At 36.3% G+C, this 72,089-nt stretch overlaps 4 protein-coding genes across 7 annotated transcripts in view; 3 read left to right on the forward strand and 1 right to left on the reverse strand.

The window, feature by feature from the left end:
* Positions 1–17,112: 17,112 nt before the first annotated feature.
* LOC105042027 (3-oxoacyl-[acyl-carrier-protein] synthase I, chloroplastic) lies at positions 17,113–22,561 on the forward strand. The gene is given in 9 exon segments (XM_010919132.3): positions 17,113–17,596; positions 17,599–17,630; positions 18,930–19,361; positions 19,803–19,976; positions 20,633–20,673; positions 20,675–20,732; positions 20,831–20,932; positions 21,658–21,724; positions 21,797–22,561. Coding segments are annotated over 9 exon segments (1,398 nt in total). The 5' UTR covers positions 17,113–17,172; the 3' UTR covers positions 21,865–22,561.
* Positions 22,562–22,750: 189 nt separating this feature from the next.
* On the forward strand, positions 22,751–24,759 carry LOC105042026 (trihelix transcription factor ASIL2). The gene is given in 2 exon segments (XM_010919131.4): positions 22,751–23,847; positions 23,850–24,759. Coding segments are annotated over 2 exon segments (1,128 nt in total). The 5' UTR covers positions 22,751–23,228; the 3' UTR covers positions 24,359–24,759.
* Positions 24,760–25,256: 497 nt separating this feature from the next.
* Positions 25,257–35,868, reverse strand: LOC105042025 (uncharacterized). Of its 4 annotated transcripts, none has more exons than XM_010919130.4 (8): positions 35,472–35,868; positions 27,612–27,759; positions 27,376–27,526; positions 26,777–26,902; positions 26,611–26,691; positions 26,308–26,500; positions 25,958–26,225; positions 25,257–25,862 (listed from the first exon to the last, which is right to left on the reverse strand). In XM_010919130.4, exons 1-8 carry the CDS (start codon positions 35,694–35,696, stop codon positions 25,621–25,623), a joined length of 1,434 nt encoding a protein of 477 aa, XP_010917432.1. In that variant the 5' UTR covers positions 35,697–35,868; the 3' UTR covers positions 25,257–25,620. The 4 variants fall into 4 exon arrangements, with proteins under 4 accessions (XP_010917432.1, XP_010917430.1, XP_010917431.1 ...); XM_010919128.4 differs by having other exon boundaries at positions 25,402–25,871; XM_010919129.4 differs by having other exon boundaries at positions 25,402–25,862; positions 26,305–26,500.
* Positions 35,869–70,044: 34,176 nt separating this feature from the next.
* Positions 70,045–72,089, forward strand: part of LOC105042024 (uncharacterized) — a 4,341-nt gene continuing 2,296 nt past the window's right edge. The window contains 3 exon segments of the mRNA XM_073253976.1: positions 70,045–70,195; positions 70,197–70,761; positions 71,702–72,089. The exon segment at positions 71,702–72,089 is cut by the window's right edge and continues 966 nt beyond it. Coding sequence (XP_073110077.1) covers positions 70,143–70,195; positions 70,197–70,761; positions 71,702–72,089 — 1,006 coding nt within the window. The 5' untranslated portion in view covers positions 70,045–70,142.

The raw sequence follows: 72,089 nt of genomic DNA on the forward strand, positions 1-72,089 counted from the left end.
ATAACTCATATTAGTACTGAGAAATACTATGAATTGCAATATCTTCTAGATGAGCAAGTTGATATATCCTTTATATTTGCTATGTTGAGGGGGAGTAGAGAAATAAGCAATCAAAGAAGAGGGCTAAAGAAGTAAAATATGGTATCAAAAGGGGGAGTAAAGAAAATATATCCTTTTTGTCATCTTTCTTTTCTTTTCTCTATCTTTAAATCTCTTAAGATCTTAATTGATGCTATCAAAAAGGGAAGTAAAGAAAATTTATCCTTTCAAGATCCTTAAAAGGAGTAGAGAGTCTTCATTGATACTGTCAAAAAGAAGAGTAGAGAATCAAAATCAAATTTGAACAATAAGCAATAAAGAAATAAACAATAAGTAATAAAGAAATTAGTAATAAGCAAAATTGTTAAGCAAATATGTCAAAGAATCAAAATCGTCAGCTCTTTTTTTATCTAATTTTCAAAGTAAATAAACTTATAAGCAAATTTCAAATTGATCTTCAAACTTCTTATGATGCATTTCGTTCAAATACTTGGCTATGATATTGAAGTGATGCATCTTCATAAATTTGAAATTCATGTTCAATGCTTTATATATGCTTTTGCTCTAGTATTTTGTCATCATCAAAAAGGAGAAGATTGTTGCTTCTTAAATTGATTTTGATGATTACAAAATATTTGAAGGGGGTTACTAATTATTTTAGCTTGGAAAAAAATTTATTATATTTTAGAGGCAAAATCGTAATTTTATCAAGTTCTGATTTGAAAGCATCAAGAGCAAGAACACAAGATTTGTAATCTATTGGAGGCAATTTTAATATTTTTGAATATATATTTAAAAAAAAAATTATATTTATATATTTGAGTCGACCCCATGAGTTGACTCATGGCAAAAGGAGCTGAACGGCACGCTGAATACTTTGGCTGGCACACTCTATGAGTCGACCCTATGAGTCGACTTCTGCTGCTGTGTAGGCAAAATTATAAAACAGTCATTTTTTTTCTGTACCATAAAGTCGACCCCATGAGTCGACTCATGAGCATGAGTCGATCCTATGAGTCGACCCCTGTGATGAAAAAATTCTGTAAGGACTAATTTTCAGCTCATTTTGACGATTTAATGCCCATTTAATGTACTCCAACGGCTCTATTTCAGCCCAGATTACTCTCCACCATTATTTGAAGTTATAAAAGGCACTTAAAGGAGGAAATCAAAAGATTTTGAAAAGGTTCTTCAAGTAGTCATTTCAACCCTAAGTAAGAGCCCTCTTAAAAGTTCAAGAAGCTGTTATTTGAAGTTCACCAACCTCTCAAGAGCTCATTCAAGTCTTCAACCACTTGAAAAAATCAGAAGAGCTTCGTTCTTATTGTGTAAAGTGTATTTAAAGCTTTATTTGCTCATTAAAGGAGCTACATCTGTATTTCTGTGTGATTAACTGCTATACTCTATTTTGAGTTGATATTTTATTTTAGAAGGGTTCAAAATGTGAAAGATTGATCAAACTTTGAATCAGATTGTATTAGATTGGCTTGTATCCAAAAAATAAGTTTCTAGCTTGGAATAGCTAGAGTCGGAGGTTCCGACGTTGTATTTGGGTTGAATACGGTTTAGTAAATTTGAATTCTCAAGTAGAAGCTTGGGAGTGACGTAGATGCAAGATTATCACGAACCACTATAAATCTTCTTGTTTGTGTTGTACTTACTTGTTCTCCTTTTAAATTTTTTATCTTCTTATTCTTGCATCCAGCTTCTACACCTTGCATAAATTTTATTTTCATATTTATCCTGCTTATTGTTATAAAATTCTCATAGTTGTAAATTAACTTTAAATTTTTAGAAACCCAATTCACCCCCCCCTCTTGGGTTGCATAGCTGGGCAATATGCATCAGGTCTAACTTTGGGACCTCCTCAGCAGGTGCACCTTGTGATCGTTGAAGCCGTATATGAAACGATCAAGAATACCTCCATAATTTTTTTCTAAAAATTGATCAAAGTCTTGTACTCCTCGATGCAGGAGATTTTGATGTCATCGAAAATATGGACTGGCGTCTTGCTAGGAGAAAACTGAGCCCGGCCAGAAAAAAGGGGAGCCTAGGCAATGGCTCAAACAGCTGTGAAAAGGGGATAGGAACAGGAGGCTAAGGAGTCCTTTGCCTTTTAGAGGATGACTCGCTACTCTCGAAGCAAATTCTCTTCTTCACTGCCTCCTTGATTGCACAAAGGGAGGGCTTCACTGATGGCTCCAATCCTCCACATGGGTAAGATTAATTTTTTTCATCATCTATTACAAAAACTCTGGATGGATGAATAGTCTATTCATAGAGAACACAGATGACATAGATCCGATCAATGAATCACCAGATTTTGCCATATATAAAATAATTTATTGGGAGCCGTGCCCCTTGCTTGCGACCCTTCGTCGACCCTTTTGTAGATTTAATTATGTCTAGAGAATCCGCGAGGGATGATTCATTGCTTTAAAATTCATCCACAATTGACTCTTCGAATCTCTCATTGGAAAGTCATAATTTCGTGATCCCTCGAGCTCCATTCCTTCATAATTTTTTTATATTTTATGTGACATCATATATAATCTAATGACTTCTGATTTAATTTTTATGACATCCTGCATGTTCATATGATTTTTATTTACTTTTTTATGACATCTTGGAATCTTATATGATGGCCTGATGAAAAAGTCATGAAACATTTGTGGAATCACAAAATAGTATCGGATGTCAAAAAATAGCGGAGGAAGTCATAAAACAGCATAGTCATAAATATTAAAGAAAGTTATAAAATAGTGTAGGATATTCTAAAGCACTGTCGAAAGTCAGAAAATAGATGAGAAAGTCATAAAATAATTTCAAAAGTCATAAAAAAGTGCATGGAGATATGAAACACTGGTGGAAATCATGAAATAGTATCGAAAGTTACAAAACAGTGTCAGAAATTATGAAAAAGTGTCTAAAGTTATTAAACATCATCGAAAGTCATAAAACAGTATCAGATGTCAAAAAAAATTATAGAAAGTCATGAAATAGTACAAAAAGTCATAAAATAAAATAGAAAGTCATGAAACAGTGCAGAAAATTATAAAAGATGATGGTGCATCTAAGTTTCGATTTTCTTCATGGTGAAAGAAAGAAAAGAGACTTTTCATCAGGCGAAAAGTAGAGTTGGCCTCTATTGTTTTTTTTTTCTCTTCATTTGTTTGTTTATATGATGGCCACTGTTATTTCTCTTTTTCTTTTTATTTGTATAATCATCAATCGCTATGATCCATTTTTTATAATTATTATAAATAAAATCTTTATTTTGGAATTGAATTTTCTTATTTTGTGTATAGAAATGTTTATGTCATGAAACAATGCCAAAATTCATGAAATAATACAAGAAGTCATGACATAGTGTAGAAAGTTATAAAACAGAATAAAAAATCATGCAACAATGTCGAAATCATAAGATATTGCAGAAAGTCATAAAATATTGTCGAAAGTTATGAAATAGCATCGAAGTCAAGAAATAGTAAATGAAGTCATAAAATAATGCTTGATGTCATGAAACAATAGAAAGAGTAGAAGAAGTTATAAAATAGTACAGGATGTCATGAAATAGTATAAAAAATTATAAATAGTATAGTCATAAAATAGTGAAGAAAGTTATAAAATAGTGTAGGTACCCTAAAATATTATCGGAAGTCATAAAATAATGTAGGAAGATATCAAAATTGTTGGAAGTCATAAAATGGTAAAGGAAGTTGTAAAATAATACAGGGGGTGATAAAAAGGTATAGAAAGTCATAAAATAGTATCGAAATTCATAAAACAAGATCATGAAATAGTATCCAATATCTCCTAAAAATTATTTTCGATAGGGTTTACTCACCTAAAATGGATGCCATAATTTCGACCTACGGTCAATATTGATAGTACGTCGCCTCGAAGATTGAGAGAGAGGAGGCAAAACGCACAATCGCCCCACTCACACCTGAATTAAGTGCGTGTTGGCTTTGACGGTGCCCGCGACCAACCCCTATTTCACATATGTCGTTGATTAATAGTGATAGTTATGGAGCACTAATCTAGCTCCTCTTTTATAGGATGAGACCCCCCCACACCTTCATCTCAGAGTGGAGGAAAAAATCTTCTTGCGCGCTACGGTGCGATGGGACGGCTCCTTTTGCCGTAGGCTCTTCACGAGCAGAGGAGCCCATCTTTTTTGTTGGGGCTATCGTTTATCGTCCGAAGAAATGGAGTCATCTTGTAGATTCCAGCTTGGCTTGGAAAGTATTGAAAATGATCATCTCACTTGTGGAAAGTACATGATACCGCATCTTTCTCCTACTCAATGTTCTCTTCAGATATGGGGAATGTGGAGTCCGGGAGTTTGAGACCTCTATCACGAGTGGAGAGGAGGTCGCCAGTGTAGGCACTTTCGCTGCGAAGAAGGTGATAGTGCACCAAAGTTTCAATTTTTTTCTTGACAAAAGAAAGACAAGGGGATTTTCATCAGGCAGGACGTAGAGTCAGCCTCTGTTGTTTTCTTCTCTTTGTTTGTTTTTTCATATTTTCAAAATATATAGGACTTGACACCAGACACTGACCTTCTGACAAACATGAAGGTTAGATATTTACTCCGTGCCAACCTAATGTTGCATGCCAAATCAAATCCGTGCCGAATCGGGTGGAAAGTAGGATTGGCCTCTGTTGTTTCTCTTTCTCTTTGTTTGTTTGTATGATGGCCAATATTGTTTCTCTTTCTCTTTTTGTTTGTATTATTGGCAATCAATCCATTCTCTGTAAATATGATAAATAAAATATTTATTTTAGAATTGAATTTTCTTACTTGTGAATGAAAATTTTTATGTCATGAAATGATGCCGAAATTTATGAAACAATGCAGGAAGTCATCAAATAGTGCAGAAAGTCATAAAATAGAATAGAAGATTATGAAACAATGTAAGATGTCATAATGCAGTGTTGGATGTTCTAAGCATTGTTGGAAGTCATAAAATAGTAGAGGATGTCGTAAAACGATTTTGAAAGTTATGAAAAAGATGCATGAATTCATGAAATAATGCTGGAGGTCATAAAATAGTTCCAAAAGTCGTGAAATAGTGTCGGATGTCATAAAATCATATAAAATGATAAAATAAAATAAAAAATCATAAATAATGGTGAAAGTCATAAAATAATATCATGCAGCATAAAGAGCTACTTGATGCCATTTTATGGCTTTCAGATACATTTTATGGCTTCATGATGCGCTATATGACTTTCTGAATAATATAATATAAGCTATATATTTTATGACTTTGTTAAATAATAGAGAAATTATAAAATAATGTCGAAAGTAATAAAATATCGTTGGAAGTCATAAAACAGCTCGAAAGTCATGAACCATTCTAGGTAGTCATGAAATATTACTGGAATTCATAAAATAGTTTTGAAAGTCAAAAAATAGTGTCAGAAGTCAAAAAACATGCTTTCTACTATTTTTTATGACATCCGTCAGTTTTTTATCTCTTCCAGTACTGTTTTGTGACCTCCGATGTTTGATGACTTTCATAAATATTTTATAACTTCTCGTGCAGTTTAATATCTTCCAAAAATATTTCATGACATCATTCACTATTTTATGACTTCTTACTATTTTTTTATGACTTTCTCTAATTTTTTATATCTTTCAGCTCTGTTTTATGACTTTCGATACTGTTTCATAACTTCCTCCATTACTTTTGACATTGTTTGATGACTTTGAAAAATATTTGATGACTTTCGATGCTTTTTAATATCTCTCAAAAATATTTTATGACTTCTTCATTGCTTCCGATGCTGTTTAATGACTTCCGACAATGTTCGATAACTTTCGACAAACTTGTATGACTTTTGAAAAATATGTATGACTTCTAAAACTATTTTATGACTTCTGCACTATTTTATAACTTCCGTCAATGTTTTACAACTTACTATTATTTTTTATATCTTACGTCAATTTTTTTCACCAATGTGTCAAGATGCTTCGTACCAATTAACTCAACTACCTCGGGCATCGATCAGACCCGCCAATAACCATCTTTTTAGTAGGGTTAAGATGATTATTTTATCCTGAGGCAGTAAAAAAAGAAGTGGAAGAAATTGAAAACCCCATTTCATCTCCCGCCAAACACTTCACTCCATCGCTTGCTCTCCCTTCATTCCCTTCTCTCTCTTTCTAGCAATTCCTCTCCTGTGCCATTGTTTCTCCTTTTCTATTCGATGGCGACTAAAAAGTACATGATCAGAAGACATCTAAAACAAAAAGGCCAAGTTAAGCAGCAGATGGAGGAAGAAACAATGCAATGGTTCCTTATGGAAGTCAGGATGCCCCTTCTTCTTCTGACGAAATAGGAGGGTTAAGTCTGAGCCAAAAAGATAACGGATCTGCTCACTTTTACCCCTTCCATTAATCGTGTATGATTTCATACTTCATTATTTTTGTTGCAGTGAAATTTTTAGGGGTCCCCACTGTTTTGAGAGGCAGGACCCCTCAAATCTTTAAAAACACATGCAAACCCTCAGTATACATGCACAATATTCAAAAAATAAGATTTTTTGCTACTCATGTGGAGCTTATCTGGCAGACCCATTTAGAACCTTCATCGATGTGGAGCCATTTATAGTTGATGGGGCACTCCTTACTGATATCATAAAATGTTATAAGGGCGGCGATAAATTTTATTTTTCAAAAAAGATAATTAATTTCAATGTGAAAGAAGTGGCACTTGTTATCGACCTTTCCTCTCATGGAAAGAAGGTTGCAGCCTCCAAAGTTCTGAAGGGGAGACTTTTAGATAGATTCGGGACCAACATAGATCTCCAGCATAAAGAGATTGAGAGATATATTGGTCTTTTGAAGAATTTCAAAAATAAGAGGATATCGAGGATACTGTGAGGTTTTGGATAGCCTATATATTTGCGATGTTCTTGTTTTCAAGGCCAAATGGCACATGTCTAAGATTCCTTATCTTCTACCTGGATGACCTTTTGCAGTTGGAAGCTTTGACCTGGTCTAATGCCATCAAGACCTTCATCCTCCAGAGCTCCAAAAGATTGTTGAATGTTTAAAGTCAGAGGAGCCATGTCAGGCAAAAAGGATCAACAAGAGTCGAAGATAGCCTTACCTCTTTGGCTGTTCAGTTGTCCTAATGGTAATGATAATCCAAAAAAGAATCATCATGTTCTACATTTGTTATTTGTCGTTCATTACATATTTGATTATTTTTTTTGTCTACAGGTATGGTTCCTCAAACATACCAACCTTCGAGTCCCAGTAGATGCTTCAACATTATCAAGGCTATGCCGTTCGCATTCATGTAGAAAGAGGATCCATGATAGTCTTTTTGACACGATCCAGCACGAGGAGGTAAGGGGGAGCAATAGTGATTACAGAAAGTCATATCGCTTTCACAAGATGTTATAATGTGCTTTCAAAATTTTATAAAATAGTTATATAATTCATTGTTTCTTATGTGCTACTTGTAATTAGATTTTAGATTGTATTACACCGACGCCATAGGAACACTGGCTCCTTCATCCGACTAAAGAGACATCTATGGAAGGTTCATCTATGCTATTTTACTGTATAAGATTTGTATAGTTAAGAAAAAAGATCAAAGAGCTTAGAAAAAAGGCTCCTCATTCAGGAGAAATTTTTTGGAGCTTTACTTGAAAAGAAAATCAAGCACAATGTATATGTTAGAGGAAAGAGGAGATACATGGAGGAGGAAGAATCAGAAGAGGAGAAAGTGCATGTGGAAGCACTTGTTGAATTTATAGAGGAGGATAGGAAGAAGAGGGAAGCGAAGAAGAGGAAGATTTTGGCAGAGGAGATGAGGAGGAAGGAAGAGGATGGTAGAAGGAAGAGAAAGGAAGCATATGAAAAAAAGAAGCTTCAACAGAAGAATAAGGAGGAGGAGAATAGGAAAAGGATGAAAGAAGAGGAGACTAAGAAGAAGGTAGAGGAGGCGGAGAGGAAGAAGGATAAGGAGGAGAAGAAAGATCAGGAGCAGGAGGAGGAAGAGATGAAGATGATAGAAGATGAGAACGAGAAGAATGATCAGGAGGAGGAGGAAAAAAGAGGAAGAGGAGAATGAGAAGGAAGAGAAGGAGAGGAAGAAGAATGAGGAGAAGAATAAGAAGGAAAGGAGGAGAAGAAGGAGAAGGAAGAGGAGGAGAGCAAGGAGAAGGAGGTGGAGGAGAAGTAGAAGGAAGCAGAGGAGAGGAAGAAAAAGGAGTAGGAGAAGAAGAAGGAAGAGGAGGGGAAGAAGAAGAATGAAGAGGAGGAGAGGAAGAAGAACAAGGAGAAGAAGAAGAAGGGGAGGAGAGGAAGAAAAAGGAGCAGGAGAGGAAGAAGGAAGAGGAGGAGAAGAAGAAGATAAAAGTCGAGAGAGAGGAGGAGGATAAGAAGGAGGATAGGAAGGAGAAAAAGAAGAAAAAGGAGAAGAACAAGAAGGAGGTGGAGGAGAAGAAAAAGAAGACAGAGCAAAAGGATGGGGGCAAGTAGAAGAGAGTCTCATTTTCATTTGAAAAGATTGTTAAAAAGGAACATAGAACTCGTAAGGCCTCATACCTGATAGAAAATCTATCATTTTTGACTGGCCAAGCTACAAAGAAGAAGCCCAGGACTGTCCCTACTCGAAAAGAAAAGATAGTAGTAGTAATCAAGGAAGAATTTGTGCCTATCAACCCAGTGACACAGCAATTCATCATTGTGGATCGCAAATATCATGGTAAAAGACTTTTATCGGAAGAAGATGATTCCTTCATCAATGATTTCATGGATGAAAGGGTGACTTCGTAAGTGTTTTATGATATCATTGACTATTTCATGACATCCGACATTGGTTTATGACTTTGTGTTCCATTTCATGACTTCCTCCATAATTTTTTCTACTGATTTATGACATCCAGCAAAGTTTCTTAACCTTTTTCATGACATCCTAGACTATTTTATGATTTCCTTCAATGTTTCATGATATTCTTCAATGTTTTATGACTTCCAGCATTACTTTTTGTGTGCTGTCATATTTTATATCATGACATCCTGCCATATTTTATGACTTTCAAAAATTTTTCATGACTTCCATCGCTGTGCTATGACCTCCAGTAATTGTTTATGACTTCTAGTACTATTGTATGACTATCTCACTATTTTATGAATCTGAAATTGCAGCGATATTGTTTACATCAATGGTTGTGGAGGGAGCATTACAAGATCTCACCTCTATGATTTGTTGTTCGAAAAAATGATCATTGATGATGTAAGTAATTCAAATTTTCATGTTGTTCGTAACCCCTTCAACAATTTTTCTATCTTTTTTATTGACCAAAAAATTTTTCTTAGATCATTGATGCTGGATAGGATTTCATAGTAAAGAAATGGAAGGAACGATTAGAGCTGTATCACAAATGCATTGTTGCGCGGGTTATGACAGCCGGTATGTGCATAACATCCAAATCACCTATTCATGAGCTTGCTGGCTCGATGAGTAAAATGATTTTCGATATAGTTAGTGATAAAAAGATTGATTTTAGATTCTTTTTCAGCATCATCAACAGTGAAAATATGCACCGGCACTTGCTAGTTCTTGACATGTAGCAGAAGGAGTTCATCCATCTAGATTCTCTAAAGTGAAATCTCAAGCACAAAGCCAGTGCCAAAAAGTGGCAACAGATTCTTGATGCCATAATGCACATTTACTGTGACAATGTGGAAGTTACAAATTAAAAAATTTAGATGATGATGCCTGCCCATCCCATCCTATCAAATTTCTGGATTGTGGTCCGTATTGTCTCAAGAATATGGATTATCTCACTCGAAAGGACAGGCTAGAGCAATGGGATTTCATGCAAGAAGATATTTTTTGGTATCATGGGGAGCAAGGAGCCACGATATTAAGGGATGGGCTCATCCAAAAACTTCAAAATTAGTTCATGATATTCTAAAATTATAATTATTTTTTATTTGATGATATATACATTGATATTTCAAAATTATAATTCCTCAAAACTCCTATGATATAGCTGATCAAATGTTCATAATTTATTAGTGTTAACGAGCTACAATAGTATATTATTGTATGTGTTTTTATAATTGAGCTCAGTGCGCAACATTTAATTATCTACTGTCAATTGGTATTTAGTGCAGGATATTATAAAATAATATAGAAAGTCATAAAACAGGCATGATATTATAACACGATGTTGGAAGTCATTAGTGCAGGAAGTCATTAAACATTGTCGAAAATCATCAAATAACCTTTGGATGTCATGAAAATTTTAGATAGTCATAAAATAGCACCGAAAGTCACGACCAGATATAAAACAGTATAAGAAATCATGAAGCAATGCTGCAAGTCATAAAACAGTATCGAAGTTATGGCAGTCATAAAGCAGTGTAAGATATCCTGAGCAATGAAGGAAGTCATGAACAAGCACCGAAAGTCATGAAATAATGCAGGATATCATGAGATATTGTAAGAAGTTATAAAAAAGTATAGGAAGTCATGAAGCACTGTAGAAAGTCATGAAATATTGAAGAAAATCATGAAATATTGTCGGAAGTCATTAAAAAATGCTAGAAGTCATGAAGCAATACTAGAAGTCATATAACAGAGGAGGAAGTTATCAAACAATGCAAGATGTCATAAAAAATTGAAAAAAATTATAAAATAATATAAAAAGTCATAAAATAGTATCAAAAGTATTAAAAAGTATAGGAAGTTATGAAATATTCTAGATAGTCATAAAATATTATAGAAATTTATAAAATAGTGTTGGAAGTCATAAAATAGCGTCGAAATTCATGAAATATTTTGGATAGTCATGAAATATTGTGGAAGTCATAAAAAAGTGTAAAATATCATGAAACTATAGAAAAAATTATAAAATAATGCAGTAAGTCATAAAATAGTGATTGGCAGTTATAAAACATTACAGAAAGTTATATTATTCTTTGTGTTTTATATTTTTGTTATGCGGATGTCATAAAAAAAATTATCATTTTGAAGTTGTCATCTGAAATGATCCTGAATTTAGAATGCTTCACTAGTTGGTTCTGCTTCGTTAGATTCACTATTTTATTTTATTCAGAGTTTGGAAAGATTGTTGTTATTATGGTGTTTGAAAAGTTTACATTGATCAAATAGTCATGTTTGGTGCTCATCCTACCAATCAGGAAGTCATGAAGTAGTGTCCGAAGTCATAAAACAGTCCATGATATCATAAAACAGTACAAGATGTCATGAAAAATTATCGAAAGTCATAAAATCGTGTAGAAAGTCATGAAGTGCTGCAGGAAGTGAAGAAAATTATGAAACATTGTCAGAAGTTATAAAACAGCGCGAGAAGTCATGTGATAATGTTGAAAGTCATAAAATAGTAAGAAAGTCATAAAGCAATGCAAGATGTCATAAAACAGTGCAGGATACATGCAAAAATGGAGAAATTGATAAAATAGAGCCAAAAGTCATAAAACTATGTCGGAAAGTCATAAAATAGTGCATAATTTTATGAAATATCATCAAAATCATTAAATAGTGCTGGAAGTCATAAAATAGTATAGGATATCATGAAATACTGGAGGTTGTCATGAAATAGTGTAGGAAGTCATGAAACGATGAAAAAAATTGAATAAGAAGATCTACATCCAAAAATAATTTAATTATACTCATTCTCCTGTGTTAGTTGGCTTCATATATAAGCATCGAACGCATCCAAGTATGGATCAGAAGACGATGGGTGGGAAGCACCAAATTGCTGGACTACATCCGTTACTGTAGGGGAGTATTTTTTGTACTTCAGCAGGCCTTTATCTTGTCCTTCAGCAGATGGATCAGTGATTTCTCCTTCATGCCTCTCTTTATTTTCTTTAACTTCTTCTCGACTCCGCTCTTTAGTCTCTTCTTTCTTGGCAGCCTCTTTGTGGCGATATTCTCAGGATCTTAATATGATGATCTATAGTTCCCCGCGCCGAACAATTAGCGTCTATTATCCTTTTGAATAATGAAGTTAGATCAGCCATCATCAAGTTAAATGTATCTTTGGACATCGACGTAATCTCCACAAACTTCATCAATCGATGACTTATGACAGTATATCTGTAAGAATACAATCAATTTGATACGGATAGTACATCGTAATTGAGAGATATGAGACTTACCTAAACTTTCTAGTGCTCTTATCACAAAATTGAGTATCACAATCGAAATCATCGAATCGGTATTTTATGTCTTTGCACCATCTTCTTAAGAAGTATTTATCCAAAATGCGGAATACTTTTCTTTGATGTAGGACCAATAAGATGTGTTTGCACAAGTATCCCCTAAACTAAAATGATCGACACTCGCAGTTGACTTGATCCAACTTGCTGTTGCATGAAACAATATAGTTTTGACAATCTGCTTCTCATTTCCATTAACTTCATTTCTCTCAAATGACTTAACGAGTATACAGTGCGGTTTCATCTTCTTCAATTAATTTAGCATTCGACGCAGCCATCTCAAGGACATCATTCTGAAACTTTTTAAAAATATGCCTATGTGTAAGACTGTAGCTTGTCTCTTAAAGGGGGAGGATGTCTTCAGGAAAGCATTAGTTTGTAGAGACTTATTATCCTACTCGTTTTTCACTTCGTATCTTCTCTCTAATGCATCCTCATACTTATCGATGAATTTTTTTAAGATAGTTTTTGAGTTACATACCCATTGAAGAAGTGATTAATGCTCTCACTCTCTGAGAGGATGACATTCCTGTAAATGATATCAGAATGAACGAATAGAGTATATGATAGTTAGATGCAATTGTAGAGACTAAAATGGAGGATATTAATTTTTTAGGGATTAAAATCTATAATTTGGAATATGACACATCTGTAAAAAATGTATCCTTATGGTATACTAGAACCCACTTATCCGATATTTGTAAAGATCATGCAACCAACTACAGCCTTATATTCTTCATAATTATCCATGAGTTGTGCCAATTTTTCTTCGAAAGCATGTATCGTCACAATGTCATATACGGTCTCATCGAACTCAACCATAAATTTGGGATGAGCTGGCATATGTGATATATTTTCTCAAGGATCTTCTTCAAAATGTCCAAAGACAAAATTGATGACATGCATTCGAAAAAACAACCCTAATCGCGGCTTTGATTGCCTTATCTTGATCTGTGATAATGGCATTAGGTCCTCGACCTCCATTTGCATCCAGTCATGACTTAAACATCCATTTAAAAGTCTCGATCATCTCATTTGATAGCAACGCACATCCAAGCAAGGTGGACTATCTATGGTGGTTAACTCCAACAAATGGATGAAATAGCATTTGCTATGTGTTTGTGAGATACGTGGAGTCAAATGTCAGTACATCCTCGAAGTAATTGCAGGCCATTCTTGACCTTGGATGGACCTAGAACATAGTCTTAAGTTATCCACTGGCATTCAATTCTATCGTGTAGAAAAAATTTATATTTTTAGCTTGCATTTCTGTGAAATACACTATCACTGACTATGCGTCTCCCTCCTTCAGTTGACTTTGACGTTCTCGATAAATTAAATTATGTGCATCCTTCTGTGTGAATTTCATTATCTTCTACCACCTTTCTTTCTTGCAATGGCAGAGTATATCTGAGTTGTAAGTATTTTCACGGCATGCATATTGCAAATCTCAGTCTTTTCAGATATACTGATCTTCCTGTGAGATCTTGATAAGCGATGGTAGATATAGAGAGCACATGATTATGCTCTAGAACAACAGCATAAAATTTTCACTTACCAGTCATAGAATTAAGTTTGGTCTTTATTGAGGCCTTGTAGTCAATTTTGCCAATATCCCTAAGATTCATGGAATTAAAACTTTTGCTAATTTTTCTTCCTTCCAGCATGCTAGATGCTTGAAACATAATTTTTTTTTCTCGTTTGACCTACTACACACGTTGTGATTCTAAAATCGAGTCTTCTTGTATCACCATTATAAAAATTATATACTTCGACTGCTGAATCGAACTCCATTCCAATATGGGGGTCAACATCATCTAAATTTTGTATGCAGTATAATAGAAGAAGGTGGATTATCAAGACAACCACCTTCAGCAGTATCAGCGACTTTATCATTTGCATCAGGCTCTACAGAAGATATACACAAAGGGAGTTGTCAGACTATGCAAATGAAATACATGTCAAAAAAATAGTGGAGGAAGTCATAAAATACTGTAGGAAGACATCAAACATTGCTGAATGTTATAAAACAGTGCAAAAAATCATAAAACAATACAGAAGTGATAAAATAATACAAAAATTCATAAGTATCAGATGAAGTTATAAAATAGTATAGAATGTCATAAAACAATGAAATCACAAAATAGAATAAAAAGCCTTAAAACAATATCGAAAGTTATAAAATAATGCAGAGAGACATTATCAAATATCATAAAAGAGCAAAGGAAGTCATAAAACAAAACAAAAAGTCATAAAAGAATGCCATAAGTTATGATACAGCATCAGAAGTCGTAAAATATTGACAGAGTTCATGAAATGATGAATCAACTGAGAAACAGTGTTGGAAGTTATAAATTAGTGGAGGAAGTCATAAAATAGTGGTGTCGGATGTCATAAAACAATACTGAAATTGATAAAATAATAAAAAAATTGATAAAATAGTGTCGAAAGTTATGAAATAGTGCCGAAAGTCATGAAATATTGACGAAAATAAAAAGTGATAGATGTCAAAAAATAGAGGAGAAAGTCATAAAATTAATGTAAGAAGACATCAAACGTTGTTAGAAGTCATAAAAAGTGTGGAAAGTCGTAACACAGAATGAAAAGTAATAAAATAGTGCAGAAAGTCATAAATATGAGAAGAAGTCATAAAAAGTAGAGAAAGTTATAAAACAATACACGATGTCAGAAAATAGTAAAGAAATTGATAAATCGATGTTGAAAGTCATAAAATAGTATAGAGTCTCATGAAACAATATCGAATATTGTGAAACAGTGAAAAAACTCATAAAGTAAAACTGAAAGTCATGAAACAATGTCGGATGTCATAAAACAATGCAGAGAGTCACAAAACAGTGCTGGATGTCATAAAATGGAAAAAAAAGTGATAAAACAAAGTAAGAAGTCATGAAACAATATCGAAAATTAATGAATACAAAAAATCATTAAACAGTGCAGGATATTATGAAACAGTGGCGAATTCATAAAGGAGCGTCGGAAATCAAAAAATAGTTGAGGAAGTCCTAAAACAGCACCAAAAATCATGAAACAACACCGACAGCCATGAAATATTGACAGAATATCTTGCAACTGTAGTAAGTCATAATCCGCACCCAAGATGTCATGAAGTAAAGAAAGTACGGGATGTCATTCTCCTACCAAAAAAAAGAGACTTGTATGGATTCTAAGATGTCAAAGAACGATCATGGAAAGTCATAATCGGCTTAGAGGATGCCACAATCAACTGTATGACTATTTTTAGCTCTAGGATGTCATATTCGATTTGTGGGATATCATAATCGGGGGGCGTGATTGCATATTTATCTGAAAAGATGCCTTCAAGAACTATTTCGACACTAGGATCGAAGGTCAAAATCGAAGACAAAACTCGACGTGGAACCTAGCCAAGGCAATGACTTCATCTAACTATCCATGGAGACGCTGTGATAAATAAATTACTGAAAAAAAGGGAGGCTACAGTGATTGGAGTTTAAAATCAAAGATAAAAGTCAACGTGGAACCTAACCAAGGCATTAACTTCATCTAACTAGCCATGAAGATGCTGTGATAAATAAATAATTTTTAAAAAAAATGATCGGCAATGATGTTTTTACTTTCTGATTGATCCGACATGTTGCTATCGAGCAATTTTAAGAAAAAGATACTGTCCAAAATCTTCTATCACGTGAAACAATCGGAGCAAGATCGACCTGGGATGCCTTGGAGCTCAGGAAGGAAGGAGAGCGACTCCGAGGGTGGAGAGAGAGCGGCAGTGTTTGAAATGGCAAAGCGAGAGGCATGAAAAGCCAAAAAAATTGCTCTCGATGGAGGAAAAGGATATTTCATTTAAAAAAATTTGAAAAAACGGATTGTGATGGGTATTTAATGAACATCACGATCAGTGGGATGGGCGCCTCCATTTTTTTGGTATGAAATGAGATACTATCCCATCTTCTACGTAGATACCATATGGTCCAATCATAGCATCCGATGCACTCTACATCCAATTTATTATATTGGAGGTGGTGTACAAAGAATTACTCATCCTGCAATAGAAGTGGAGGGATGGAACGTAGGCTTGGAACTGGCCCTTCAAGATTAAGCTAGATCTGGGCAAAGCTTGGTGTTGGTGTTTGGGCAGGCCCGGGTCCAGGCGTAGGCATCAGGCTAAACTTTTAGTGCAGAGCCCGGTCTGCCCGGTGCCTGTTCAGCTCTAATTCCAAATCCATGTGATGTCAGGACTTCAAGCCAAATCTACCGTACAGTCCCCATTCATTAACAGCCGTCTCTGCGTTTAAGTGGGTGCTCCATCCATTCAAAAAAAAAAAAAAAAGGAAAAAAGGAAAAGGAAAAGTTGGCGCCTCCATCGAGTTCATACTCTCCGATCAGCTATCACTGGCAAACCGGCAAAAACCCGAACAACATCCTACTGCACACGCTTGCTCCAGCATACTCAGCCACGCGTCACAGTTCTAACCGCAGTCCACCTCCACCAACCCTTGCCATCCCGATACCAAACACCAGATCCTAGATTCCCACCATCTCAGTGGTTGCCCGCTGGATGCAGTATATGTGTCGGTGGTCCATTTGTGCTCACTCTGCTGTTTCGTGTTCTTGCTAACTCAACCCATCACATAAAAGCTAATTTTCTATCAGCTATGTGCCACATAACAGCAAACCAATACCCAGAGTACAAGTCTTGGACTTGTATTCACGTGGGACCCTCTCTGTCCGACGCGTCAGAGCTAAGACGGCAAGATTTTTTTTTTAATTTTTTTTAATTTTTTTTCTGTTCACGAGGTAAACATGGGATCCGTTCCTTCGTGGCGCAAAACCCCTCCTCCCTCCCCTACTTATTTTCCCGTCCCTCCTTCGCCCTCCCTTGTCTTCTCCCCGCCCCCTCGACAGCCATGCAGACCATTCGCGTCCCGTCCACGGACGGCCTCCGCCTCTCCCCCTCGTTTCCGCCTTCCTCTGCCGCCGCCGATCTTCCCCGGCGCGGCCTCCTCCTCCGCCGATCCGTCCTGCGGCCCGCCGTCCGCGCCTCCGTCGAGGCGGCGGCGCCCCGGAGGGAGATAGATCCAAGGAAGCGGGTGGTGATAACGGGGATGGGGCTGGTGTCGGTGTTCGGGAACGACGTCGATGTTTACTACCAGAAGCTGCTGGAAGGGGAGAGTGGGATCGGGCCAATCGACCGGTTCGACGCCTCCAAGTTGCCGACGAGGTTCGCCGGCCAGATCAGGGGGTTCTCGTCGGAGGGGTACATCGACGGGAAGAATGGCCGCCGGCTCGATGACTGCCTGCGGTACTGTCTCGTCAGTGGCAAGAGAGCGCTGGGCTAGGCGTTGGGAGCAAGGCCCTCGGCAAGGTATCACATCCGTCATGTCTGATTGCAGTCCGTTGGAATCATCCAGTCATACACACAGGAATTAGGGGTGCAACCGAGCCAAGTAGCTAGGGCTCAAGCTCGACTTGATTCCAAATATTGGATCCAAAATTTAACCTGTGATCAATCTTATCTTAATATTTTAAATTCAAACTCAACTTGATAGGAAAAAAAAAATCGAAACCAACTCAACTTGACTCACTAATATGTTAGTGATTTTTTTCCCCACCTTACTCTCAATTAGTACTTAATGTTGCTCAATATATTTAGACGAATGCTTTATCAGTCAGCAATCTCAAAATTTATGCAGTACAAAGTTGAAGATGACACATTAAGTGAAGGCTTGCACTTGTGCGAGAAATGCATGAGTAGCCAGCCTTTTATCCAAAACAAGGAAGATGAATTCTTATATTAAATGCCTCTCAAATACATATGCAAAAAGTGGATAGATGTTTATTATGAATGACCAGAAAGTAAACAAGAAAAATAAGCAAAACAAAACTAAGTAGCAATTGTAATCAGCCATAAGACTGCAAAAGTAATGACAAATTGCCTCACCAAAGTGTATAAAGAGCACAGAACAAGGCCCACTGCTGATCATGAAGTTCCATGCCAATTAGGTAGAAACACAAAAACAAGAGACTATGCCAAATTTACAGTATCCTCTTAAGAAGTATGACTTTTTAGAAACTACTAAAATATCCTATTTAAACCATCAATCTTAGCAAGATTTGCTATATCATACTGAACCGAACAATACGGAGTGTATCTTATCATGCTGATTCAATACTAATACATAGTTCTAGGGCACACCGACATTCGATATGCTAAATTAGCCTTGTACCGATACAATAATAATATGGCATCAATCCAGGATATCCGATATCAAGACAGCATACCTTGAATCCCGAGCATAAGTTATCAAATCATTTCATATACAGTGAAGTCAATATGTCATCTTAGTTGTTACCAAAGAACGTAGCAAAACAACATTCAACAATTAAGCAAAGTTAAAAGAATTCTCCCTCTGCCACATATTTCCAGTGGATAAATCATAGGAAGGTGCTTCCGTCATTTATATTGTGGTAAAAATATTAAATATTTGGCATCTGAAAAAGGTCTCATATATTTGTATCTCTTATACAGTGTTAATGCTGCTGTTTGTTTATCATTTTTTATGAATCTTTCATCTATACATCTCATGATATGGCGAGGATTTTAATATTTTTTTTGCCACTTAATATATTCATATATTTTCTGATTACAATAATCCGCTAGCAGGTTGACAAGGCACGAGCTGGTGTACTTGTGGGGACGGGCATGGGTGGCGTTACAGTGTTATGTGATGGTATCTGGTCTCTCACAGAGAGCAACTACAAGAAAGTAACTCCTTTTTCTATTCCTTATGCCATAACAAACATGGGCTCGGCCCTGCTGGCAATGGATATTGGCTTCATGGGTGCAAACTATTCAATTTCAACTGCCTGTGCTACTTCGAATTATTGTTTCTATGCTGCTGCCAACCATATTCGTCGTGGTGAGGCTGATGTAATGATTGCTGGTGGTACAGAAGCCCCAATTATTCCCATGGGTGTTGGGGGTTTTGTGGCATGTAGAGCATTGTCACAGAGAAATGACGACCCCACAACTGCATCAAGGCCATGGGACAAAGATAGAGATGGCTTTGTTATGGGAGAAGGTGCTGGAGTCTTGGTATGCATGACTGAGCCTTTAGCTTTTCATAACCGTCTGAGTTACATGGCAAAAATCCATAGTTATCTCTTAGTATAAAGAGTGTTGGTATGCGTGACTGAGCCTTTGGCTTTTCATAATCTTCTGAGTCACGTGCTAAAATCCATGGTTCTCTCTTAGTATATAGGCAATTAGTCTCCATAGTATATTTTTTTGTTAGCAAATTATTCAAAGAATGAGATTGGTATTCATAAGCATTGTGCCCAAATCCATGGTTTACACTAAGCATCCCAAGTGCCCATGCGACCCTTCATGGAAGTGAACACATCTAACTCCAAGGAATTGTTCAGTTACCTTTGTCAGACATGCTAACAAGATCTCCCTTTAAGACCAATTGCTTTGTATGATGTCGTACCTGTTGTTTTCCTGTGGTATCTTATGTTACATACTGTTCCCCAAAAGGTTATGGAGAGTCTGGAACATGCAATGAAACGTGATGCACCTATTATTGCTGAGTACCTGGGAGGTGCTGTTAACTGTGATGCTTATCATATGACGTGTCCTAGAGCTGATGGGCTCGGCGTGTCCTCTTGCATCCAAAAAAGTCTGGAACATGCTGGTGTTGCACCAGAAGAGGTTAGTTGATTTGCAATTCAGTTTATTTAGTTGTTAGAATACGCATTGAACCATCTTTGCCTTCCTACATAGATCTTATAGAATCTCACAGTCCATCTGTAATCTGTATTTATATTGATGTTGTTAATTATTGGAAATGAATTTATCTATGGTCTATGTCCATCTTGGGATCAACAGGCGGACATTTCTGTTGCAATGACAAAGTATTCCCTAGAGTATTTATTTGGTTTGTCATTTTTTCCCAATGAGTTTGTTCTGGAATCCCCTCAGTTGTTTTGATACACAATTCTTTTATATTCCTGCTTTTCATCTGGAAGGACTTGCGGTGTTGTCTGATTTTTGGTCTACTACTCCATAGCCGAATTTGAATATGCGAGTGTCTCCTACAAAAACTTGTTACCAGAAAGCTAATGTTGTTAGCAGTCCTTATAAGGATTCAGGACAGTGATTCATGAATTGTCCCTTATCCAGGGCCCCCCCAAAAAAAAAAACAAGTTCATTAGTAGTACGTACAATGATACTTGGGTTAATTTTCAATTACAATGTGAAGAGTGAGTTGTGTGCTGCCTATTAAGAACTATTCAGGCAGTTATAGTCAAACTACTGAGATAACTCTGACTTTCTATGCTTATGACTGGATGATGTCTTGCTTCCAGGTTAACCATATAAATGCCCATGCAACTTCTACACCTGCCGGTGAATGCTATTAAACAGGTGTTCAAGAACCCATCAGACGTCAAGATCAATGCAACCAAGGTTATCTGATTATTTAATCTTCCAAATTTTGCGTCTATTCCATCTTCTTTTTTTTTTTTTTTTTTCTCATGCTTCTCTGATGTATTTTATTTCTACAGTCCATGATAGGGCACTGCCTTGGTGCAGCCGGGGGTTTAGAAGCGATTGCAACAGTGAAAGCCATAGCTACTGGGTGGCTGCATCCAACAATCAACCAATTTGTAAGTTTAAACTCTACACCGGAACACTATAAAGTAATAATGTTACAGTGACATTACATATCACTTAATGCAATGTTTAGAATCACATTGCAAGTAAATGAAATCCTTTAATTTTCTAATCATTTACATATCAATTTCAAATCCTCGTTGGCAAAGCTTTCTTGATTTTCCCATATTATAAGATGAGCATTGATTGTTACAGTAACATGATTGTTTGCCAAGGTAGAGCTTTGTCTCTTGTATAATGCATAGTATTCAATAACTATAACCAACACAGTGAAATGTTCGTCGAGGTGGAGCTTTGAGCCTTGTAAAATGCACAGTATTCAGGAACTATAAGCAAGACAAACATGTAAAACAAATAGAAGGAAAAAAATTATAAAATGGTCATCATTGGCACATTGTACATTGTATAAATGCTTTTATATGCGCATGTGCTCAAAGATTAATTGATTCATGATGTTGGGAAGAGATGAAGACATGAATGGGTCTTGGAGGCAAAATAATTCACTTATTCGTAGATGGTCTGCCTTTGCGAATATGTTAACACCTAGCTTGGAAGTCAAAAAAAGAAACATAATGCAGCAGCTTCAGCAACTGAAGTAGGCAATAGTTTATGGCAGTTATGAACGCAAATAAAATCCATCCTTTTGTATCCAAAGCATAAATTAAGAGTATTTTATTAACATCTCTGATTAGCTCTTGCTTCTGTGCCTGGACTGAAGAATCCGGAGCCTGCAGTTGAATTTGATACAGTGGCAAATAAAAAGCAGCAACATGAAGTGAATGTTGGTGGGTTGCAGTAGCCCTGATCTCTATCTCTCTCCTCCCTCTCATATTTTAACTCCAAAATTTGCTATGCAGCCATTTCTAATTCATTTGGATTTGGAGGTCACAACTCGGTGGTGGTGTTTGCCCCGTTTAAGCCATGATCCATCATAGTTTGCCTTCTGCATTGAAAGAATGTAGTTGTAGCAAGTAGGGATTGTTCATTTTAGTGAAGCAAGTTTTGACAAAAAAGGCTTTTGTGGAAGGAGTAGCATGAGGTGGTTTAAAGCGGCGGCTTTGGTCATTTTAAGTCTAGGAAGAGGAGCACTCATACTTAGGGTGGCATGGGTGTATTTTAGGAGAGGTCCCGGAAAATCTCAACCAAATATATGTTAATCTTTCTTCCTATTCTCAAACATGACTAACAAATAATAGTCATTGCTAATGAATTCAACTCAACCGATATACCTATCCTCGCATTTCCTTGCATCCAAATCTAAATTTCAAGTCTTCTTCTTCCTCTATCAATAAATCCGAAATTACCTACTACTGTCTCATCCATGCAAATCCAGCATCAACATCGCAGAATTTTCTCACCTCATAATTTTGGATCACAATCGAAATCGAAATAAAAATTAAAATAGACTGAAATCGAAATAATCAAAACTTTCGAAGCATTTAATTCATAATCGAAAATAAAATCATAATTAAAATAAAAATTTGAATTCTCAAGATAGAATAAAAATTGAGTTTCAGATAGATCGGATCATTCTTATTTCGTTGTAGAATCAAAATTAAAATAAAATTTTTTAATCAAATAATTAGAATAAAAATTATTTATTTTTATTTCAATTATAAGTTCTAATTTTTTTTCAATCAAACATCATTTAAACTTCTTGCGCTCATGAAAATGTATAAATAGAAGCAAAAGCAACAACAATTGGGACTTTGCACGTAATTCCGTTTTTCAACACTCATTCCAAGTTCATAAAAGAAAGAACCAGCAACCGGCCGCCAACCCTCCACCCCACCAAAAAAAAAATGAAATACCGACACAGACCAACTTCAGCCAAACTCCGACTTGACACCCTCTTACAGAAGGCGCGGGATCTACCGTCCGTTCGCCACAGACGACGGTGGGTGCGGTTCAATTTCTAGTGTGCGTCGTCATTCATGTCATATCCCCACTCTCTGCTCCTCTTCCTTCTTACCAATCAGATCTCTCCACGTATCCATACTCGGCCCTGCTCCACGTGCCCATCGCCAGCCGCGGATCTATTGCGCCTGACGCCGTCAACCTCTTCCGTCAAACTCGAAGCACCCAACTGGAACGAAATTGGGTATTATTGATTCTAAAAACTCGAATAAAAGCAATATATATTATTTAAAAATATATCAGGCATCAAAACGCCCGTCAAGAGGGTATCGCCGGTCGGCAGAAACCAACCCTCTCGTCGTCCCCTCCCCCGAGAGAGAGAGAAAAAAAAAATTTCCCACTTTTTCCCCTTCCTACCGCCTCCCCTTTCCCATGGAGGACGACGATGACGCCCGCTCCGAGTCCCCGTCCAAATCGCCGTCGCAGTCCCAATCCCCACCGCCGTCACCGCCGACACAGCTCGTCTCTGTAGTGGCGTCCTCCTCTGCCGCCGCCACTGCCACCTCCCACCCGAACGGCCGCGCCGCCGTCGAGCCTGTCACCGTCGCCGCCCCGCTCCAGCACACCCTCACCCTGGCCCTCCCCATCCAGAGACCCTCCGGAGGTGGCGGCGGCGGCGGCGGCGGTGGCCGCGAGGATTGCTGGAGCGAGGGCGCCACCTCGACCCTGATCGACGCGTGGGGGGAGCGGTACCTGGAGCTCAGCCGGGGGAACTTGAAGCAGAAGCACTGGCAGGAGGTGGCCGACGCCGTGACCAGCCGCGACGGCTACACGAAAACCCCCAAAACGGACGTGCAGTGCAAGAATCGGATCGATACTCTAAAAAAGAAATATAAGATCGAGAAATCGAAGATCGCCTCCTCTGCCGCAGCCACCTCCCCCTGGCCCTTCTTCGGCCGCCTGGATGTCCTCCTCGGCCCCAACCACAAGCCCACCTCCACCCCCGCCCTGCCTGCCCCTGCCAATCCCAGCAACCCCCACCATCCCTCAAAATTCCGTCCGGAGTCCCGCTCCGACCCCCAATCCAACCCCAATTCCCCCAGCGGCACCGCACTCCGCACCGGAGCAACAAGAGGGGGAGATCGCCGCCCTCGGTGTCGTCCCGGTCGGCGGGGCTGTCGGCGGACTCGTCTGATGGGCTCCCGCCGGAGCCGGCAGTGAACGGGAAGCGGCGGAAGCGGGAGGCCGAGGTGGAGGATGAGGAGGAGGGGCTGCAGGAGCTGACGGAGGCGATACTGAGGTTCGCGAAGGTGTACGAGAGAGTGGAAAGCTCGAAGCTGCAGCAGGCCATGGAGATGGAGAAGCAGAGGATGGCGTTCGCGAGAGAGCTGGAGGTCCAGAGGATGCAATTCTTCATGAAGACCCAGATGGAGCTCACTCAGCTGAAAAGCCGCCATCTCGGGAGGAGGAGGAGAAGGGATGAAGCTGGTGCCAGTGGCAACCACCGCCGCCACCACCAGAACGACAGCAGTAACAGTAATACCAGTCACAACAGTGGGTAGATAGAGAGGAGCAGGGGAGGTTATTTGTCGTTTAGGTGGTGCGAAGGATTTGGAACCCAGTGTTAGATCTGAGTATAATAGGAGTTTGTAGACACTCGACCCCATCTCTGAATCTGAAAATGGTAGGGGGAAATTGTACTCTGTTCTCTCTTGGCCAAATTTGATTGATTAATGTTATGATGATGGTAATTATAAAAATGGTCCATTTCTTTAAATGGATGTGATGTTTTCTGAAAGTTTTGGCATCCATGTATTAGTAGGAGAGGTCTTGGACGTATTTGTCTTTTTGGGCAGCAGGAAGAATATGGAAACCAATTGTTAGGACCATATCCACAGTCGATTTGCCTTTGGGCAAATTTAATTTTTCTTGTGATGGTGATTATGATAATGATACTTTTTTCTCTGTTTTTTGGAGACATGGGTTCAGAGACCTATTTGTATTCTGAGTAGCAGGAGATTAGGAAACAGAATGTTAATGCCATACCATAAACACTTAAATTTCTTCTCAAAATCCAAAGAAGGCATCAGTTATTTCAATGAACGGGACAGTATTCTGTCCTCGTGTGCAAACTCATAATAATTTTGATGATGATATGATCTTTTATATGGATTTCGTTTCTTTTAATTGTCTTAGTGCGAGTACGTTTCTTGAAGAGAAACAACCAAAAGTGGGCCCCTCAAGTCGATTATTATAATATTGTTCGCCACATTCGATTTATTAACATTAGGATGGTGGTGGTAGCGATCTTTTCTATGATAATATGCCTAAGAATTTGATATTTAATGCAGAGTAGAACGTTTTTTTCGAAAATCCAATTAGATGCGAGCATCCAGACTTAGAACGAACATACAAAGAAACAAAAATATGGAGTTTGTGATCCTAGCAGAGGGTAACAGCTAGCGTTAAGATTTAAACAAATTGAAACTACAAATAGAGCGCATGAGTTGGGTATTGCTAGATGCCCCCTTCTCATAAACAAGATCTCAAGACTTGAGTAAGTACATATTATAAAATACAGGAATATAAAATTAACTATAAAAAATAAACAAAGAAACAGACTTTGTTTCCTAAAATCAAAATAAAAATGTTGTTTAGTTAATTGTCATACATATAACATTATTGAATCTACAGACAACATAGAAGTAGGCGGCTGGTGGGAATGAAAGAAGACCCCATGTTATAAACAAGATCTTCGAGTATGGCATGGTAGGGAGATGCAGTTGATGTATCGATGGATGTACAACTAGAGTTCATACAACTACTAATTGGACCAGACATGAATGAGACCTTGCTTGTTGCCGGTGTAGATCTCATTCCTGTCCTCATCGTAGAAGAGAGCAGTCACATCCTCCAAAGCTTCCCTGATGGTGCTCCTGATGGTGGATCGATTAGGGTCACCTCGCTTGCGAGGGGCAATCTGGAGTGCCGGGTCAAGCGGGCATATTTTGGCAATGCACTTTCCGCTAAGGATGTTGCTCATGTTGATAGACCCAACGGGAGGAGCTGCAGAGGCTTCAATAGGTCACAGGATTAGACATCATTGTGACACGAAAAGGAAACAGATAAAATTAAATTGTCTCAAAGCAAGGAAAATATACCTTCTCCCTCATCTTCACTTCCATCTTCAGCCTTGCAGTAGGAGATGATGAGGTCCTGGTCACTGGTGATATAAATGTTGTTGGTATTACAGTCTGGATGCCACAGCAGGTGGTCTTCAAAGGAAGTAACAAGCTCTCCACGGAAATTCCACACTGAAACTGTCCTGTTACGGAACGTTAAGAAGAGGTGGTTCTCATAGAGGAAGATGAATGCTGAGGGGGTCATGAACTCAGATCGGTTCACTTCAATCAGATCTGAATTCCGCACCTGCAATAACTATAGAATGTCACAATTCAAACAGAGAGTATGCAACAGAAAGATTAAGGATGAACAGGATTTAGCATACGACATCGAGAATCTGCAGGTTCTCGTTCTCTTGCTTGACCAAAAGCTTCTCATTGAACTGCTCGATGAAGTCGACCTTCTTGTTACGGTGTAACAGATGATTGAAAGTCTTCAACACTGTTCCATCTTCAATTGACAGGATTGTCAGGGGGACATAACCAGGAGTCCTCTGGTATATTAGCAGCATGATTCCTGGACTGAAATCAGGAGAGAAGGAGAGAGAACCAGACAACATAATATGGAAAGAATCAGATGGATCAAAGTATACGTGATGCATTTATGAGTCAGTTGAAAAAAGAATCAAAACCTTATTTTGATCTCCTGGATATTCTTATCACATATTGAGTACAGATAGGAGTAATTCTTCAGGTCAAACACCTTGTATGTGCTGCAAGTGTTTGTATGAATCTGATTAGACAACTAGCTAGCAATAACATAATATCAATACACAGAAGTGACAAAAGGTTGCTTACCCATCCTGAGCCGAATAAGTTAGTACTTTGCCATTTACATCATCAAATTCAACAAAACCAGGCCATTTTAGGGACTCAGTCTCAAAAAGAGGATAGCCAGCATCCAATTGATTCCTCCTAATATACCTGTCAGAGTTCCATAAAATGTCATGTGAAGGTTGAAAGGCTTATAAAATTTAGATATCAATATGAACTATTCACCAACGAATCGCTGATCCTAAATATTTAGGATTACTAACTAGTTGTACCATAATTAACCCTATAACTAATTATGAAAAAAAATCAAGACAAACTCTAAGAGAATGAGAGAGGTTTTACAACCTCTCTCGGGGAACCCTATCTTTTTTTTTTACTGTAGGTATGTTGTGATCATTGGTGAGCATCCCATCTTTTATGTAATAAACCACTTTGACAATTTCAACTTTTACTGTTCAAAAAAAAAAAAGGACATTTTCAACATTACTGTAACTGTATAGATACTGAGAATCAGAAAGATAAATAGTTTTTTTTTTTTTCACAAATACAAGAATAACTAGAGGAAAAATAATCAGAAAGCATACTTCAAAAGTTAAAATTCTCGCATAAATTAAATTTCTTACTCTATTGGAGTTGTCCTGCACTTCAAGGAACTGAAATGGTCCGATGCATAAACTGACACCGTGATGAGTGACTCATTATTCTTATTGTAAAACAAGCTTCTAATCACTTCATCAGGGCTTATGTTCAAGAAACATATGCGTTTGTTTGTCGCTGTAAACAAAAGAAGAAAGAAGTGCAAGTGACAATCAAAATAAACAAAAAGATCGATAGAAAACTGTAAAATCAACAGGCTTACTCCGACTAAAAGCAGCACAGAGACCCGATTGTGCAAGAGCAAATATGACATCTTTTGCTGCAACAATCTCAATGATTTTGGACCTCTTCTTTAGAAATTGCAGTCTTAGAAAAAAATGGATGTTGTGATCATATGTATCAAACTCCTCCTGCATTACCCAAAAAAGGAATCATTTCTTTTTTTAGGGCAAAAAAAGAAATCATTCCAAATATGCAGCCTTTATTTAGCATGAGGCAAGGTTAGAACTGAGGAAGATTAGACCTTGTCAATTCACAATGAGTGATGAATTTCATAGAAAACTACTTTTTTTGAGAAAATACTTTAGCACTATTGCTTAATCAATAAGACACACCCATATATCAGACACAGCCCTACCTTGGTTTATAAACCAAACATAAAATAGAATCAGGGTGTTCTGACTTCACTAGGTATATAAAGCCTTCTTTGCATAAAACCCTGAGAAGATTGGTCAGAAGCACAGATAGAAAAAGGTACAAAGATGAGGTAAGGAAATGACGAAAAAATGGGTTCCAATGCATGTATCTAAAGCAAGGCTGAAAATATAAGTTTAGTGGGAATTTCAGTTAAGAATCTAAAATTGGGGGAAAAAAAGAAGGGGTATAGGGAATCTAACAAGCCAGCACCTCACAAAGAGATACCTTATCACGTTGTGGCCATTTGTTGCTTCATGATATAGGGAATCTAACAAGCCAGCACGGTGGAACCTTTCCCTCAACCCTATAAAATCCGAGTCCTTAAGACCTAAAGAGTAAGCGGTCATGCTGAAAAGGTAAAAGATGCTAAATGAACTGAATAAATTATTCCTGCTTGTTGGTTACACTCTTGAATTCTAGCTGGTAAGTTGGCATGTCAAAACATAAGGAGACAAAACCTTGGCCTTGATGCAGGACTATTAAGAGATAATGTCATGGTACCCAAATGGATGTTTAAAAGTTTAGCAAGAAGGATCTTTAATGTTTGATGAAAAGCATAGAAACTAGATTTTTTGCAAAATTTCTGTTAAACCTAATATTTTTTTGTGAATTACAAGGTTAAAAACTTTCAGGCATTGTTATATGATGAAATTGTAACAAAATGAAGCGGATACAGCACTTGATTTGGGTTTTAAGAGTTTTCAATGAAGCAAAATTGAAATCTCATGTTTGCTGAAAATATTACAAGCAGATTACAGAAGTTTAAGAGAGTGAAAGAATTATATCATAGGATGTGATAGACGGTAGAACTTATGACTCATAGGTTTTAGCTTTAAAGGACTTTCAAGATGATCACAAGAGTTAATAAGTACAAGATAACAAAAAGACAAGGTAAATAGAAGACATAGATTGAAGGCAACCTGGATAAAGAAAGAGACTGACAGTACTTAAACTTTACACAACCAAAATAACTAAGAATTGCATGCTCTGTACTGGGGATACATATCGCTGGACATAGGTGTATTGCAAACCTGTATGTTTCATATCTATCACAATACAAGACATTATAATTTGAATGCTGAGAAGGCTTAAGTTTTACTGAATGGATAAGATCAGGAAATGAGGTTGAGCGGGTGAAAAGGCCAACAAGTATAGGATTTCAACTTCGAAGTGGAATGTGGATTCTTGGGACACTAGAAATAAGGCATTCTTATAGCAAACAACATAAGTGGTGAAAGGTTTTCTTTCTCTTAACATGGGGAATTGGTGAATCGTAGTAGCATGAAGCAGGTGCAGGTGTGGATACGATTTCATGGAAGCGGCAAAAAATTAGATGAAAGCACACTGAAAGCATCCATATAAAAACTATTTAATAAGCAATATTAATCTTTTGGAGGTGGAAGCATGACCATTGCTCTCTTATTTCAACAGTCACAATTCTCACAGAACAGAAGCTTTCTCATGCTGCACTCACACTGCAATAGCATGATTTAGAAAAGTGCCAACCATCTAATCTTATGCCATGTGTCACCATGTGGGTGGTTGCTACATTAAGATACCGAAATATTATAAATATCAAAGTGAACTAAATGTTAATGATGCCTTGATTATAGATGTGGGTTATGCTAAAGTACACATATTAACTTTATAGTTAGCTCTTTATTAGAAGGATTGCATAACATGAAACCTCATAGATTGGTGGTTGATGGGGATATTTGCAACTTTGAGCTTGCAGGTTTGAAATAAACCTGAAGCAATGATGAATAGCAGGTCTCCGTGAAAAGTGATAAAAGTGGCCTAATCCCATAACCTCAATGCTGCAAATCTTCATAATACCGTTCAAGGCCCTCCATATTTTATGAGTAGCACAGAGGCAGGTGTGCATAGAAATAAATTAAAAAAAGTGTGGTAAGAGCCTATGTGCAATGACAATGCAGCTCAGCTATGACAAACAAGGTCAGACACATGTCCATAGCTACTCCAAGTAGGTGTAAATAAGTCAAGAAAAGTTAAAAGGGGCATCTCATGATAAGATAATCATTCCATAATGGCTCAGTGAAAAGGAACAAAAGTAGTATATAGCATAATAATTATTCAAGGAGTTACGAACAACTTAGCAGAGATGATGATAATTCTATACCTTCATTCAATTCATCCTTTTCTTTCCTCATTTGCCTACAATCACGTAGCTTAGAAGAAAAACAATCATTTCAAGTGCATGTTTTACTTCCATTCTTTCCTTTTGGGTAGTTAAGACCAATTTTATATGGACACAAGCATGAGAATTAGATTCAAACACTTATCCAAGTGTCTAACTTGGCAAGTAGACCCAAAAAAAAAAACTTTCAATAAATTGTGTCGTAAATTTTAAATACTGTATAATAGAAATAATTAAAATGATTATTTGTTAAGGTATTCTAAGATCAAATTTATCTGGACCAAAGTTTGCCATGTCAGTGCATACCTCCCTATATTTGATGTACCATATAGTACCGATACTAAACTAAGACTCGGGATAGGGGGCATAATGAGTGTTGATGCTTGACAACCATGTTGGGTATCTTGACATTTTACCAGGGTTGTATAAGTACTGAGACGGTGAACCTTTACCTAGACACTTGAATCTGGCTCCAAAAAGCCATGTCAAATACATATCCAATGCAGATACATATAGGGTAGTTGGATACTTATGAAGTTCTTTGGTAGCCACTTTTAATGATTAGAAGAGAGTTGACTCTTCCAACAATGGTTGAGTTGAACTCTTCCAACAATGAGCTTGATCCTCTAATTTGATATCGGGAATGAGTAGTTGCTCTTTTCTGAGATTTGTTAAGGATGTGGGTTTGAAGCAACTTTACAAAATATTGTTTTGCTAGTATCCTTAAGTTAATTGGGAAGTTGGACTGAGAAACATTTATATTGAAAGATCAAACAAGTCTTTTTAACATTTTCTTTGTATATTTAAATGAAAATGCTCAAAGTTATAAATATATAACTTAGTTAAATTTATATGCTATCCTACATATCCTGATGTCTCATTGTCCCTCTTGCCGAGTCAGACACTTGGATATCTATTCAAATACAATTCTTGTAACCATGTTCATACCACACTTTTCAGCATACATGTTCTCTAAACTCCAAAATTAGCTAAAAAAATATAACAAAAGTGGCATTTCCCATGCTTATTATAATCCTACGCATTTATCCTAGCTTTAAAAATAATAAAAGCCTGCTTGCAATGCCATTATGATTGGTTAAACTCATTGCTAGAAAGGCCATTTCTCCATTCATCAAAGAATTCGATAAGTGTCTAAGAGTCTAACAAGTAACCAACTCACAATATGTAACACACACAGATCCTTTGAGGTGGATGCGGGAGTCAATCCCTTAGCATTCCTTCAGCATGTGGTCCAACATTCCACAAGCTAGGGTCTAACCCACATTAACCCTGTTCTACTCAAGGTCAAGCATGTCACATGCTATTCCACAGCATTGTTCATGTCATAGTCTATTTGGAGTATCTTTATGAGATTCAGACCTAAAACCTGCAAAAAATAGGAACCCAATGCTTCGAGTAAGCAATAATCGGTCTCTTCCTATGAACCATGCAATATTAATGTGTTTTCTACTTGTACTTACTTTCTCAGATAAGAATGATCATATTGTATCTTATAAAGTTTAGCACCAAAGATATATCTTTTCCTATGATTCACAATCCTTTTTATTAAGTGATTTAATAGATACTGTTTTGAAAATATTTTCCTAGAGTGATGTATTATTATGCAGTAGAACCTAACAGTCAGAAGCAGCAAAAGAGACTAAAAAAACACACATTTTGTTTTGCTGTGGAATAACCATAATATTTGATTTCTGGAGAATATTCTTTTCTCGATATATCTTGACAAGCCTAGAAAGTAAATTACTACTTTCTGCTAGGATCTTATGGTCCAAAATAAATGACAAATCAAAGTGAGAGAATGATGCTGCTTGCCCTTACTTGAAAATGAAGTCAGTTTATATGGAATTCAGGATTGACATTGTGAATTCTTCTCCATATTTACTCCTAACAAGGACTACTGACTTTGACAAAGCTAAAATATTCCAAATCGTTTCCAATAACTGATATTTATGCTCTCCTAGATCTTCCATTACACAATTATCCTTGCACACAATTTGAAGCCAGTTTACTAGTACAGTAAAATAAGATATGACCAAAGTGACAACTGATTAAGAGCAAGAAAACAGCTGAACCCCAGTATCTGCACTCAACAACAAATCCCAACTTAATCCTTAAGACATCCAAAACTTTTAAATCAGCAATTTATAAGTGTGAATAGAACTGAATTTCCAATTATAACTACTGCTATATTTGCAAAACAAGTGGTGAGGTGCAAAAATTATCATGCTGGCAAAAAAACTTATCTTGATAGTCACAAGCCAACTAATGGATGCATAAATGAGATGAGTTATATGCTTCTCTTTTTCAACTAGTATGTGACATGCTTTAATTTAAGAACCAGTTTTATAATGCTTCAATTGTTCCATATAATTTCATTTAGAGCTAAGAAATAGAATAAGCAAGGATTAATACTGGGCATGGCTTTTTAAAAAGTCCTTTCATAAGGCACTCTAAGCTTTAGTATCAATGATGGCACTTCAACTCTTAATATTTATATGTATCTATGTACATATATATGTCTGGTTTGAATATAAGTGTCCATGTGTTGGAACTTCTAGATGCAAAAAGGTTGAATACTTCCCAAAACCAAGCAAACTGTATAGGTACCACTATTTCTGTGCAAACACAAGTCTGGCTTCAACCTCAATAACCTCTTAAAACTTTTGGTTTTCAGAGCAATCTATAAGCTAGCCTAATCTCCCTTTTTCAAGTCGGTCTGGGGTAGAAAGATTAGAACTACATATTTGGAAAGTGAAACGATAGAATGACCTAAGTTGCAAAGTAAAAAAAAAATTCAATGCACATACAAATATAATAATACAAGTTTGGTTTCCATTTTTAACACCCATATGCATTTTCATTCATCTTCATCTTTCAAGAAATTTAGGAAAGAGGTTAAAAAAGGAGAGAATCTCTAGAAGATGAGTTGTAACTAGGAGTGTAAATGAGCCGAGCAGCTAGTGAGCTGCTTGAGCTCAACTAAACTCAACTGCTACCAGTTCGAGTCAAACTTGAGTAGCTCAAATAGTTTTTTTGAGTTGAACTCGAGTAGCAAAAATACTCAACTTGAAAGCTCGCAAACCTAGTAAAGTATGTATGTAATTTACTATTTTAAAATATAATATTATGTTATTTTTTGTTTTAACCATATTTGTTTTTAATTATGACCAAAGCTCTAAGTCGAGCTCAAGTATGGCTTGGTTGACATTCGAGTCGAGCTAAGTGAATCTCGAATATTGTCTTTTTTTATTTTTATTGAGTCGAGCTGGAGCTTGGATATTAAAACTAGATCAATCTCGAATTGAGTTGAGCCTGAATATTTTGAATTGAGTTGAGCTTAAGCCTCTAGCTAGTTGACTCAACTCGGCTCGATTGCATCCCTTGTTGTAACTTATAGGAGACATCCATGCAATAGTTGATCTTAAGCTAGATATTCCAAGTGCAACCTTGTAAAGAGTATACCATGCATAAAGATTTTTGGAGAAAAAAATATTCAAGTAGAAAATTGGAGCAATTCCACATGCCAAGCACTCACTCAAACAACAAAGAACATCATCATCATCCAAGCTTCTTCCAATCAAATATGGGGTTAGCTACATAAAGCAACTAAAAGTTGAGATGATTCCATGAAAGAATTGAGCAGATTTTACAATTGGATGTCAGAATGACATTGAACTTCTAAAAATTTATAATTGTTGAGATTTTACAATTGGATGTCAGAATGACATTGAACTTCTAAAAATTTATAATTGTTGAACCCCCAGCCAAAGAAGATTTTAGAGAGGGACTTGTCATGAAACCCATATGGCCAATCAGTAGGGAAGGAGGTAAGTTATTGGTCACAAATTAAACTCATGCAATCAAGGAGCAACCCTCCAAACTTCCCCTAAGTTTGCAAAGAGTCTAATGAAACTGAAAAATGGTAACCATTAATACTGTAGAGCTAATTGAAATGCAATCCATTAATGATGAACACTAAAAAGTTTGTTTGGCTTGTGGAATAGTTTGTGGCATTAATGTCACATCTTCATGGAGGCAAAAAGTTTGAATCTCCAAGACAAAGGCACCATAGCGAAGATTTGAAAAAAGTAATTTCTAATGAGTATTAGAGTGCTTCAACTTCCACAGCTGCTGTAAAGATATTATAATAAGAAATTAGCCATCATCTTTCATACAATGAATTGGTTAGATGCCTCTAATAAATTTTATATATCAGGATCTAAATCATATATGAGGTGAAGTGGGGAAATATCTCATAAGTGGAAAAGTCCAATCAGATTTGAAATCTAACATGAATATAAGGAATTTCTCTTTTGACAGCTCTGGATGTGATACTTACTCAAGGAAATGATAGTGATCTTTTTTTGAAGGTTTGATAACTAACCTAGATTTTCTCCTTTTTCTTGGTGATGGATTTTCTCTCCTTTTGAAATGAAACAGGTAAGCAAAATAGTTTTTCTGAGATAACAGGAAACTAGATTATCTATCATATAATGCAATGCACTGGCCCAAAAGATCATCAGACATGTGGTGCTCAACTTATTATGCCACATGCCAATTGAAACTTTCAGTTCAAGCAGAAATACATCTAGTCAGTCTATATCTACATTCAAGAAAAAGGCAATGCTCTGCTTATCTAGTCAATCTCAATCTAACAAGAGGAAATAATACAATCATCATAACTCTCAACTCGTACCTATTTTATCACCAGTAGATCTACTCCTAATCGTTAATTCAGGAACAAGAAGGAAAAGAAAAAGAAAAAGGAAAAGAAAAAATTCCTTTGAGCACACATGGAAGAACAAACGTTTGATTGACATGTTGAAAATACTGGAGCATCCATAATAGCAAAAGGCATGTCATTCAGGCTTTATCCGTATCACTTGATCTACCAAAGCAGTTAGAATTAAATAAAATTGAAATCCAAAAACGAGTTCATGGTTGCCCAACCTAAACTCTAAATCTAGAATTCAGCATTCAAGTACGAACCCTAGTCCGAAGACTGATTTCTGCAGCCTTACGATCACAAATCCGTGAATGAGATTCCAACTTTAGCTAACCAAAAACCTCAACTAGAGCACCATGGACTAAATCCAAAAAAAAAGAAAAGAAAAGAAAAGATCAACCACGAAACACGGAACCATTACTAGGATTTCAGCAACAAATAAAAAAAACTAAAGCCAAATATAAGAGGAATCTAAACCCTAGAACAAGAAACCCTAATTCTGGGAGTTTAAAAGCATAAACCTGAAGCTGCATGTTGCGGAACTTCTCTGGCGAGTTGGTGGCGGTGCCCCGGGCCATCCGAGGGAACCCGCCGATCTCGCGGTGGTGGAGCTTCCTCACGGAGTTGGCGTTGTCCCGCTCCCTGAGCTTCCGGGCGGATCCCTCGCCGGAGCTCGACTCCAGGCCGCGCTTCCTCGCCGTCACCCGGAACCGGACCCTCAGCTGCGACTTCTTGTGGTTTTCCATCTCGGCGCCCCACCTCAGCCTCCTTCTACCTCTACTCCGACAGCCGGGAGGCGGGGGAGACGTGAGGTTAGCTCACTGGGGAGAGAGGGGACGGCATGGAGCTAGGGTTAGGGTCTGCCCAAACTCCATGGCTACCGAAGAGAAGCTCTCTCACTCTCGCTTCGTCTCTGAGTTGGGGTATTTGAAGCTTGTCCAAAGCTTAGCGTTTTTATTTGTGTTTCCCCCCTGGGACATAAAATATTACCTTAGCCTTCGACCGGAGTGCTTGGATCCTTGTCGAACCAAAAACCCAAACCGAACCGGTTCTATATTTTTTTTCCTCCTTTTTTTCTTTTTCTATATGAAAATAATCTTAATTTGTATGAGTAACCAAGAATGAAAATTTTGGGGCGATGTATATCTAATGTGGAAGAGCTTTGCAGTTTATACTTGCATAATGGGTTCGGATCCTTCTATAAGCAAAAGTTGTTATGTGCCAATTTTGATTTTTTAGGATTAATAGGGTTGATGTTGGTTTAGCATTGGTTCTTGGTTTTCCTTTTTCCTTTCATTTGGTTGTCTCTTCTAGTAAGGATCAATTCACTTTGCTATGTCAACATGCTACATGTGGATCGTCTAGGCAGTTGTCCTTGGATTAAGTCAAGAATTAACACATATTATGCATGATTAGTTGTTAGTTTGTTGGTAGGTTCATTGCATGTGGAATGTTATGGAACCAATTCACTTATTTGGTAGGAGTGATGAATAATTTATTGTATCTTCAAATTAGTTGGAGTCACTAGTTAATGCTATTGTGAGATAGTTTAGGAGTGCCAGTAAATTAGGCCATCTCATCGAATCCTAAAATGGATGTTTTAAGGCAAAATCATGATTGTTATTGTACATTCATTAAGATTGAACTTACTCTCAGTTAGTTTGGAATTGTAAAAACTACATTGATATATTAAGCTCTTAAACAACTAAATATCTTTCTTGAGATAGGGAAGAAAGTTTTCTGAGAATGCTAAGATAATGGACTTACACAAACATTTTCGAAGAAATATGGTTAGTACCTAAGCAACTGTAAAATTTACATGGCCGAAAACTATCATAAGAGTAGACTGTCAATAACAAAAAATAAACAAGCCTTTTGGCTCCATTGTATACTAAGTTTGTCACAATTAACAATGATAAAAAAGAAAATATGGTTTCAACTAGAAAAAACACTTTATTTCCCTAGCCCACCCTCACATGTCCCTCCTCTCCTCAACTAATACACACCCCAAGTGGCATCACCTCCTCCCACTGTATATTCATCCCCATGAACCTAGTCATTTGGCTCACAATCACTTTAATTTCACCCTCTAGCTCTAACTAACCCATAATTCTATCCTGACATTTCCATTTATTTGACTTTCTCTTCTTGATACAATATTATTAAATACTTCGCCTAAAGCATTATCGCATCTTAACATTTGAAAAGCTAAATCATGAACTAGTTAGTTTGCCGAGAAAAGAAATAAAGAACAACTCTTCAAAGAAAACTCATTTTAGGCTATCATTCTTGTAGATGATCATAGTTTTGGATGTTTTTCTTTTTGTTTTGAGTTTTTGAGGCTTGAGCCTCCTGATTATCAATAAGGAACTAGTTAGTTTGCCGAGAAAAGAAATAAAGAACAACTCTTCAAAGAAAACTCATTTTAGGCTATGATTCTTGTAGATGATCATAGTTTTGGATGTTTTTCTTTTTGTTTTGAGTTTTTGAGGCTTGAGCCTCCTGATTATCAATAAAAATAAGGAAAATGCTCTTAATGGACTAGATCTACCATGAAACAAAGCATTGAAGATAAAAATCTCATGAAAGTAATATCCTGGAGTTCAATGCATGTTACATATTGTTTTTTTTATTTTTGTTTATTTGTTTATCAAATCTACATCTATATAATATTGAACCGAGAGTCATCTATTTAGTTATTGTTTGTTTATCATATTTAAGTTTATCATATCTTTTGTTCAAGAACAGCCTAGTGTTTAAGTCCAAGAGATGCCAAACGAGGTTTGTTTTGGAGAGAATCTTGATTCAGGCGGCTGAGATAACAAAAGTGACCTCGAGGACCTTGGATACCTAGGATTCTCCCCTCGTTCGTACAGCAATCTATAGAATTTTCATCTCTTGGGAGCCCCCTCACCACCAACCTACCTCAAGATCAACTTCGATCACAATGTGAGTAGTAATAGAGAAAGAGCTGAATTTGTGATCTATAAGCCTGATTCTAAGTTGGTGGTTGCTAGAGGAGTCATCTTTTTGAGCCCACGATACTAGGAGCGGAACCGCATATTGCTTGGGTTGGGATTACATATGCATGATCGATACTTAGAGCTGACCACTTGGTCATTAAGGGAGATCTAGCCACGATAGTGAGTTAGATTCAAGGGCACATGAGGGGGGATGCCACTCACTCCCTATTGCAGGACATCTCGAGGTTACTGATGGGATGCACTTTTCTCGATATCAGGCATGTATTCTGGAAGGTGAATACTGTAGTTGATTGAGTGGTAACTTTTATAACGGAGCGTGTCCAGGCATATACTCTGGATGGATTTAGGGGCGACTCCTAGGCCATTCCATAATATCTACTTTCTGATTTTTTTGGATGTATTCACATGAGACTTGTATGAATGCTCCGCTTTATCAAAAGAAAAAGAAGAAGAAGAAACTATACATGAGCTAATTGGTAGCAAATTGATATATTCTATAATTGTGCAACAAAATTAATTCTAGGCATATATTAATTAATATGAGATTAAGTTGTAGAATTACTTAAACTATCAATTGATTTATAAATGGTTGTTTTAGTAGTCGTACTTTATTATGTATTATGCTTAGTACATTTTATGGTTCCATTATTTTTTATTAAAATTACTCTTTTGCACTCTATCTAAATTACATATCATCATGCAATTATCAAACCTTTTATATGCTATCTAGACTTATTGTATTCAAAAAAATATTCTTGCGTCCAAGCAAGATGTCAACCAGAATCTTCAAGCATATATGGAACTATTGAGAAGCATATATTTTTATGGATCTTTATCTTTAAACAACAATTTCTGTATCTTTTAAAAAAAATATCAAATAAAATTAATTAGCACTCTACTTAAGAGTCTATACTTGCAATTTTTTTGGCAGTGAACCACATGGCATTTAGTGAAGCAATAAAGCATAAAAAAACACAAATACAGCTTAGAAACTACTCAACGTTGAAAAGAACATTATAAAAGTAAGGGAAATGCTACAGTATTATTTGCCAAATATACATGTTTGTAATTTTCACTATTTATTTTTATTTTTTTTAGTAAAAAAAAGGAAAGAGGACCAGTACCACTTCCAACAAATATAGCTTAGAAACTACTCAACATTGAAAGGAACGTTATAAAAGTAAGGGAAATGCTACAGTGTTATTTGCCAAATATATATGTTTGTAATTTGTAATTTTTACTATTTATTTTTATTTTTTTTGATAAAAAAAAAAAAAAAGATCAGTACCACTTCCAACACCAGTGCCCAAACTGCCAGAAAGAATCCAAAGAATCCTCCATATATCATTTCTCCTCAGCATTTAAACTGAAATCACATGGTCCAGCTCTCACCAGCAGCCATCTATGCCTCAAATATCCTAGATTTCTCTATTTAAAGTCAATCTTTCCACTCACTCCAGATGAGATAAACAACCAAAGTCCAAATCTTTTGTTATTTATTTCATCGATTTCACAACAATATGATTACAGCAAAGTCGAACTAGACTATTCTTGCCTCCGGATTGCAACCATAGGTGGGTTTTTCTTGAAAACGATAGTGGCAAATTGGTAAATCCATGAAAAGAAGTTTACCTCTTATCAAATTTCTTCCTCCATTCATTCCTTCAAGTCTCTTTCAACAAATCGCTTGGGAAAAGCACCGTTACCATTTCAAGCGAGAAGTGTCTCCTTTAGCTCTAGAAGCTTGAGAAAAAAATGAAATCAAAGAGGAAGCCCTCAAAAGATGGGAGGATTTGAATTTTTTTCTTTTTTTATAAATTTTAAATGATAAGATAAAATAAGATGTTGTTAACTAGTTACAAATTTTTCTATTCTTAGCATCAATGATTAAGACTTATTTGGCTAAATTTTTGGAGTATCAGGAAGTACTATTTGATCCTCCAAAAATATTTTTGGATGGTATAATGATAATTGATAAATAATCAATAACTTGTTTTGACTTTGCTAGAAAGCTGAAAAATTTATTTGGGAAAAACTTCATTTAAAATTTTTTTCAAAAGTACTTTCTGTCTAATGTCGAAAAGTTATTTTGATTTAAATAATTTTTTTTAAATGATCGAAATATCCACTAACAAATCTTATAAATACATCTTATATAAAATTATATTATTATATTTAAATATAACATAATAGATTAATAAATTAATATTATGATATATTATAAACATATAACATAATTTATCATAATATTATTATATTATAAAAATATAATTTGATATAATTATATTTAATAATAATGTAATATCATTAAATTATAATAATATAATTTGTTATACCATAATTGATTATTAGATTAGATTATAATCCATTATATTATATTACAAAATTATATTACATTATATGCCAATAATATTATCTAATAAAATAATATATTAAAATATAATAATATTTACATATAAACATATAATATAATCTATTATACTATTATTATATCATAATAATATAATATATTACAATCTATTATTAGATTAGATTATAATTGATATATCATATTACATTATAAATTATGTTATAATTATAATAATATTATATTATATTATAATATTATATTACATTATAGAATAATAATATTATATAATATAATAATATTTTAATATATAATAATATATAATATTATATTGTATTATTCTTCACTATACAATACTATGTAACATCCTTTATTATCATTTTATCATATCAAAAATATTTTTTTTATTTTAGTTATCAAATATATATTAAAATTTTAAAATACTTTATAAATATGATTACCAAATAGTAAATAACTTTTTATTACAACTCTACTTTCAAAAATTCTACTTTTCAAAAGCTCTACTTTCAAAAGCTAAAAAAACTCTGCTACCAAAAATAGTCCCAAACAAAAAATTTATAGGAAGAATAAAAGATCTACCAAAATCCTTTTCTTCCTCTCACAGAGAATTTGGGACTGAAGGGGGTTGGATTGATACGAGCTATGTCCAAATGAATAGGTATTTAATCCAAAAAACAAAATCCAGCATTCTTATTTGTCATCGATTTTGGTACTAATTTTGTTGATGAGCAGCGATGAGCTGGTGATATTAACGAATAGAATAACCATACTTGAAGAAGATTTATACCATTCATATTAAGGTCATAGGAGCTATTGTGGTTTATGTCTGACCACTTTCATCATGAAGAAGAAGATTTGATCTCAGCATCATCTATAATTGTTGCTATCTACTATGTCACTCACCGATCTATACTATTACTTCAAGTGGTACATAAGAGGAGGCTGCTACATATAGTAAGTTTGGGTCTAGGAAACTAAAGAGACGACCTAATTCAGTGGTGATGGAGTAACCACAGCAAGAAAAAAGGATGTCGTATGCTAGTATCGGCAAAAGTGGAGTAAGAGGACGATGGGAGGAACTTAGGGTAAGGGCATAGTGAAAAAGGAGAGAAAAAGAAGGAGAGTGAAGCCTTTAATGCTTCATTCTATTCAAATCACAACAAATACTATTGAGATTTTGTCTATGAGAGCTCATGAAGGAGATTTCGTGATTGTTAGCATTGAGAAATGGACTTGAGAACTCCTCTTGACCATGCTATATTTGAGATTGTATCTGGATGTTTGTGATGAGAATGCTATAAGATTGATCTCTAATTTATATTCAGTTCTTCTTTCTGTATCTCAACTTTTGACACTTGAAAAAAGAAACATGTTTATAGATATAATTTATTTTTGAATTCATTTTGAATCATTGGAAGGTTATAGAGGAACAAGTGGCACGAGTGGTTCATTCTATGAACTTGAGCTTAAAAACAAGTGTCAGATCTTGGTTGGACCATGGAACACTTGAAAGGTTAACTACTCATGCATGACAGTTGTGCCAATGTTTATCTCTGTCAACATATAAATCAAAAAGGAAGAAAAGTTTTCATTGCCAGATTACCTATTAATTAGTGTGAAATCCAAAATAACAACAAACAATTACATAGAAAAAATAGGATAGGATGATTTTTATATAATTCGGTCTTTAGCCTGCATCCACAGACGAAGATGAGGAGATATTTCACTATATCAAAAAAATAGAGTAGAAAGAGTATGCGATGAGTCAAATAATAAAAGATGATATCTAAATAATAAAAGGTATGATTAATATATATATATATATATAGCCACAAAATCTTAAAACAAAGAGAAAAGATCAAAATATCCAAATGGACCAACTAAGTCTAAAACGGATCGGATTCATACCATGGGTCACACCAAATTCAAGCCACACTTAATAAATTTTTATCTGACTTGAATCTCATAAGGCTACAAGATAAAATAGTGATCTCCTCTCCATCTCCAACAATACCCTTAAGGGCCTAGCTCAGCATCTCAAAATATAAGCCAAGTCCAAGCAGTGCTTGTACTTGAGAGTGGTAAATAACTTAGTCATCATATCTACTAGATTGTCTACCATAGGAATCTTTTTTAGTATAATAACCCCTTATGTGATACAATATCTCGAATGAAGTGCTATCTAGCATCAATATGCTGGGTCTTTTCATGATATATCTAATTTTTAGTCAAATGTATGATAATTTTTAGTCACAATAAATAGTAGTCATATCTTGCTGTAAGCCAAAATCACTAATCAAACGTTACAACCAAATAGCCTCCTTCATTGCTTTTATCGCTGCCATATACTTTATATCTATAGTAGATAAGTAGACTATAAAATTGCTTTCCAATTGATGGCATCATCTGAAAGAGTGAAGTATAGCCTATCAAAGACCTTCTCCTATTCAAATCACTTATATAATCAGAGTCCACATAACCATCAATACTATGCAAGGTTCTGAACCCCAATTATATACCAAATCAATATCTATAGTGCCTTTAAAATAATGTAAGATCTATTTCACAACCTATTAATAGATCTTTCTTAGATGCCCCATGTATTTACTAATGAAACTGATAGTTTATGAGATATCTGAATGTGTACAAACTATAGCATATATAATACTTCCAACTACACTAGCATATAGAGCACATGATATTTATTCCTCCACATTTGACTATGGAGACAAAGTAGTTGAAAATATGAAGTGTGCTACAAGTGGAATACTTATTGACTTACAATCCTATATGCCAAAATACTCAAGCATCTTCATCGCATAATTTTTTTATGACAACAATAATCTATCTGTGCGTTAATCTCTATGAATCTTCATACCTAAATTCTTCTTTGCTGCATCTAAGTCCTTTATCTCAAGTTTACTGCTAAGTTGAGCATTTAACTTCTTAATCTCAAACATATTTTTTGCTGCAATGAGCTTATCATCAATATAGAACAAAAAATAAATAGAAGAACTATCTGAAAATCTCCTGTGATAAACATAACTATTATAGTCACTTTGAGAATAACCATGCCCAAGCATAAATGCATCAAACTGCTTTACTACTATCTCAAAGATTGCTTCAAACTATACAATAATTTTCTCAACAAAAAAATATGGTCCTTTTATCTTGAATAATAAATCTTTTCCACTGCTGCATGTAAATCTGTTCCTCAAGCTCACCATACAAGAAAGTTGTTTTGACATCAAGTTGCTCAAGCTTTAAGTTAAATTACATAATAATGGCAAGCAACATACGAATAAAGCTATGTTTTACAATAGGAGAAAAAATTTTATTAAAGTTTATCCTTTTGCAACCAAATCTATTTTGAACCTTCCTGTTTCAATATCTAGGATTTCTTCTTTCTTTTTGAAGATCTATTTGCACCCAACAAACTTCTATCCTATGGTTGGATGAGCTTTTATATTTGATTTTTGTGAATAGATTCAATCTCTTCACTCATAGTAATAGACCACTGTACAGATTTATTACTAATGATGGCCTCATGATAATTGACAGAGCTTTAAATCTCAATGAATCTACCACTGATAATGCAAAAGAGATCAAATCTATATATCTATATATCTGAGTAGGTCTAATCTATTTTCTTAATCTACTAATAGCTATAGTGTATTGCTACTCCTGTAAGGTATCTCTCTCATCAACAATCTTAGATTTATCATTCCGAACTGACTAAACTGAAGTATGTTGTAATAGATGAACTGAAGGTCTAATCTCAAGCTTCATCTACTCATCAACACAATGATCTTTATCTACAATAACTGACTTATTTTTTTAATAAAGTATAGCTTTTTTATTAAAGATAACATCTCTACTGATATAAATTTTTAAGAATCAAACTCAATACACTACAATCTATAACCTTTAATCTCAAATTGATAACCAAGAAAGATACATTTTTGTATCTTTTTTCTAAGTTTATTTCTCAAATTTACTATCACTGACATGTGCATAAATAGGATAATTAAATATCTTCAAAATAGAATAATCAGCAGTTATACCAGAACATACTTCAATAGAAGTCTTCAACTCAATAATAGTGGATGGAGACCTATTCATAAAGTAGCAGGCTGTATTAACAGCTTCAGCTCAAAAATTCTGAGATAAATCAGATTTAGAAAGCATGCACTGTGCTCTCTTTAAAAGAGTCCTATTTATATATTCTGCGACACTACTTTGCTGTGGTGTCTTTCTAATTGTACAATGTCTCACAATGCCTTCAGTCTCATAAAACTCATTAAACTGATCTTCTCAAAATTTCATGTCATATCAGTTTTCAATTTCTTAATCTTTTTGCTAAACTATTTTTTAACAAGTGCTTTCTATTTCTTAAAAGTGGAAAAGACTTTATTCTTATGCTTCAGAAAGTATATCCAAATTCTTCTCCAAAAGTATATCCAAGAATCATCTTTAGATTGAATATATATAGAACTTCAAAGATCAGAATAGATATAATCCAGTATGCCCTCTGTTTTGTGGATGGTTGTGCTGAATTTGACTCTGCACTACTTTCTATAGGTGGAATGCTCATCAAAATTAAGTTTTCTGATTTTCTAAGTGCACAACAAATCTTATTTGCTCAAAATAGACATACCAGTATCACTCATATGATCCAAACACATATGTCATAAATAAGTACCTCCAAATCTAGATTTGGTAAGAAAACTGAAGTAGCACTAACAACTATATTATCTTGAAGTAGAGGCCATGAGACAATCTATCTTTAAGCATAATAAGAGCACCCTTGAAATCTTTAAAACTCCATCTTCACTAGAATATTTAAAACCATGTGAATCAAGAGTACTCAAAGAAATCAGATTTTTCTCAAATCTGGTACATAGTGGATATCAGACAAGAACCTAACAATACCATCATACATCTTGATCCAAATTATTCCTATACCAACATCTTTATAGGATATATTATTCTCTATGAGTACAACACCATTATTAATAGGATGATAAGTGAAAAATCAATCTTGATGAGGATACATATAATAAGAATATGCTGAATCAAGAATCTTGATGAGATAAATTGATAGATATCGAGAGGATATCAGGACCATCAGAATTATTCTCTTCTACACTGACCGAATCACCAGCATTAAAGACATTGTTGGACTTTCTCTTCTTTTTCTTGAGTTTGGGATAATCAAATTTTTAGTGCCCTTCTTTTTTATAGTAATCACATTTTTCTTTCTTTCTTTTGGATTTTGATCTTCCTATATTACTTCCTGAACTTGAATCCAAATTATTTTTCTTTTGATCTACCTCTAACAATCAAACCATCTGCCTAATTTTTATCCCAAGTTTCAGACATCATTTTTTTTAGCTCTCTCGAGTTCAATGAAGCCTCATATCTTCCATAGAAAGAGTGTTCTGACCATATAACATAGTTTCAACAAAATGCTCAAATAAGAGAGATAATGAATATAACAAAATAAGAGCTTGATCCTCATCATTAATTTTCACATCAATATTTTTTAAATTTAAAATAATTTTATTAAATTCATCAAGATAGTTTTTAAGAGGCATACCTTCCTTCATCTGAAGAGTGCAGAGCCACTGCTTCAAATAAAGCTGATGTTTTGGAAACTGGATCATATAAATGTTCTCCAACTTGAGCTACAATGTTGCAGTAGATGACTCATCGATAACCTCTCACAAAACCTCACCTACTAAAGATAACTAAATTATGCTATGTGCATGCTTTAGAAAATTATTTTTATCCTCTTCTAACAATGTTGTCAGCAAAGCATCTCTATCTTTTAGTGCCTTCAGCAATCTCTGCTAAACCAATATGGCTCGTATCTTTGCACACCAAAGATTAAAATCATTCTTTCCATTAAATTTTTTGATCTCAAATTTCACAGCCATCATGAAGAAATCATGAAAAATAAAAAATAGAATCAACAAATAATCAAAATCCAAAATAGATTTGATGAACAAACCGGAACAAATCTAAACCCTAGGCTATGATACCAGTTTGTTGCAAGATTATTTGTTAATTAGTATAAAATCTAAAATAATAATAAATAATCATATACAAAAAAAATATAATTTAATGATTTATATAGTTCAACCTTTAGCCTACATCAATGGATGAAGATAAAGAGAGATTTCACTATATCAAAAAAAATAGAGTACAAAGAGTATACGACGGCTCAAATAACAAAAGATATGATATATATATATATATAGCCATCAAATTTTTAAATAAAGAGAAAAGATCAAAATATCCAAATGGGATCATAAAGTCTAAAATAGGTCGGATTAGTATCACAGGTCATGCTAAATTCAAGTCACACTCAATAGTTCACTACTAGATTCTAGATGACAAATTCTCTTTTAATTAGATTTCTTAGTAAGTTGTTGACTATGTTTTCTAGTGTTGCTACAAATTTCTAACCTAGGCTGGAGTCACTAGAGCATGGAGGGGTCCGACAAAGGTGGCTGTGGGTCCTGCAACACAAGTTTCCAACAGGGGGCAGTTCTGGTGGAGAACCTCTGATGTTTCAGTTAAAAATCTGAAACATGTAGGAATGAATGTGCGTAAGAGTTTGCATACCTTGGGGGTCCCTTGTTTGCCCTTATTTATAGAGGCGGCAACCACAAGAGGGAGAGATGGTGGGAAACCATCTCTCTTTTCCGATCGTACCTTTTTTGGATGTTTGGCCTGGTTCTCTGGTGATTGACACTACCTTATCTGATGTACAACCAGCCATCCTTAGGGATGGCACGACTTGACGGAACTCTATATGGTGTATAGTTGGCCGTAGTCAGGAGCGATGTGATTTAACATTAGGTGATGTGACTTCAGGGACCATTTTAGGGTCTCCCATTAGCCTTCCTAAATATAGTGACTGACATGGGTTGGAGGGACACTAGGTTTAGGCCCTTTCTCAGATTGGCATCCAATGTTTGGACGTTGCTCTGACGACGAGTGAGATGTCAAGTGTAAGTCGACAATCTGATATGAAGGTTGGCTGATCCTGGGGTCTAGGCTCGAGTGAGTGTGGCAAAGGTACTGACAGAAAGTCAGAGTCCCATCTATAGGTCGGCATCGATGTGAGCGTTGGTGGCTGATGCGTAAATCGGCCATGATTAGAATTTGTCCATCTTCGAATCTAAATCTGGAATCTTATCCGTACTGGAATTCATGTCGACACGGACCATGGAACCTCACCTTTGGTGACTGGCAGAGTCCCGACCTGGGGGTCAGTTGGAGGCTAATGTGGAGGCCGTTTAAGTTCCGACCCAAAGGTCGGTTGGTCTGTGCCAAAGCAACAATTTCACCTTGGCCTCTTGCATCGAACCCATTGTTATCTTTGCATCTCTGCCACCTCGAGATCAGGGGATAAGTTCCAAGGTCCACGGTCGAGGCAGCTCGACCCCACAACACTTAGTAATTATTCTCCACTCCTCCCTCTGTGTGTGTGTGTTAGCATGCTTGATGTTGGAGGAGTTGGTCAGTATATTTGATGCAGGGGAATATATTTGCAGTAATGCCATCAATCATGTGCATTGAATTGACGAATGAGCAACAACTTCCTTCAATGATCTCTGAGAGTGCAATATCTTCTAATTCAGAGAACATAAGATCAGTTTTTCGATGTCGTGGAAATTTTTTATTTCCTTTTCCTGCTTGCTTCAATTAGGACTTTTATTTCTTATCACATAAATGTCAGGCTTCAAATTTGCATTATGTGTCGATTTGTGCCGCCTTATGTTCACAAATATTATTTGATGAAATAATAAGGAAAATGGAATATTTAGTTGCAAACTCGCCTACTTTAGCACTAGCACTTCTTATTTCAAGGTTTGCTATGATGGTTGTCAAGTTCTTAATGGTTCCTAGGTAATCAATGTATCGGTACTTGGTAAAGATGTAGCATGGGGTGTGCTTAAAAGCAATTTTCTCCTTTTAAGCAGACCTCATCAAAAACACCCCCCAAAAATGATGATTTGGCACTAAGCACACCTCACCAAAAACAACCACCAAGAAAGGTGATTTGGCACTAAAGATACAACTAGTATAGAACAATCTCTTTGATCTCTTGAAATTAAATCTCCAAGCCTACCAATTTTATTTCTATCATAATCTGAAAGGTACAAAACCATAGGCTCCAAATCCTTCAACCATAAGCTCTTTTGTTACTGTTGGTGCGCTAAACTGACCCTAAGCCACATGGCATCATCATACAAGATCAAGAAATCATCGATCTCAAAGTACCGAACAACTATACATCAAGCTGCTTATAAGTGATAAGGTCAAATTATTATCGACCTAAAGCAAAGTACCTCAGTGTCCCATATATCTAAGATGTCGGGAAGCTCAGGTGGTAGTGACCGAGCTCCTTTATCTGACATTGGTATTCCACTGAGATCAACCACTATGGTGATAATCACCTATGGAAGTCCCCCGCGATCTCCATAACTAAGCCATGATCTTGCATATAGCTAGCCACGATCTCATATATAGTTAGCCGATGCAGCTAAGTATGACCTCACTTCCAGCTGGTACAAACAGCTATACTCCAGCTCATTTACAAGTGGCTTTAATCATCTAACAAACTCCTCTAATAGCCTAACAAACTCTGTAATGGTCTCATTAGCTCCTATATAAATAGAGGGGTAGGGATCCTTCAAGAGTAAGTTCACAATTCCAAAACTAGACGAGATTCTATCGATGAAAATTCTGTCAATTCTTAAACGAGAGTTTTAGTTTTCACTCAGTCTGACTTCTCTAGTTCCACACAAATTCTCTTCGTGTGCTCTTCTATTCTTTTCCACCTATTATTTTCGAGCTCAAAACTGACTTAAGCATCGAAAGGTCAGGAATTGAAGGATCTCTAATCACTGTCGTAGATGGTCAAAAATAAATCTAACTCAAACTATATAGATAGGATGAGTCAGGATCGTATCCTCAGAGATTAGAGGGCTGAGATACAATTAACAAAGTAAAAGAAAAAGTTTAATTTTTAAAATTTGATAATATTTTAATTAAAACTAACTAATTTAAATCAAAGATGAAATTGAAGAATATAGATGGTAAAAAGATATCTTCGAGTTTTTAGATGATCACAAATATAGATCTCGATATTTATTCTAATCTAAGCAATCAAAATTCATAATTGATTATAAATTTTGCAAACTAATCCCTAGCATAGGCTATCTTACCGAGTACAAACCATATCTTATCAAGATCATGGACTATCCCATAAGTATAGGCTATCTAATGATTAAGTTGCATAGATCCTAACAGATTATGTAAATATAAAATTTTTGAATTAATTATCTATGCTGGGCATGGATCATATCCTATCAAGATCATAATCCATCCCATATTTAAATAATTTATTCAGAAATCAAATATAAAAGAAAATAAAGATTGAAACCATTTATTCAATTGCAAAGAATAGAAAATAACTACAGAAATCGATGTTAGGACAACCGTACTCTCCTGCAGACTGCACCTTAGCCAAATGTGGCTCCTGGATACATCTTTTGGAAGATTTGGGACTCTGTCACAGCATCTCCTCTTTCTGAAGCAATTTTCTTCTTCTCCACTCTTCCTTCCCTCAAATCCTAGAACAAAACCTAAAATAAAGAAAAATACAATTTGCTATGGCTGCCTACTATCTACTATTTTTTTTTCTATTGCCACAGTCTTCCCATTTTATAGAGCAAAAATTGGTTGAAATCAAGTAGTATTGGGCTCTAAATCACATTCAAACAAACTCCTCAATCCATGCCTGTTGTTCGATCATGATCAAACAGGTTGAAATCAGCTGCATCACACCTCAAATCAGACCAGCATCGATATTAGCTATTGGATCCTTCCCTAGATTGAACCACAGCCATTGGATCACGCAAATACCCTCCCAGACTTCTTCTCTTAGTTGGAGACTCCCCTTACCATCCGATTGAACCCCTAGATCGCTCACAACTATCTGATGGTGCAAATTGAGCACTCCTCTCCTGTGTGCCATGATAAAAGATCGAAAACACTGTTCCTATAGACTGTATGTGAACATGACATTCTGCAGTCTATGGACCGGTAGTGAACCGATCACTATGGCTGTGGACTATCATGGACCGAAATGCAAATTTTTTTCGGTGAACCGTCATGGACTGAGCGGTTAATTGGACCGGCCTGCTTCTGATTTTTGGGCTGATTTTGGACCTTTTGAGCTAATTTTTGGGGATACTTTGAATCTTTTTTCAGGATCCGTTTTGAGTTCGATTTACTCTTAATTTTTTTTTAATCTACAAATCGAGCTTTTTGTATTGAGGTTCATCTTTCCTGCAAAATACAAACAAAACCATCAATTCTTAAGGAATAAAGGTCAATTAGTATATATTTTGATGCTTTTATTAAGATATATATTATGCTTATCAATCTCTATCCGATTTTGACGTCTCTTGTAGGTCTTCTTGAAGCCATTCCAGATCAGATTGCTATCTACTTCCAGTTTAGTTTTGTCCAATCTACTCCAGTCTGAATTTTGAGCCTCACAGTAATAGATTGATGCTAGAAGGAGGGCTCACCTTTTGATTTTTCTTATGAAAAATATGGTCAAGACACGAGCACAGCAACCCTCTCCATCCTCTCCCAAAGAAATGTTAGAGGCACCACAACAACAATCAGTTACTATTGATCTTCAACGGTTCAACTTCTTGATTCAACAAGTTCAAGCTCTGACAATAACTGCTCAGCAACTTCAAAAGAATGAGGAATAATAGCAAGAAGAAGCTTCTTCTCTGAAAATTATATCCCAGCACAGCCATCAACCAGCTCATCAAGATGAACACCACATTGATGATGAGGCTGATGACAAATCTGTCCTCAATTATACAAAGTCTTAGAGAGGGGATGATCTAGAGTGCAAAATCTAAGATCTTGAAAAGCATCCGGTGGAGATTCAGGTAGGAGGTCGATCCCAATATAAAGATAGCTATAATCTCTGATCTTCTTTTTCTCAAGAAATCCTAAGTGAGTCAATTTTAAATCGGTTCAAGATGCCCACAATTGAGCCCTTTGATGGCTCCACTGATTCGATAGATCATATTGAGGGCAATAGAGCCCTCATGGCCTTACAATTGGCTTCTGATGCCCTACTATGCATTGCTTTTCCTGCTAGTCTCAAGAACATAGTGAGGGTATGATTTTTCGACCTCCCACAAACATCCATTTCTTCTTTCGAGCAACTCAAGAAGCTATTTGTTATATATTTCGGTACTAACTAACCTCACCTGAGACACATCGATAGCCTATTTTCTTTTCAGCAATAAGAAGGCGAAGACCTTCAAAAGTATGTGGCTTGCTTCAACACAGACATCCTAAAAGTAAAAAATTTCAATGAGGCAGTTGTCATGTCTGCTTTGAAGAGGAGACTTTAGAGCAATCGTCTAGTCTTCTTCTTGAATAAAATTTTTTCAAATACTTATGATGAGATGCTCGATCGAGTACGAAAGTATGCTCAGATCGAGGAAGAAGAAGCCATTATCAGGCAAGCCAAGAAAAATAATAAGAATGAGAAGAAACAGTCAAGAGAAGATGATGGAGCTCAACAGGATAGAGGCTCCAACCGATCACAAAAAAATTCGAGGTGAAGAAGCCCACCTTGGCATTTTGACTCCTACGCTCCTTTGACTGCCCCCCGAGCACAGATCTTGATACAAATTGAAGGGGAAGGATACCTCCAAAAATCTGATCCTATGAAAGCTCCACCAAAAAAGGAGGATAAAAAGAAGTATTACCATTTCCACCAGGATCATGGCCATGATACCGAAGAATATAGACAACTACGGAATATAGAAGCCTTGGTGCACTGAGGTTACCTCGGTACATATGTGAGGCCAGGCAAAGCCATTGAGTATCGGTGTTAAATAGAAGACAGCTCTGAAAATCATAACCAACCAATGGTCGGAGTTATACATATGATATCTGATGTCCCACGAAGCACTAGTGATCCATCCCCCAAGAGGCAGAAGATAAAAGAAATTATCTCTTTTTTTGAGAATGATGTAAAGGAGATTCAAACCCCGCATAACGATGCTGTTGTCATCTCCATGATAATAGCAAAATATGATATAAAAAAAAATTCGATTGATAATGGAAGCTCCACCAATATATCATTCTATGATGCATTCTCAAAAATAAATTTAACAGGCCAACTGAAATAGGTCGGTACTCCTCTCGTCGGATTTTCAAAAAATCCAATAGCTGTAGAAGAAAAAATTACTTTATCGATCATAGCGAGACAGAAACCAAGGCAATCAATAGTACAGCTCATCTTTCTGATGGTGAAAGTTTCACCTGCTTATAATGTTATTCATGGTTGACCTGATCTTAATGCTCTTAAAGCTATCATCTCCGCGTATCACCTACTAGTGCGATTTTCGACTAAGGAATTGAAAAAATACAGGAAGATCAAGCAGTAGGTCGGTAATACTTTGTGATTGCCTTTAAGATGAAGCAACCTTTGAAAAATATACCAGTTGACATATCAGATTCAATAGACGAGGTCGGGAAGAACCAAGGTGAACCTGTTGAAAAGCTGGAAACTATTCCTTTGGGCAATGACCCAAGAAAAATATTTCAAATCGGATCGAATCTTAAATCCGACTTGAGAGATAAGATGATCAGGTTTCTTCGAGCAAACACCAACGTGTTCGCCTGATCAACCTCAGACATGCCTGGTACTCCTACCGATATGATCATTTATAAATTACATGTTAACTCGAGCTCCAGACCAGTTCAGCAGAAGAAGCAGAGTTTTGCTCCAGTAAGGCAAAAGGCCATTGATGAGGAAGTTGATGAGCTCCTGAAAGCAGGATTTATCAGAGAAGCTCTTTATCCGAAGTGGATAGCAAATATTGTTATAGTAAAAAAGGCTAATAGCAAGTGGAGGATATGTATTGACTATATCGATCTCAACAAAGCCTGTCCAAATGATAGTTTTTCTCTATCGAGGATTGATTAGCTAGTGGATGCCACTTCAGGTCATAAACTTCTTAGTTTTATGGATACTTTCTTAGGATATAACCATATCAGAATGGCCCCTGAAGATGAAAAAAATATGATCTTTGTCACCGAAAGAGATTTGTACTGCTATAAAATGATGCCTTTTGATCTTAAAAATACAGGTGCGACATACCAGCGCCTCATCAACAAAGTCTTCAAGTATTAGATCGATCAAAATATGGAGGTTTATATTGATGATATGCTGGTAAAGAACATCGAGGAAGATCAGCACATCACCGATCTAGAGGAAGTATTTGAAGAACTTAGGAAGCATCAGATGAAGCTAAATCCGAACAAGTATGCTTTCGGAGTGATCTCGGATAAGTTTTTTTTATTTTCTCATAAATCAGAGAGAAATAGAGGTCAATCCCGAGAAGATTCATACATTATTCGAGATGAAATGTCCAACTACCATCAGAGAAATTCAGCAACTCACTGGATGGATAGGCGCTTTCAGTCGATTCATCTCTAGATTGGTCGAAAAATATCTTTCATTTTTTAAGATGCTAGAATAGATTAAAAATTTTAGTTGGATAGAAGAATACCAAAATACTTTTGATGATTTAAAAAGATATCTGGGCTCTGCACCTCTTCTCTCAAAGCCAGTTGAAGGTGAGGAGTTGTGTATGTATATATCAGTCTCACCAAATGCCGTCAACTCGATTCTTGTCCAAGAAAAAATAAAAATTCAAAGGTCGATCTATTATACAAGTAAGTTATTGTGGGATGCTGAGACCCGATACTAGAAAGCTGAAAAAATGATATATGCTCTAATCACATCAGCTTGACGGCTTCGGTCTTACTTTCAAGCTCATATGGTTATAATATTAACTAACCAGTCACTAAGATCGGTATTACAAAGAGTTATCATGTTGGGTCAAATTGCTAAATGGGCCATAGAACTCAACAAGTTTGATATTCAGTACCAACCTCAATCTGCAGTAAAAGGTCAGGTATTAACTGATTTTATTATGGAGTGCACTATTCCTGATGACCGGTCAACTTCAGAAAATATTGATGATAATGGTTTATTCTGGGTTCTGCATGTGAACAGAGCCTCAAATTCTCAAAAAAATGGTACTGGTTTAATTCTGACAAGTTTCGAAGGATTTATTATCGAGCAAATCCTATGGCTCAACTTTAACACATCCAATAATGATGCCGAATATGAAGTCTTAACTATGGGATTAAAGAAGGTAAAAGAGCTCAGAGTCAAAAAGCTGAAGATTTTATCGACTCACAGCTTGTCGTCGAACAGGTATGAGGTCAGTTTGATGCTAAAGACCTCGTAATAGCTTGTTATTTGCAGAATATAAAAGAACTGTCTCAAAATTTTGAGGAGCTAGAAGTCCTACAAATCTTCAGGTCAGAGAATGCCTGAGCTGATATCTTGTCACATCTTGCTACATCAAGATTCTCCAAGCTTAATCAGAAGATTTTGATCAAGCAGTTAGAAAAGCCCAGCATTGAAATTCTTTCTATATTTCAGGTCAGTCATGAATCGAGCTGAATTGATCCCCTCATGGATTATATAACAAATGAAATTCTACCTGATGATCCAATTAAAGCTAGAAGCATCAAAATACAGGCTCCATGGTATGTTCTTCAGGAGGATCAACTACACAAAAGGTCTTATTTACTTTCTCTACTTCGGTGCTTGAGATCATCCAATGCTGATTATGCACTTTGGAAGGTACATGAAGGAATATGTGAAAATCACCCTGAGAGGTTGATCACTTGCTTACAAAATAATTCAACAAGGTTATTATGGATGCAGCCGATCTTGTTAACAAATACGACCAATGTCAAAGGTACGTTAATATTCAACATCAATCTGCTATCAAATTTATTTCTATTATGGCACCATGGCCCTTTGCAATCTGGAGAAAGGATATATTGAGACCTTTTCCAATGACAATAGATCAAAAAAAAATTTTGATAATTGCTATCGACTACTTCACTAAGTGGGTGGAGGCAAAATCGCTGGCCTAAATTATGAGAAAAAGATGTAGAATTTTGTGTGAAAATCAATAATATATCGATTTGATTTATCTCGAATAATTATTACTGATAATAGCCGGCAGTTTGACAACCTCAAGTTCAAAGAATTCTGTTCCAAACTTCATATTGATCATCGATTGATCTCTGTTGGGCATCCACAGTCAAATGGTGAAGCAGAAGTCACAAACAGGACTATTCTCCAAGGATTAAAGATAAGGCTTATAAAAGCAAAGGGATTATGGGCTGAAGAACTTTACAGTGTTCTATGGGCCTACAGAACCACATATCAGATTTCTAATGGAGAAACTCCCTTTAAATTCACTTATGGGGCCAAAGCTCTGATTCCAGTTGAAATCGACCTATCATCCGATAGAGTCAAAAAAATTTATGAGGCAACGAATTCTAATTAGTTGAGAACCGATCTGGATCTTCTTGAGAAAACAAGAGGGCAGGCTCATATCAAAATGGCAGCATATAAGCAAAGAATCATCAAGTACTATAATGCTCGAGTAAAGCTGAAATCATTTCAGAAAGATGATCTCGTCCTGAGACAAGTTGAAATTTCTAAGCCCAACGAATAAGGCAAACTTGCTCCAAATTGGGAAAGAACTTATCAAATCACTGATGTCATTCGCCCAAGAGCCTATAGAATTGAAAACCTAGATGGATCTTGTATTTCTTGCACATGAAATTTTGAAAATCTTAAGAACTATTATTAATAAAAAAGCTCCAAGAAGTTTATTTTTGTACATCATATGTTGTATGAGATAATGCAAATCTGATCTCTAGATCGATAAAGCCCTGATGGACCAAAAAGGAGAAAATCTTTTGATCCATGAAAATTCAATCTCTGGATCGATAAAGCTCCGATGGGCCGAAAAGGAGAAAATCTCTCGATCTATGAAAATTCGATCTTTAGATCAGTAAAGTCCCAATGGGCCGAAAAGGAGATAAGATCTTCTAATCTATGAAATCCGATCTCCGGATCGGTAAAGCCTCGAAGGATCAGAGGAGACAAGATCCTTTGATCTATAAAAATTCGATCTTCAGACCGATGCAACCCTGAAAGGCGGAGATGATCTTATGATTATTGAAAACACTGACCTCTGGATCGAGGTTATCTTATCGAAAGTACCAATCTTCGGATCAAGGTTGTCCTAAAGTTCTATCGAGGATCTACATATCTCTAGATCTTGCTACAAAAGTCCGACCCATCTAACACTGCATCAAGCAAAGGTACATCTAAATCCTGACCTTAAATCGATTGTTAACTGATAAGGTCGAAATTGTTAATTCTTTAGTTCTATTGAGATACAGTCCTACAAAACATATATAGTTACTTTACCTTGAAAGATCATAAAAATTGCTAAATAACAGAGATGCACACATCGGATCAAGGTGCATCAAAAATTTTGCTTGCATTAATTTTGAAAGAAATACATTAAGGAAAGGGGGAAAAGACCCACATTGGGTCATTACAGTTCCAAAGGACCTATACTGGGTTGATTTATCAAAAAAAGAAGAAGAAAGCAACAGGTCATAGGATCACAATAGGAGCCTCAGACTTCTTTGGAGCTAACTCTTCTTTGACTCGCTCCAGCTCTTTGACGACCTCAACAGCTGCAGGGGGCTCCATAGATGCAACCTTAGCATTAGAGGCTTCGATCGGAGGTACTGCAGTGATTGGCTCTACGACAATGACCTCGATATTCTTCACCACGGTCTCCTCCTGATTTGCCACCTTAATTAGTTCTTCGAACATTTCGATAGGCAATTCAGGCTGTCCTTTTATACCCATGTCGATGGCAATCTTTGGAGTCATCTTGGAGATATCGACTTTGGGATATAATTTCTTAATCAGATTCAGACATTGATAGAACTCGTAGTAATATGCCCCCTCCGAGTTTTCAGCTACTTCCTTCTCAAATTCTTTGAAGGCTTTGTACAGCTCCACTGCCTTGGCTGTCCTATCCCATTCTTGCTTAACTTTGTCTTGTTCCTGCTTGATCTGCTTCTTCAGGGCCTCTATGGCCTTCTCATGAGCCTCATTAGCCTCATTGCTTCTTGCAACCTCGGCTCCAGCTCGTTGTTCTTTTCGGCCCATATGTGAAGGTCAAAGATGCACATCTCTTACTTGTTATTTTTCGCTGGAGATCTAGGAGATTTTGGTTCTTCTCTTTCAGCAACATCAACTTCTCGAGTTGAAACTTGAGGCTGCCAGTCAGTTTGAACTCCTTAGATTTTTCTTCAGCAGCCTTCTTCTCCTCTTAGAGGATTATCAAGTTGGCATCCATGGCTTCTTTATTTTTTAATAGATAGACTATGTTTTCGTACATGACCTGAAAGTCAATGGTGACCTACAGAATGAAAGTTCAGATCAGTCATATATCCAATAAAAAAAAAGATACTTACATGCATGAGATGCTCGCAGCCATGATTTTAATCTCCTCCAGTTTGTTCTTTCAATGTGCCTCCAGATCAACTATCGACAATACTGAATTGAGAATATCGCGACCTAACCAAGGTCGCTCCAGAAGCGACATTCGCCCCATGGTGTCTCCCTCAATTGAAGTCGATGAGGCTACAGAGGATGGCGGGGCCATGGAGGCACTGGTCGGCTTGCGACTTAGCTCCTTGGGAGGAGGTGCAGGTTGGGAATCATTCTTTTTTCTCACCTCGATTGTTTGGCGAAGTGGAAGCTCAATTGACAGAGATCGGGACCCCAAGAAGTGTCACTTCTCCCTAAGGTGGCAGGGGAAGGAGTGGCTGATGCAGATTGGGAAGGTGCCCGAGTAGGGGGAGGATCTGCCCCTTTGAACCTCTTCGGTGTGAGGGTAGCGGCAGGTGGCTTTAGTTCCTCCTTTCTTTTCCTGTCATCCAACCTATTCGAATTGAACCTTATTTCTGCGTCAAAGGATCATATACTTAGAAAAAATATGGTGATATAAAGGCAGAGAAGAAATGCAAAAGAAAAGTACATCGATCTTATCTCGAGGAGAGTATAAGCTGATACCAGCATCATACTACGCCTGATCATTGACAAGCTTGAATAGCTTGGGCACTCTGGTGGTAATCAGAAATGAATGAGCCACCTCATCTCCAAAGAGGATTTCATAATTGAAATTATGCTTAGTGTCCGGATGCCCTCAAAAGGTCCTAAAATCCCATGGAATGGAAGCTCGGACAAATAAAAAGTGATATTTTCAGCCGTGAATAAAAGAAGGAAGACTAGGTCCAAATTTATAATTTTTTCTAAGTGAGAAATGCCACTAGTTTTTCTCACTCAGATGTCTTTTTAAAATGACCAAAGATCTAAACAGAGAGATCCTAAGTTCTATATACTAGGAGCTGCACATTACTATGAACGCTATTATCATCCTAATGGCATTAGGGGTGACTTGAGTAGAATGAATCCTATAAAAATCAAAAACATTACAGAGGAAGAGATGCAGTGAAAATCGAAGTCCATATTGAAAGGCTTCATCGTAGAAGACTATGCAGTCTTTAGGAGGTTCAAAAATCTGATCTTTCAGATCTGGTACCACCATCTTATATTAATCGGATATATCATACTTCTCCCACAGATTTATCAGGTTCTCCTCAGTCAGAATAAATCCCTCCATTTCTGGATCGAGGTAGTCTGTGAGACCACATACAGAGGATTCTACATGCTGCTCTGAACTTTCCTCATCTACGGGATCGGTATCAGAGTTCTCCTGAGAAAAGTTTTCTATTTCAAAGCCCAATAAGGGTTGGGTCGACCGGATCTTCAGGCCACCTATGACCTTCTTCCCCTTACTACCTCTAGTAGGTATGCTTTTCCTAAAAAGTTTTCTAAGAAAAAATGGACAGGGGGAACAAGAAGAACTGAAAGTAAAAAGGAGACTATTCGGTGGCTCAAAGAAAAAACAGCCGAGGAAAGGACCAATACCTAAACATAAGGGGTAGAATCTCTCCCAAAAATAAGAAAAAAATTTCTTCTTCCCCAGCTCTGACAAACCCCCTCCGACGATTGTTGAATATGAGGAGATCCTCTAGAGACAATCCAACAGCACCTCTACAAGAAAATGATAGAAATGAACAGTTATTGGGGGGCAAAAAACTTTTTATAAGTGAATCAACGGCTCGGATCAACTAGCCTTATTGCCGATTTATGACATTTGGCACCAATCCAATGGCCTTGTCAGATGATAATTTGATGCGCCATTATCAGATTTAGCCACGATAGACCTATCCGCGAGCAAGCTAATCGATTAATCGGGTGTCGATAAGTGGCACACGCCCATTTGATATTTTCAAACCGACCCTTCGAATAATGATGGTGGGAAGATCTGACGAATTATTTTCTGAAAGATCAGGTCTCTTCGTAATCCATTGGGTAATAAATTTTGATCTTATTGAAATATAGTACATATATATCTAGAGACAGAATCGATGATTCAACAAACCCCAAAGGACAAAGATGAAAATCCGATCTTCAGATCAGTAATGCCCCAAAGGGCATAGCCAAAAATTTGATCTCTTCAGATCGGTAAAGCCCCGAAAGGCACAGGTAAAATTTGATCTTCAGATCGATAAAGCCCCAAAGGGCATAGGTAAAAATTTGATCTTCAGATCGATAAAACCCCGAAGGGCACAGGTAAAATTCGATCTTCAGATCGATAATGCTCCGAATGGCATAATTTAATCTTCATATCGATAAAGCCCTGAAGGGAACAGATAAAATTTGATCTTCAGATCGGTAAAGCCCCGAAGGATACAGATAAAATTCAATCTTCAGATCGGTAAAGTCCCAAAGGGCATAGGTAAAATTTGATCTTCAGATCGGTAAAGCCCGAAGGGCACAAGTAAAATTCGATCTTTAGATCGATAAAGCTCCAAAAGGCATAGATAAAATTGATCTTCAGATCGATAAAGCCCCGAAGGATGTAGGTAGAACTCGATATCCAGATCGATAAAGCCCCAAAGGGCATAGGTAAAAGCCCGATCTCTGGATCGGTAAAATCCCAAACAGCAAAAGTAAAAAGCTCAATCTTCGGATCAGGCATTTCTACTTTTCATGTCCAATCTGATAACTATCACCTCAGATATAAGAAGTGGGGGGCAAAGTGTTGGTGCGCTAAACCGATCCCAAGCCATATGGTATCATCACACGAGATCAAGGAATCATTGATCTCAAAGTATCGAACAACTATACATCAAGCTGCTTACAAGTGATAAGATCAGATTATTACCGACCTAAAGCAAAATGCCTCGATGTTCTGTATATCTGAGACATCGAGAAACTCAAGTGGTAGTGATCGAGCTCTTTTATCTCACATCGGTATTTCACCGAGGTCAACCACTACGGTGACAATCATCCTGTAGAAGTCTCCCGCGGTCTCCACAGTTAGGCCATAATCTTGCATATAGTTGGTCACGATCTCATATACAGTTAGCCAATACAGCTAAGTATGACCTCACTTTCAGCTGGTATGTTCAGCTGTACTCCAGCTCATTTACAGATAGCTCTAACCACTTAACAAACTCCTTTAATGGCCTAACAAACTCTGTAACGACTTCATCAGCTCCTTTATAAATAGAGGGGCAGAGATCTTTCAAGGGTAAGTTTGCAATTCCAAAACTAAAGGAGATTCCTGTCAATTCTCAAATGAGAGCTCTAGTTCCCACTCAGTCTGACTTCTCTAGTTCCACACAAATCCTCTTCTTGTGCTCTTCTACTCTTTTCCACCTACTGTTGTCGGGCTCAAAGCTGACTGAAGCATCGGAGGGTCAAGAATCAGAAGATCCCCATCCGCTTTTTGACTTATCTTGTAGGTCTTCTTGAAGCTATTTTAGATCGGATTGCTATCTGCTTCCAGTTTGGATTCGTCCAATCTGCTCCAGTCTGAGATTTTGAGCCTCGCAGCAACGTTACAAAGGCAGACAACTAACGAAGCACAAAATCTAATCAAAGTTTTATTAGTTTTAAAATCATGTGGAACCTTAGAATATTTAAAGATGGAGTTTAAGGCTGCTCAACTACCGCTTGCTTTCACAAATTTCCTCTCTCCTCTGTTGAGCCTCATCTTGTATTTATCAAATAATAGCATATTTGTTGTGATTCCTTTTCTCGTATGATAAGTCAATGCTTGGGAAAGTTGTACTCAAGGTAAATGCCACTTAAGAAGCTATTTTTGTCCATCATTGATATTCAATGGATGCTAGAGACAAGTATAATATGATGTTTCATGGTCCTATATATTATATCTAGTAGCATATGTTACAAATTGTCATGGTAAAACTAACATTCTATTTTGCTGCTGGGAAGTCGCATAATGTTGTTTTGCATTATTGTTGTAAACATTATTAGTTGTGGTAAATTTAGAAGGCACATCTTAATTTAAGATTAATTCAGATAGAAATGAACAGCCATTGCAGCACCTGAAGCCATAAAATTAAAAAAAAAAAAAACTTGGCTAATTAGTTTATTTCTCCAGTTAGGATGCACTTGTCATCTGAACATGATGTTGTTATATATATGTTAAATTTAGATATTACATTTTAGACATCCCTGTTTTAGCTAATTAGTAATTGTGAGGACATGTACAAATTTGCAAATCACTAATATGATAATTAGACATTTTGACATGAAAGTATAAATTGGTTAACCATAAAAATTTGTTGCTTTTTATCAATACTTGGTTGCAACTTGCAAGACTCGCAAGTTTGCATTATAATGATTCTGGTTATTCCAAAACACAAATGGCCTACATGCTTAATCACATTCTTATCATTCTTGGCTCTATCTACTTATGTACATGAATGATGAAGTGTGCAAGAAAATAATCACCTGCAGAAAATTAACCCATCCAAGGTATAACTTTGCAAGCAAGTCATAACAGTGTCAGTTCTCAATTTTTCTCCTCTACCAATCTTTTAAGGACTATCTGGTACTCTACCAATATTACAAGGCAAGTATATTGTTATTTTCTATTTAAACATTTGTATGATGTATGTATGCATGTTCCATATCTTTCATTCGCTTTCCATGTCAATCATTCACCAAGCATGTGAGTGTGACTCCCAGCTCTGGAGATAGGTGAGATCTGTTTTTGCAAGAAGTGAACAGAAGATCTGGATGTTCTTGTTGAATAAATGCGGGTTCTATTGATAGGATTGCATATTTTGCCAAAGACCTGAAAATGTTAACTTTGTTCCACACTAAATGAGGTGCCTCAAACAAAAAAAAGGTTGGAGGTACCTCTAGTTCAACAATCCGTTGCATCCTAGATTTCTGAACCATAGCTGAATAAACCTGTGCCAATGCAATCCATGGCCTTCATTAACCTGATCATTCTTTCATTTTTTTTTCTTTTTTTTCATAAATTTTATTTCTTTAGTTTAGGCAGAAATGATCTTTTAATATCATTTGGAAAGATAAGAATATAGAATGAGCAAAAGTACAAGTTTTACAGGTTTTCATGTATGTTTAATCCCTTCTAAATCTATTCAGATATAGGCATTTTCTAAATGTGTGAGGATATAAGCAAATAGGTATTATGGAAAATCTCTCTCATGTTCTATATATGTTTGAGCAGAAACTTCCATGCAGAAATTTACTGGTGTAGTCCAGCGAATGCTGTTTCTTGAATCCTTATCAATTGCAATTATTTGCTATGTAGAACCTTCAAGATTGCTAGAGAGATCTACTTTGTGAAAAATTAATCAATGAGTCAAATAATCTGTTTCGCATTAATTCAGGACTGCATTACAATAACCATAACCAGCAAGCCTTTTTGCAACTATCTGGTGTTGGCTTGAAGAATCCTCATTTGCATGTATTCCTATTTAAGGATGTCATTAAAACAAGGGATGCTCCAGCATTCAGGAAAACTGAATTACTGCCAACATAAAGTAAATCCTTATGACTGAAGCAAAAAATGAACTAATAATTTTCCAATTTGTACATGAGCTCTGTTCTTATTGATCAAAGTCTTAGAGGAGGGCATACGAGGATAGGCACACATGCAGTATGCATAAACATCATATACTTAGGAACCATCGGACTTCTTTAATAAATGGAACAGAAAGAAGCTATAAGAAATTCCGAGCACAAATGGGCTACTGATAAAGTCATTATGGTCTGCATCCTTAGAACCCGGGTCGGATACGTGATGGCCGCACACTCCTTAGAGCAAGCCCTAAAGAATATGCAAGGCCAAATTAAAGCATTACAACCTTATCAACCATAACAATTAATTTCAATAATAATTCGTAAAACCATGCATAATTACAAATTAAATTTCTTCAATCCTCTGATCAGGTACTATAACACTCTATCTATTCATCTGCTCACCCATAAATCTAAGCCATAGCCAATCATGAACGTCCTGTATCTCTGAGAAGAAAAGAAAAATGAAAGGGTGTGAGCTTTACAGCCCAGTAAGAATTTCCATATCACACTGATATAGTAATATAATCTGAAAATAAGAATAAGCAATAAAATATAAAATCTCATGTTCAATGTCCAGAATAATGCAAACATTCATAAATTTTCTGTCTTGTCAAAATAGATGCATCATCATATGTTAACGAGTGAAACCCCTTTTATTCAATAATTATTTCATGTCTTATCTTTCATTTCTCCTTTCATAATCACATAATTTTTAACCTTTTCTTTCTGCTTCTGGACTATCCAATTCTATACCTCAGTCATCATCCGGATCGAATCCATTTAAAAAGTCTTTCAAGACTGTCCCAGGATGAGCTCCTGGCCGGCTGTCCCACGTACGGAAGCCCGTGAGAGGCTGTCCCAAGCATAAGCTCCTGGCGGACTGTCCCAGGCATAAGCTCCTGACCGGCTAATCCACCTGTAAGCTAGTGGGGGCTGTCCCAGGCATAAGCTCCTGGCGGGCTATTCCACATGACAAGACTAGTCCATACCATATATCTCTTTCTTTTCATTAAATCATTATGTGTTGATTTCATCAAATCAATTCTGACTTGCATTATGATCAATTCAGATATGTCATATCCATATAATCATGCCATCAATCTCTGATACATATATATATTGACATACATACTCATGCTCAAAATCAAATAACAGTATCTCAGGTATAATAAATTCAACGATCTCAAATCCGATGATGCAAAATCAATAATGCAAGACCAACAGTAAAATAGCATATATATATAATAGTGATCATGTAAAGGGATTCTTACCTTTACCGATGACTGATCCAAGCACAGAAATCAATATTCTTCTTTGATTTATGAATTTCTCTAACAAAATATTCTACTCGATATCTTATGCAGACAATCGTCTCTTCATAACCCTGATCAAATATAAAATTATATATGCAGAAAATTACCGATAATCGATCTGATAACATAAATCTAGGATCTCTCTCAGGATTAACCAAAATTAAGATTTATCTAAGTATCTGGATCCTCCACTGATCCATAAGACTTTTAGAGAGAGAAAATTCATGAAGAGAGAAAAAATTCTAGAGAGAGAAAGTAGAGAGAGAAAATAGAGAGAGAAACCTTCGTATCCTTCCGATGAGGCAATCATGGTCGAGATCATCAGAGGTCCTATCAGGATGACTCAATATGAATCAAGTGTTATAAATTTCAAATAGGATCGGACTGAGATCAGATCTACCGCACGAATTTCGGAGCAATCTCAGATCATCTTATTTTCATCTCAATTTTATCCTAGGGTTCATGATGCAATCAGAGAGGAAGAAAAGATCCTAGAGAGACAAAATCCGTAAAGAGAGAGAAAAGTCTAGAGAGAGAATCTAGAGAGAGAAAATGTAGAGAGAGAAGGTAGAGAGAGGAGAGAGAGAAAATTTTTCTCTCTTCTTCTTCTTTTTATTTTATTTTATTTTTATTTTTTTTCTTTCTCTTTTTCTTTTTTTTTTCTTTTCTTTTTCTTTTTCTTTTTTCTTTTCTTTTTCTTTTTCCTTTTTCTTTTCTTTTTTTTTCTTCTTCTTCTTCCTTTCTTCTCTTCCCACGGGTTTCTTTAGGGCTTGCTCTAAGGAGTGTGAGGCCATCACGTATCCGACCCGGATGTTGGGTTCGGAGCGTGATATAGGAACCTTCGGACTTCTTTAATAAATTGAACAGAAAGAAGCTATAAGAAATTCCGAGCACAAATGGGCTACTGATAAAGTCATTACGGTCTGCATCCAAAAAGATAAAGCCATCATGGTTGGAAATAATTCTAAGATTGACAAGCAAGAAGACATAGCAAAGAATAGTTAGTTGTTTGAATTTTTTCTATGATCTTGAACTACCTCAAGTTGGCATCTTTTTTCGGTATCTACGAAGGAAAGAGCGGCAATTTATTTGAGGCATGTTGTGGCAAGGCAGGATTTGGCCATGCCCTATCTCAAGCATCAGCCACTGGCTTCACACGTTAAAGCAATCTGAGCTCCTTTTTGCACGACAATTGTGCATTCTTCCGAGTAAGGGTCTATTTGGATGAATGGAATAAAAATCCCATTGGATTCATTGGATTAGGTCAAAATAACCAGTTATAAATAGGCTTACAGGCTGGATTAGGCCTGTGTCCATAAGTACTCAGGATTAATTTTAGAGTGAGCACGCCCAAATTCCATAGGAAAAAAAAAATTCAACAGGTTTTTTTTTTTTCTTATGGGATTCAAGGCCAGCCCATTAATGAACCAGTCTTAGATCCCTCTGGATACGGCCTAGCTTAGTCCCTAAGCCTCCTCCTATGAGAAATTCTTTGTGCATCGCAGGTGGTATAGAAAATCCGATATAGAGCGCACCATTTTATGTGATTGATCCACGTAGCTACCGCTTTCCAATACGTATTTAATTTCTGTAGATCTATTTTTTCGTTTAAAAATTTTGTATGACAAAAATATCTCTATCCTTTGAAAAAAATTATGACATCTTGTAGTATATTATGACTTTCTATACACAGGATATGATAATATGACTCAAAAAATTATGACATCCTGTACATATTATGATATCCTGCGTCAAATTATGACTTTCTACATGTAAAATATCATAATATGACCCAATATGTTATAATATGGTCTAAGATATCATAATATGGAAGAGATATTTTTAACGAACCATTTTCTAATGCACATTTAATGCTGGTAGCTTTACTTTTTCGTTTGAAATTTTGAATGACGAAAATGCTCATGTTTTTTGAAAAAATTATGACATCCGGTGCATATTATGATATTATGCGTTATATTATGATATCCTGTGGATAAAAATTATGACTTTTTGAATATATGATGTTATAATTTTTTCAAAAAATAGAGATATTTTCGTCATTTAAGAATTTAAATGAAAAGATAAAGTTGCAGGTATTTAATATACATTGGAAAGTGATGACTACGTGGATCAACCGGACAAAACAGTGCACTCCACGTCGGATTTTCTACATCGCCCATAGTGCACAAAGAATTTTCCTTAAGCCTATTTCTAACCGGTGATAATGAGATTTTCAACCTATTCATCCAAACAGATCCTAAAAATTTTAAAATTTCTAACTTTGGTGACCATTTGTTTATCCGCTTGTATCTTCCATTTGACTTGAGAAGCACTCTTGCTCTCTTCCCTGCAAACTCACAATTTGCATCACAAATCATAGTTTCTTCAAAAAAGCTTAGGAATTCAACCTTCAAACATGAAAATTATAAATAGTGGGCGTAAAATAAGTATCATATGAGGTTGGATCATGATCAATTGATGGCTCAACCATATTTGGCACTGCTGAGTAATTTGTTTCTGAATTCACATGCTTGCTTTTCTTTGATTTAAATTTTTGAAATATCAAAATTTGACTTATGGAAACAAATATAGTCAATTCCATGGTACAGGATTTCTTTCTAGAACTTAGAAAAATTCAGAGTCAAATATATTAATAAAAAGCCAAAAGAATCTTCAGTCTAATAATTTTCTTATGGTTCAAAAGAAAACACCCTGATATCAAGTGATAAAACTGAAATACTTGCTTCCGGTCAGGTTTTTGACACTCTTGTTGGGGGAATGAAGGATAATTAACTCAAAAATAAACTCCAAACTGCGTGGAACACAAACAGCAATTTTTTTTCTTTAAAAACGATCCAAGTACACAGCAGCCAAATCTTTTTTTGTAGAGGAGACCCTCTGTCATCTACTCCAATGTGTTGCAGAAAACTTGGAGTACGTCTCTGGCTCCAATTGGTCAGAAATGAACAATTGCCTAAGTTGGTCCACTGTTCGACCTGTCGCCTCACAAGTGGAGTCAAGTCATGCCCCAAAGCTCAAGTTGGTCTCAGGTGGGGGTTTGCCATGCCACTCACTCCATTCTTTTCTTTTAATTGTTTCCATCGTTTTCTTGATGCTTTCAGATTGCTATAATTAACCTTGACCCACTTGATTTTTGTTCGGAACTCTTGGACTGCTTTCATCCAAAAAAAAAAGCCTCTTGGACTGCTGAATTGTTTTTGACCAAGTCTGCCAAAGTTTAATACTTCGACTTTTTCAAGTTGAGGTCCTTTTCAAATGTGAACAATCGTTTGCATCTCTTTATATATCTTTCACTGGGTTTTTTTTCACATGGCAAACTGATGGGGTCCTTTGGTGTCTAATCTCAGCCACGTATTAGTTGCAAATCATCATTGACTAACCCTCAAATCTCTCAACTGAGTTGATATTTCCTCTAGAGGATCGTACTTTGTCCTATGATGTAGGGATGACTTGGCGGGTAGGTACCTGGTTACCTATAAATTTGGTCAACTGTTTCTGCGTCCAAATTGCCTTCTACAGTGAAGGCCACGTCAAAAGCATTAACAAGCTCATGATATCAACATTCGAAGCGAAACTGAAGAGTTGTAAGCGTTAAGCAAAAGCAAATGTTTTATATTCACACAAGTGCGGGTGTTCCTGTCCTTATCTTTATTGGCTTCAGTGATCATGTTTTTGATGCATCTCAAAATCTTCGTCTAGATAACTAAGGTTGAAATCAGATCGGATACAAATCAGATATCAATATATCCATATTCATATTTATTTTATATAACGAATATAAATACAGATAAATATTATTTGAATATAAAAATTTATATTCATATTTATTTTAAATGAATATGTATATAATTCAGATATTAAAAATATGGATATAATTACGAATATAAGTTAAATATTTAAATTTTATAATTATAAAATTAAAAATATTACTAAATAAATGATAAATCAAATTAATAGAATGTTCATATGGTTGTATATTTTTTTAAAAATTAATTATTATTATATAAAATTATATAAGATTATGATAAATTCAAATATTCGGATATGAATCGAATAGTTATCTATCCATATTTATATATATTTTTTTAACAGATATGAAAAAATATGAATATTAATCATATTTTTTAATTTTTTTAATATTTATATTAATTTAGATATAAAAATAAATTTTAATAAATATTATCCATATCATTTTTATCCCTGTAGATAACCATGGTATAGGCGGGCCCCCTTCTCTCCAAGAGAAAAAGACATGCTGGACCTCATTATCCGAGTGCTGTTCCCACTAGGGTTTAGAAACTGCTGCCTACACGTTTTAATGTTCCACACTGCTGGTGGAGAATTTGAGGTGAAAAGGGCCAATAAAACACTAGTGCTATCCGAAGTGGCAAACCAGAAAGGACTATGAAAAATAAAACATGTCAATTTACTTCAGAAACACTAGTGCTGTTTGACCACCAATTACTAGAACAACAGTACTAGCCTAACACAAAAATGAGATATTTCCCAATTAAAAAAAAAAAAAAAAGGCGCCCAAACAAGCCTCGTAACACAATGTGCTCTTGTTACCAGCTTCCACATGGTTTTCTGAATGGGTGTTTCTGGGGTCCCGGAAGAATACATAACTTGACGCAGAATTTATAATTTCATACAGACAAACTTTGTCTCCCTGCTTTCCAGGACCTAGTTAAACTCTCGTGGTACGGAACCCTTCAGATCGATTCCGTGATCCATGGGTCCCTCCCTGTTCCTTTTTTAGTTTTTTTTTTTTTTTTTTTTGATAAATTTTGACCTGACCCTTTCAACGCCAACCCATCACCCCATGCAACGTTTTTTTTGTCATTTAATTTATATTTTATTTTATAAATAAAGAAAGACCTTTTCAAAATTAATGGTCATATCTGCAAAAAAAATACAGTATATTAATTAACGACCCGTTGCCAGGTCATAACGCGGAAAGCGTGACGACAGTTATTACCCTTTTAAGATTCGATTTTAATTAATAATAATGATGTACTTATCATCATTACCACCATTAATTCTTATATTTTATTCAACGTAATGATGCTTGGGATAATTCTGCCGTGCACGGAGGTGTGCTTTTAAGCGCCGCCGCCGCAATGGACGCCAACGCCACCAATGGGCCCCATCCTATTCGCTATCCGCAGCCCCGACAAGTGCTACGTGGCAGCAATCTAAGCCCATTGGACGGGACGAGGATCCTTTCGGGCCGGCTGAGAGACCGGTCCATCATGCGGCTTGGCGTCTCGGACCGGATAGACCGCTTCGGAAGCCAGCGGTGGAAGGAGTCCACGATCAGCGGTATGAATACCAACTATTAATTCCAGTGCCGTCATAATAATATTATTAATACGAAGGCCTGAGAGCTTCTTGGATTCTTGGTTCAAGGCTGAGAGATATCAATTTAGAGAGAGTAGTTGCGATTCAGAGAGTAGCAGTAGAAGAAGAATATTCGTATGGTTTTGGCAAATTCTGCTACTCATCAGATGATGAAGGTGGAAATGGAAGACGGGAGATGACACAGTTTCTGATTTGAGTTCTTCTCCGATGGAGAGAGTTCGGCCGGCGAGGCGGCTGTGGAGAAGGAACAGAGGATTGGATCATGAGCTGCTGACGAAGATGAATGAACTGGAAGGACTCTTGGCTGCTCATAAGATGGCCAGAGCTGGAGACTTGCAGTTAGATCGCATGCACAAGGCTAGGGAGAGAAGACCAGCTCCTGATCGATCGCCGGAGATTGGTAACGCAGTGGATTTTGATGGCAATTTTTCTTTGAGCATCGGGGATGATGAGGGTTGCAGTTACCATGCGAAGAAGTTGGAATGTTTGAGAGGAAGGTTGTATGAGAAATATATGGAGAAGAGAGATGCAAAGCTGAGGGAGGAGTGGGGATTGAGGAGGACATATAAGGAAGCTAAGATGAAGGCTATGTTGGACAGCTTGGAACAGAGTCAGGCAGAGTTGAAGGCTCGATTTGGAAGATCTGAGGAGAGAAAGGATTTGGCTTTTCAGGTTCGACATGCGGAGAAGCTGAAATCCTTCGTTGCTCGTTCCATGATGAAGGATACAGAACAGGTACTAAAAAGAATTCTTCTTTGCTAATTATCTTCTTCATGCTTATTTTTAAACCTAGGATCATGCTTAGTTTACAGGATATGAAGTTGAGGAACTTATTTTATTGTTGTTGAATTTTGGATAGTGCAAATGATTCAGGAATCATGGTAAAGTTTGAAAGTTTTCCCCTGAATTGTATGTTCTGTTTGTGTGGGTGCTCTTGTTTGTTATGAATCATGATCTCGGATGGCTTCAAGCAGCATGAGTCCTCATTAATTGATGATTGTAGAAAGCATTTGGTATGGATTTTTTATTCATTAAGAAAGGATTGTTCTGACCTAAAAGAGAATTTGAAATGAGTTATTTAATCCACAAGATGAAGTGTATATGTTAACCAGCTTGAACTTTAAAAAATTTCAACCTCGTTGCCTACCAAATGGTAGTAATTCTTCAGTTTATTTGACAATGTTCTGATAGTTTATTTGACAATGTTCTGATAGTTCTTTATGAAAAACATGATGGAAAATAGGTAGTATATGGAATGTTTCGAAGTTGAAAACTTGCTTGGGTATGCATAAACTTGCGTATTCATTGGTAATATTACTTCATGGTCTTCGTTTAAGTTCAAAAGAAAAAAAATATTGTTACCGTAATTATTAATATCATGATTGTTTCTAACTTATGGGTTACTCTTTAAGTCATTTTGCAATTCGTTTATAGCCTCCTCTATAAGAAAGATATTACTTTTTTGGACATTGTTATATGTAGTTTTGATTTCATACTTCTCATTGAATCTTCAAAGTGCAAGGCAAAGGTCCTTTCTTTTTTTATATCCTTGGACTTTTTCTATACTGCTTTCTCTTCTATAGATGGAACTTTTGCCACTTTAACATGCACACTTGATAAAGAACAAAAGTTGTTGACCTTATTATTTATAATGCGATTCGGTTTCATTTTGCAGCAGACAGTAGAGTTCATCCAGACAAAGGAGGAAGAAAATCTTGAACAGAAGGTTCAGTATGTTCAGTTTAAATTCTATGATGATACACGACTTAATGATGGTTCTTCTAGCAGCACTGACTCTAAGAAGCTATACTCTAGTAGAAGTGTACCTTCCTCCACATCTCAAAAATCAGTTGCACCCAATAGCAGATCTCCTATCAAATCTGGTTCCATAAGACAAAGGACTCAGCCTGAAAATCCTCTAATACAATCAGTTTCCAACAATTCTCACCACAGGAAGGAAAATATGAAGCCATTGGCCGGAACTAGCAAGATAACCCCTCGTTCACAATCGTGGACGCATGCTCGAAGCATGAGCATCAGTGAAGGTGTTCATATTGTCAAGG

Source organism: Elaeis guineensis, chromosome 3 (assembly GCF_000442705.2).
Source record: "Elaeis guineensis isolate ETL-2024a chromosome 3, EG11, whole genome shotgun sequence".
Taxonomy (NCBI): Eukaryota; Viridiplantae; Streptophyta; class Magnoliopsida; order Arecales; family Arecaceae; genus Elaeis; species Elaeis guineensis.

Bases quoted from the DNA above. Each gene is read 5' to 3' on its own strand.
- LOC105042025 (XM_010919127.4), bottom strand. From the start codon at position 35,696: ATGGAAAACCACAAGAAGTCGCAGCTGAGGGTCCGGTTCCGGGTGACG. The intron at 26,501-26,610 runs GTTTTGATTCTT...TCCTGATTTCAG, and splicing joins ATCCAGGAGATCAAAATAAG to TCCAGGAATCATGCTGCTAA. The intron at 25,872-25,957 runs GTATATTTTCCT...GACCTATTGAAG, and splicing joins AAGTGAAGATGAGGGAGAAG to CCTCTGCAGCTCCTCCCGTT.